We start from the raw sequence: 72089 nt of genomic DNA on the forward strand, positions 1-72089 counted from the left end.
ACTAGTTTAGAACTGATACAAATCGCATCGGAAAGATCGTGCAAATATTACTCAATTCTCTGATGTAAATTTATTTGCATAATTATTCACAGCACCAAGTGTGAACTCAGCTTGGTTGACAGAGGACACGGAGGCTGATTTTAGTGTCTGGTAAGTCCAATTTGATTCCATTTTTGGGTGCAGATAGAACATGCTAGATTATGAAATACAGCAGAAATCAATTTGGCTGGATTGCCGCCTCATTTGGGCTGCACTCTGGTTGGGTCTAGGATGGGTGATAGAAACCTCCGTTTGAAACAGGCAGAAGCTTCATTAAGCTATTCAAAAGGGGGAAGAACCCACAGGCATGCTGGATGTCAAGTCTATAGTAAACCTAGGAACCTGGCAGGAAAGGTGGCTGGGGCAGACCCTCAGACAGGAGGGCCATTGAAAGATTTAAAAGATATGGCAGCCAAAGATCCGTGGACTTTCTGCTGCATTCATGCCATAAATTTGGTGGGTCGCAGCCTTTCCTTCAGGTTTCCTAGATGGCCAGAACCTCCGCTTGTACCGACTAAGGATATTGTTGCAGGAGCGGTGGGGTGGGATGGGGTCTCTCATCAGAGGGACGCAGTGTTTCATTAGTAGCATTACACGGGTGAGACCAGGCATACATGCCCACCAGATAGCAGAACTGGATCCCATCTGGAGGTCTAGACTGAGATCATGGCATAGGCCCCCGAAGAGGAATCTCCTTTTTCGTAACTTCCTTACAAATGGTAACACTGGGGGAAGTTTCCTCTTTTTTTGCAGGGAAGCCCTGACACCCCTTTTGTCCCAGTGAATCAGGCAACTCTGACTTTTGATAATCCTGGCATCCCTTCTTTTATATGGTACCATATGAAAAAGCATGGCATGCTGTGAATGGAGTGCTTTTGAAGAACCATCCAGTCTAACGATTAGTCATCCATTCACATATCATACTGATGCCACAGGGTCTGCTGGCACAGTTTTCTTTGGAAAGAGGAATTTCTACCAATACTATGTCTGCTAAAATGAGGCGAGTTTTTCTACCTTGTTTGTGGGCTGTAGGTAGCACTGGCAAGGCACTGGCCCAGAAATTCGGGTCGGGGGCTTCCCGCGGGTGTAAGCCCCCGACCTGCACTTACCTTGCGCGCCGGCCGTTGAGCTGTGGGCCCCCGTGGAATTCCGATCCTGCTCCAACTGCCGATGCGCAGTGCTTGCGTATCCCAGGGGCGCAGTTAGTTCGATGCGTCCCCTGGGATCACGTGGGCCATGGGGAGCCAATCGGAGCAGGGAATGCTTCATTCATAAGTTTGACAGGAAGTGCTGTCAAACTTAGAAATACCTCGAGCCCCAAAACATCACTAAATCTTCAAATAAATTTTTTAAAAATCACATTTTTTAAATAAACTATAAATTACATGAAATAACTATTTTAAACAACAATTTAAATTTTTGAAAAAAATAATTTTATTTTCTAACGGGGCTAAAAATAAACTTACCTTTCTTTAAAGTATTTAAAAATAATAAACCTGTGGAAAAAATGTTTTAATTTTAATTAATTCACCACTTACCTTGTAAAAAGCAGGCCTTGCGACTGCTTTTTAAATGTCTAACTTCTGGAGACTTACCCTCCCGGGAAAACCTGCAAAAAAAATGTAAGTTCGATGCGCACGCGCTGCCTCTCCTGCGCACGCGTTCGACCTCTTAACCCCTACTTTCAGGGGAATGGAAGTGCCAGTTTCCTGCGCATGCGCAGTGCATGCAGGAAACCGGCACTTCCATTGGGCCTACGGGTGAGTACCTCGTGCGTACTCACCCGTGGAGACCCGAAGTTCTGGGCCAATATTTATTATCCATCTCTGGTTGTCCTGAGGACATTTCGAGTGAGCCATGTAGTGTGGGACTTGAGTTACTTGTAGGACAGACCAAGTAGGGGTGAAAAGTTACCATCCTTGAAGTATATTAGTGAACCAGTTGAAGATTATACAACACTCCGACAGTTTTCACGGTCATTTAACCTGGTGCTAGCCCACAAATTATGAGATTTATTGAATTAAATATCCTAAATTGCCATGTTAGGATTTGAACTCACGGCCTCTGGGGTGTTAGTACAGTACCATAACCACTGCAGATGCAGGCATGTAGGTGCTGGCAGGAAAGCATGGAGCACCTCAGGGGCTGCAGGATCTGCCTGGCATCCCAGTGTAGGTTCTCTTCTTCTTCCAAACACCTCAGTTTAGAGTATTCTCATTGGTAAACCCATTGGTGCAGGTAAAGGAGTTGGGGACAAAAAATTAGTAATTAATGACAACTGACACAAAAGTTCATGAGAGCATAAGTGCCAGAAGGGGAAAAAAAACTAAATAGCCCATAAATGGTCTAAAAACACTTATCTTTAAAATGATCTCTCACATTAAGGTCCGTTTTAGCAACTGTTCATACCACTTTCCCTGGGTGTGCATTGGACTTAATGTCCAGTATGTCCACAGGTCAGGAACTGGAGAGAGTGTCTTCCACTGTTTCTTTAGCATACAGTAATGAAGCCCTTGTCAGACCTCAGTGCAAAACCTAGCAGGGTGTGAAATTCTCTGTCTCCATTTCTGGCGATAGGCTATCGACAAACATCCACAACAAGCCCACTGACTCCCACAGCTACCTGGACTACACTTCCTCCCACCCCGCTTCCTGTAAGCACTCTATTCCATTCTCCCAGTTTCTCCGTCTTCGCCACATCTGTTCTGACAACGCCACCTTCCATACCAGTGCTTCCGATATGTCTTCCTTTTTCCTCAACCGATGATTCCCCTCTACCGTGGTTGGCATGGCCCTCAACCATGTCCGTTCCATTTCCCGCACTTCTGCTCTCACCCCTTCTCCCTCCCAGAACCACGATAGGGTTCCCCTTGTCCTCACCTTTCACCCCACCAGCCTTCACATTCAACGGATCATCCTCCACCATTTCCGCCACCTCCAACGTGATCCCACCACCAAACCCATCTTTCCCTCCCCTTCCCTTTCAACATTCCGAAGGGACCGCTCCCTCCACAACACCCTGGTCCACTCCTCAATCACCCCCAACAGCCCCTCCCCTCCCAACAGCACCTTCCCGTGCAAGCACAGGAGATACAACACCTGCCCTTTTACCTCCTCCCTTCCCACTGTCCAGGGTGCCAAACACCCCTTCCAGGTGAAACAGCGATTTACTTGTACTTCTTGAAATTTAATATACTGTATTCGCTGCTCATGATGCAGTCTCCACTACATTGGGGAGACCAAATGCAGATTGGGCGACCGCTTTGCGGAACACCTCCGTTCAGTCCTTAAGGGTGACCCTGAGCTTCTGGTCGCTTGTCACTTTAATTCTCCGCTCCACTCCCACTCTGACCTCTCTGTCCTCAGCCCCTTACACTGTTCCAGTGAAGCTCAACATAAGCTCGAGGAACAGCACCTCATCTTTCAATTAGGCACTTTACAGCCTTCTGGACTCAACATTGAGTTCAACAATTTCAGACCATAACCTCGACCCACTTTTTTTCAGGCAGCAGCTGTTGATGATTCTGCCATTCCCATTTGCAACATTTAATCTCTCCTGCCTTCCATTCTAGCACAGACCATCCCTTTAGTTCCTTCCTCCCCTCCCCACCTTTCCCTGCCTCTGCACCTGCTTAAAACCTGTTACATCCCTAACTTTTTCTAGTCTGGCAAAGGGTCACAGACCTGAAACGTTAACTCTGTTTCTCTCTCCACGGATGCTGCCTGGCCTGCTGAGTGTTTCCAGCATTTTCTGTTGTTATTTGTGAAATGGGCGGAACTAATTTCACAGTTTCATGAAATCAGTACTGTTTTGGGCAAAGCCAGGGTATACCGGGCACCACAATCAACCTCACACTATCTGTCTTACAGCATCAAAATAAAGAGCTGGCAAAAGAAGCAGGATATATTGCAGCAAAAATTAGAAGAGTGAAATAAATGTACCTCTAGATCATTTAAATGCTCTGGCCACACAATAGTTAAATAACGTGCCTCAACATAATTGTAAAAATGTTCTTTTCTTGAGCCATACAGCTGGCCAAAGCCCTTGGACTGCCCTTTATTCAGTTTTGGACTTGGTAAAATGTGTCAACCCTAGCCCGCTTGTTAACACAAGCCAGACTATTTCATTTGTGTCTTCAAAGGATTCCAATTTGGTCCCATTAGGATCAATTGTTTTTGCAGTGGGCAGTCTTCATTTAAATGGAAACTCTATTCATATTTAAAAAGTACTTCAGCACGCTTAGAATCCTTTAGCACGTTTTTTCAACATCATGCTGCTGTGTTGTGAAAAATCCAGTTGCAGCAACACATTTTTTTTCCAACAGAATACCTTCAGAAATTGTCCTTCCTGCATTATATTCTGGCTGGAATAACATCTATGTGACTGGTTTGCTCTTTGTAGCTGTGCAATTTAACTTAGTTGAGTTGTAGCTCATAATAAAAGTCTGCCTTATTTATGAGCCAAAATTCTGTGCAATGTTACAAACACAGTTAAACAGCACATAGGAAACCAAATCAAGCATGCCACTTCATTAGTGAGCCTCCTGAGTGACACTCCCCTGGAAATTCTGTCTCTCGTAAACAATACTGCCATCGGGCTCTTTTCCAGTAGTCTACTTGCTGCTTTCCCTCGAGACACTTCTTGCTCCTAACACTGCTGTTAAGTATTCTGATACAACCTGGGGCTTGATTTTTCCCCAGGCAGGCAATAGGAGATTCACAGGTAATTTTTTTGCTTCTTGTAAATCTACTTCCATCCAAAACTGAAGTTTCTCCTTACAAACAGAAATAGAAAATTTGCTTACTTTCTAAGCAGAATTCCCTTCATTACTGCAGGACTCACCATTATATAGGGGAGGCAATTTAAAATATATGCTAAAGATGTAACATATTTGGATAGATGTAAAATATTTGGATTTCCAAAAAACCTTTGATAAGTTACCGCATAGTAGACTCATGACTAAGGTCAGAACATGTGGAGTAAAGGGACAAATAGCAGAATGGATAGCAAGCTGGCTACAAAATGGAAAACAGAGAGCAGGGGTTAAGAGTAGCTACTCAGACTGGCAAAAGGTGGGAAGGGGTGTTTCACAAGGATCAGTGTTGGACAACTGTTGTTCACCATTTACATAAACAATTTGGACTCAGGAATCAGGAATACAATTTAAAAATTTGCTGATGACACCAAATTGGGATGTATAGTTAATACTGACGTGGACTGCGATAAAATATAAGAAGACATTAATAAACTTGCAGAATGGGCATGTAATTGACAAATCAATTTCAATATAGATAAATGTGAGGTGGTGCATTTTGATAGGAAAAACAAAGAGGCCACATACTCCTTGGAAAAAAAGGGAGAGAAATTCATTATAGCCCAGGAATGGGCAGTAACTTTTGAAAAGTTTGAGAATTAACACCAGGTGCTAATGCTTCAGACTGCATGCAAAATTAAGTCTCATTGCACAAAGAAAGGATTGGAGTGCTAAATCAAGCGCTAATGGCCAAGCTCAGTGGTGTTAAACTTGAAGGGCTGACAATATCAGATGCAGTCTAATCACAAGTTATCATTGCCACAGGCTCTTTTCAGTTCTTAAACGGGAGGTTCATTGATGCTGCAGAACCTCATTCTCATCATTGTTGGCGGTGCAGCCGTCTCAGCCAGCAGCAGCCGGTCAAGGAGAAGGAGCCAGATGACTCAAGCAACCATAATGGTGGCAGATCCACGCCCCAGGGAGAGATTCCGCAGATTCTGCGACCATGCATTGGAGGCATTGGTGTTCACAGTGGAAAGACGGAGGTTGGTGCTCTACTCAGCAAGTGGCAGGAGCCCCTCACCGCAAATCTTCTGCACCATGTGGAGGGAGGTAGCTCAGCACATTTCGGGCAGCACTGTGGTGCCCAGGACCCACACACAGTGCAGGAAGAAATTTAATGACCTCACTCGGGTGGTCAGGGTGAGTCAATGCTTCAACAAATGCTACTTTACCACCGTCTGAACCAGAGTCCTCACACACTGCTCAAAGCACCACACCCCCAGCACTCACACCCACATCTCACACGTTGCACACAATCACAGCTATTCAACTATGGCAGGCACATCACCCAAACACATTGCTCCACACTCACTCACACACTTTCCTTTCCCTTGCAGGCCAAGGTGGCTCACAACAGGAGGGAGCAGGAGCACATAGCCGGGGGACAAGCTGACAACCAACCACTGTCTGAGCTGGAGACTCAAGTGCTGCACATTATTGGGTGCCAGGTGGTGTGTGCCATGGCCAGCAGCGACATTGACCCCTTGGGGACAACAACAGTATGTATATCCCTACTCCTTCTTCTCACATCCCACTTCCCCCTCACCCCACAAGTGTTTCACACTTTCCAGCTAATCATGCTGCATGCATGCATTTCTCGCTTCCTGCCCTCCTCCCCTCACCTTAACCCGAATCTTGTGCCTTTATGCTTTCAGATAATGAGCAAGCACCTGAACAGCCTGTCCCTGAGGGCACCATTGAGAGCAAGGCGGGAGAAGAGGAGGACGAAGAACACACCGCATCACTACCTGTCTCGCCTGCAGGCACCAGCTCAAATACTGGCACTACGCGTTCTTTAGAGGCTAGTATAGTAGCGGGATCTGCACAGGGTGATGCACTGGGGATGAGTGGGCTGCAGCAAGGCCAAGGGGAAAGGGTAGCTCGGGAAGCAGCTCCCCAGAGGGCGAGTTTGTGCACGAGTTCTGCTGCACAGGACACAGATGAGGACCTCAATGGGGAGGCCTTTAGAAGAAGGGTGATGGGTGAAAGGGGATAAAATTGGACACTAAGGGAACTAAAGGATTCACAACTTTGTGCTGATATGCACAAAGTATATATAAGTGTAGTCAGAGTAACACAGAACAAAGGGACTGTTGAAATGTGCTGATAAGGAAGTTGGCCGAACGCACTGAGATATCCATGTAGGATGCACCCGACACAAAGGCATTGCACTTGGTACAGACTACATTGCACCCAAAACATGGGTTCTGCACACGATGTAAACTGCGCACGGCACAACGACGCCACAAACTGTACAAAAACTAAAGGGAAACTGTTTGGAGAGCATTTGTCCCCGGATGAGTGTCTTCCCTGTTAACTTGTAATAAAAGCTATTTTACTCTAGTGAAACCCCGGACTCCAAGTGGTTAATTACCGGTGGGCAATGAGTTCCCCAACAACTTGGCGTAGTCGGCAGGATCTCCCAGATGGGCAGAAAACTGAGAAAAATCCTGACTAAGTCGAGGGCCGCTTAAATCCAGAGCCTTCCTTACAGGGAGCAACTAGACTGTGAGTTGAGAGCCACTTCACAGAGTTCTCCTCGCTAAAGAAGCCCGACACCGGAGATCCATTGAATGTGAAACAGCGGAGTCCAAACCATGAGTAAAATATCCAGGGCAGGTGCGCACAAGGCATTGTAAGTATGAAAATGCAGTGGTAAGACACAAAGCTTTGACTAGATAATATCGGATAAGGGAAATTCCGGTAGGGGCGGAGTGGAGAGACGCCCGAGAAAAACGGGGAAATCCTGAAGTACAGGGAAACCCCGGGGAAGTGAGAAAACCTCACATAAAAAGAGAAATTCCAGAACGGCTAGAGAATGGCCGGGAAAGAAAGCAACAAACAGGATGGTATAAGGTTTAAATTGCCGTATGAATTTGTGCACGATAAGAATGAGAAAGTTAAGAAAAAGATGGTAAAAAAGGGATATGATGAGTAACAGAAAATTGTGTGGAAAAACAATTGGTGGATGGGAAAGGGAGTAAGGAGGATGTGGCAATAGTGGTTTGTGTAGAAACAGGACAGAGGTATTGCGAGAAGAAAGGTAAATGGAAAACGAGGTGTAAGCAAGGGAAAGAAGAGATAAAAGTGTTAAAGGAAAAAGTAGCGTTGCTACAGACGGAACACAGTCAGGCAAAGGAACAAATTCAGGAAATGATTAGTCAGCTAGGAGCTGCAAAACAAGAAGTGGAGAAACTGACCAAAGATAATGAAGGCAGGAAGGTAATAATTTTAGCGGCCTTTACGGCCCTACAGAAAAAGAAAAAGCAGCAGAAAAATGGAGAAAGCGAATAGGAAAGTGAGGAAGAAACAGATAGAGAGAATGAGAGAAAGTGGGCTGAGGGGCACAACCCCGATCTGTACCCGCCCAGGTATCAAAACCTATACCCCACATTGGAGGGTTTGAATCTAGGGCCCGAAGAGAAAGCTAGCCCCCATAACCACTAGATATTCGAAGAAAGGGGACGATGTAAAAAAGACCAATGTACATAAACCATTCAGCCCCATGGAAAAACAGACTATATTACATGAATTACCACAGTTAAAACCTACTAATGGGAACCCAGAATGAGTCCACAACACCAAGAAGTGTTGAAATTGGGAATCCCAGTAGGACAAAATTACGGGGATGTTATGTCATGGGCAAGGGAAATAGATGCAAGACGCATTGCCGACCGAGAAACCAAGGGCAAAACCAAGGAGGCCGCATTGGAATATATAACCGCCATAGCAAGTAACTCAGAAATAGGAAGTACCCAAGGGAAATGCTATGGGTGCGGATCCCCCCACCATCAGATACGAAACTGCCCGGACAAAGGAACGGGAGCCCAGCCGAAAGGCGGGACCCATGGCCCGGATATATGTAGCAATTGTAAAAGAAAGGGACACACAAAGGCTCAATGTTGGGCAAAAGGAGGAGGCCAGGAGGGCGAAGCCCCGTGGCAAAAGAAAGGGAAAGAAACATCAGGGGACAAAAAATCCCTGGACAAAGAACAAGTAATGAGATTGTTACAGAAAGCTATAAAAGAGGCATAGGTAACCTCGGCCCCCACGGTTGGAACTGAGGACACATGAATGTATCTGACAAGGTAGTTAGGGGGCCGAATGGGTATGCCAACAGATCCCCGAGGTATGGGCCACTCACAAACAAGACTGTGGGCTGGTGCAAACGACTCCGTTGAACATACCTGGGGAAAACCATAAGGCGCATAGGCAGTACCCTATCAAACAAGAGGCCGAAGCTGCGGTGAAAAAGATAGTGCAGCAATTAGAGGATTCCGGGGTAGTACGAAATACTATCTCCACCACTAACAGCCCAGTATGGCCGGTAAAGAAACCAGATGGTACATACCAACTGACTATAGACTATACGGCACTTAATAGGTGTACACCCCGACAATATCCAATAGTGGCAAACCCGTTCACCATCCTACATGACCTAGGCCGAAGTGTTTATGGTGTTAGATATAGCAAGTGGATTTTGGAGTCTGCCGCTGGACCTGGAATCCCAGGATAAATTTGCCTTTACCCTTGGGAACCAGCAATACACGTGGACAAAGTTGCCGCAGGGGTTTCACAATAGCTCCCGCCATCTTACACCAAGCGATGGCCCAGGCCATAGAAAAGGTGGACCTGGTACCAGAAAATAGTACCATAATCCAGTATGTAGACAATCTACTGATAGCATCCCCAAATATGGGAAGCCACTTACAGGCCCTGGTCAAGGTACTAGGTGCCCTGAGAAGAGCAGGATTTAAAGCCTCCCCGCGAAAGGCTCAAGTAGCCAAGACCAGGGTGTGATACTTGGGACACTGGATCAGTAAGGGGCAAAAAGAAATGACTGAGGAACGAAGGCAAGCAATAAGGGATATGCCACGACCCTGCAATGTGAGAGGGGTGTGAAAGATCCTGGGCTTGTAGGATTTCGCAATAATTTTGAAATTTTTTACAGCTCCGAAGATTTATTTTTGATTAAAGAATACCTGGGTAGAATACACCTTTAAAAATCCAGGGATCAAAAATGGCCGTCAGACCTCGTGGCAGAAGAAAAGGCAGCCTGTGTGTATCTGTGAAAAGGGAAAATCAAAGATGTCTTTCTGACCTCGTGGCAGAAGACACAACACAGCCTGTGTGCTGTGAAAAGGAAAATCAAAGATGGCTGACAAAGGATTTTAAAAAAAAACCAGCCCCTGAAGTAATAAGGTATTTAAACCGTCAATCAAATGCGGTTTGGGAAACTGCTACAATGTTGACTCAAAAGATTAAGTGCTTGAGACTGTCAGTATGAACAAAGGAACTTTGTTTACACAAACACTTTACAATATTGACTTAAGAGATTAAGCACTTGAGACTGCCAATCAATTGCGGTTGGGCGTGACCACAGGACAATCAGATTGTTCACACTAACCTCCAAGGGCTGTTTACTCAGCAATTAAGGAAATAGACATGTTTTCTTCAAACGGAGACAGCTTTATTCAACCCATCACAATGAATGGGGATACATTCAAAAACCTATCACAAGGGAAATGGGTAATTCATCCAAAACCCATCACAATGAATGGGACAGATCGATTCCCTTTTGTATAGCCCAGATACATCCGGATTTGGGCGGGATGGTTTCGGCTCCAAATGGGGTATAAGATAGCTTCTCAGGAAGCCATCTCGCTCTCTCTCTGCAGCCTCACCACCGTGCCCTATCTACAACTCAGGAGCTCGCCCAAGGGAGTGGAATACCAGCAGTTACTTTTAAACACTGGGGTATCTCCATTTCAGGGTGGTGAAGAATCTAAGACCGCAGGGGCACGGAGCAGGCATTTCACTGGTGAGCATAGTTTTTGTGAGTATAGTTTCACAAGGCAACTTAGATAGGTATTTAGGGATGGGAATTAAGGGGGATTTTGTTAAATTGTAATCTTAGTCAATTTTCCCTCGTTGTGTCCGTTTTCTCCTCCCCTGTTAAGTAACAGTGTTGCACTAAGCAAAAGAGTGCTGTAGTGGACACTAAGGCCCTGATTTTCTGCCAGCCGTCGGGCGGCTTTCCAGGCGGCCGGGGGCCGGAAATCGCCAAAAAAGCGGGTCGCGACCCCCCCTGCCTGATTCCCCGCCCCGTCCGACTTTCGGACCGCCGTTTCTGCGCGACCCGCTTCAGTCCCGCCCGCCACTGGCGGGACTGGCTGTCGGAACACAAATCACCAATTATTACTGTAGGGGTTTGTAAGATTCGCAATTTTCAGCAAAAATCACGCAAGAAAACTGGATAAAATAAGACTGTTTATTGACCAAAGTAAGCTTGCACAGAAACACCTTTGATAAAAAAAGGGCATACAAAATGGCCGCCAGGCCCCGTGATCAGTTTATGAACCATTTTATTTCTGTTACTGCAAGCCAGACAGGCTTGTGGATTGAAGACAGTGAGCCCACGAAAGCCAGTATCTGGGAACCGAAACTCAGAGCAACAGCATACATATTCAATGGATTATAAGTACAGGATGGGGCCCATCAAGATATGGGCGGACAATGTAAAAACACTTATACCCATTTATCGTACAAAGGAAAAACCGTTTAGCAGCCATCAAGGAAAATGTCCGGACCGATCAATATGCGAACCGAGCCGCGGTGACAATGCAAAGGACAAAAAAAGACATTGTCGGCCAGGAAGGCCAGTTTAAGTTATCACCGGCTCCGTTACAAGACAAAGCGCCCCTGCAGAGATTTTCTGCCCGCCAAAATTAATACAAAGACAGGACTATGATTTGGCGGGAGATAAGACTGTCCCAAAAGAGTATAACTATGGATTGAAAGTCCATCTAAGTTACTTCTTCTTCACTGCCACGGCTTCTTGTTGGGCGACTTCAGGCTTCCATTTTTTCAAGAACTTTCTTCTACGAGGAACGAACGAAGGGCGGACGGTGCCCGGATCGGCGCCTCTTCCACTTCGGCAGATCGATGAAAACGTTTTCGTCTTTTTAAAGACGGACGGTTTCGGTAAAAGGACAACGTGGTCGGTGTTCAGCCAAACAAGGCTCGGCCACGACGAGAAGACGACAAGGGTGGCCCGGGTACTGGGGTCGGGAGATCATCGACGACCCAGGCCGACGGAGAAGAAACCCTCTGGAGGACTGGCGATCTAGGCCACAAGATTCTCCCATGTGCATAGCCTGCATCTGGGTCTGCTCCATGAACCCAAATCGACTTAGTGGATCTCAACCTTAACGAGCGCTCATCGAGGCTGTGTCTACCCCACCGCTTCGAGAGAGAGAGAATATCGACTGCGCCAGAAGTTTCCAAATCCACGTGACGACGGAAAGCGGTGCCAAAAAGGCTGCGAACCCCCTTTCTCGCGATTTCGAGAGTGGTGAGCATGATCCCAGGTTCCCCAGGTCGAAACTTAGTTTAGGTATAGGGGAGGGAGTTAAGGGAAATCGTAATGTGTTTCCCCTTTTACGATGTGCCGTGTGTTCCCCATTTCCATAGAGTCAAGTTCATAAATTTGTGCATGATTGTAGTTACTTTAATCTGTGCCTATGACATGTATTTTGTAATGCTTCAAACTGTTCAAAAATAAAAGCATCCATTTCGTGCTATTCAGCCTGGTCTATTGAGTCCTCTTCTCTGCACTACTGTTCTCTGCATCTAAGTCCAAGGTCTAGAACCGTAGGGGGGGGGTGGGTCGAACCACTCAAGGGTAATTCTTGCACGAAGCCTGGCAGGGGGCCAGAACGGGCAAGAGAGCAGGAAAAAACCCCTACAGAAATGGCGACCACGGCAGGACCTTGGCAGCAGGAAAGTAGTGTGTTAGATCAAGATCTGAATAAACGAAATGTGATGGATGAAAGAATAGCAGATTATGTTTTCGGAAAAGTCAACCTCACAAAACAATGGATATCTGATCTACTAAGGGATAGGCGCCCGCTAGACGCAGCCATCAAGTGGACAGCGGGTAGAGAGCATAAGAAATCTGTAGAAAAGGCGGTCTGGCTGATGTGCTACAAGAAGCAAGTCCAGCTTTTGGACCAGGTAGTTGCAGCACAGACAGTCCAGATCAACGGCTTGCTTAAAGGCGTAGAGGAAAAGGTTGCGGGAGGTCAAAAACTGATTGAATCACTTGACGCGCTGAACCAGGAACGCCGCTCTGTAATTCGCTGCCACGAAACCCGGGTAGAATATTTAAAATGTCAGGTCGTTGAGGCCAAGGCCAGTGAAGGTAGAATGAGAGAGAGGTGTTCCCGTCGAGCCAAACAAGTAGATGCCCAAGAGGAAAAGCTCCTGGGAGCCAGGGCAGCATATAAGATGGCCATGGAGGATAGATCTGAGAACACCGACCACAGCACTTGCCGCCGGGAGCTAGAGGACCTGAGAAAGGCCCTAGCGAAGGCAAACGGGTTGGTGTGGCTCATAAATCCACCAGCGAGTCAGCTGTTGCTAGCCAAGGAATCCAAAAGACCGATTCCACAAGAGGCAGTTGGGGTACCAACCCCCGAACCTTCTGCGCCTCCTGCCTATGAGGAGTCTTGGACTCCGGGACAGGAGACGGAGACGGTAGAGGAAGAGAGCCCTGAGGTAGAGCAACCCCAGACAGTAGAGTCGGGGCCGGCGCCAGTGTGTCCAACGAGACACCGGAGGATCGGTCCAAATGAAGAAAATGGCGATGACGGACCCCTTGAGAGTCAGATCATAATGCCTCATAGCGCACGACAGCTAAGAGAGATGATAAGTCACATCCCAAAACTCTCCGAGTCAGGAGATCCCTCCGTGCATTTCAGGGACGTGGAGCAGACCGCAGCAGTCAATGACTGTGACGGGGTTGAACAGTCTAAAATGCTGCTGTTCTCCCTGGACAGTTCGCTCCTCCAGTGTCTCCCTGACGAGAGCAAGAGAGGGCACAGGGACTATGAGTTGCTACGGGATGAGATTCTGGAGATCATGGGAGAGGGGGACGGAACTCCGTTCCTCCGTTTAGAAAAGACAGTGCAGCTAGAGGGAGAACCCCCACGGGTTTTCGCCGACAGGTTGTGGCCAGTGTATCGGCGCAGCTGCCCGGGCGGGCCGGCCCGGGCCGGGCTGGATGGCGAACAAAGGGCTCACTGGCTTTGGTGCCTGGTAGCAGGTTGCCTGCCAGTAGTGAAGGAACAGGCCAAAGCATGGTTTGACCCCACTAACGCCCGCTCCACGGAGGAAGTAGTACTAGATCAGCTCACGATCAGTTATAGAAACAACAAGGGCAAGAAAACGCCTGTTGTGAAAGGAAAGGTGCATGAGGTGAGACCCGCAGCCTCTGCTAAAAAGGAATGGCGTCAGGAGGGAAATCGCCATCCCCAAGCAAATAGCAGTTGTTACGGGTGTGGGAAGGAGGGTCATTGGCGCAAGGACTGTAGGAATCCTTGGAAGGATAAGAGGGAGAGAGCGTTCGCCGCAGCCCAAGATCAAGCCCAAGCCCGAGTCGCCAACGGCCCGAGAGTTTACCCAACACCAGCACAACCACAAGTGCAGGCCGCTGCCCCAACACCAGTCCAGAACCCAACTGTAGCCTCTGCCCCGAATAAAGGGGGTGGTGCGGTTGTGGACCCCGCTGCGATCGAGTCAGTCTTGGAGACTATGCGGTCTCTGATGACCTGGCAGGGGAAGGTAGCGGTTGCTAACAGCCCTATCGCCCCCGAGACCCCAGCCGAAACACCTAAATGACTGACGCCCGCGCAGCCCATCTACTTGTGTCCGCTCCGCTATGACGCTTGGAGAAGACCTGTGGTGGAGATGGAGGTGGAGAAACAAAGGGGTAGTTACCTGTTGGATACGGGAGCTTCGTGTACCGTGATCCACACGGACAAACCTTTTGCCTCACCTCTGTCCGCCCAGGCTCCATATTTAGTAGCGGGTTTCACAGGTAGAGCACAGGCTGGCGCGCACTCCCTCCCGCTCTCCATTCAGTTGGGAGCGCTCCACACCACATGGACGTGCATCCTATTGAAGTGGAAAGAGGGGGGGGGGAAAGGCATCCTCGGGGCTGATTTCTTGGTGGAACACGGGATCCTCGTGGACCTGAGAAATCACTGTCTCTGGGGAGCCGAGGGCGGTTTAGGTAAGGTAGTCGTAATCCCGGGGAAGGAAGAAAAGGGGGCCCTGTGCACTATGAAGCCGTCAGGAGGTTACGATCTCGAGCTCATGATAACAAACGTCCCAACGGACTTGCAGGCGCGTGTGTCAGAAAATCTGACCGCGTTCGCCACCCACAAGCACGACTGCGGGAGAGTCACTGGGTTCGAAGTCAGCGTAGACGGGGACCCCATGATCCGACCCCAAAAGCAGTATAATTTCCCCAAGGAGGCAGAACCCGACATGGAGACAGCAATATCTTCATTGGTACAGCAGGGCGTGTTGAGGACGATAGCCACCCACGTGAACTCCCCATTATGGCCGGTAAAGAAACCGGACAATTCGTGGAGAGCCACGGTGGACTATAGAGTCCTCAATAGTAATATCCCAGCCTGCGCGCCCACGGTAGCAGCAGTTGCAGACTTAATAGGGAGTATTCCAGCATCGGCGACCACATTCACGGTGCTGGACATCTCGAACGGTTTTTGGTCCATTCCGCTGCGGCGGGAGGACCAGTACAAGTTTGCCTTTACTTTCAAAGGGCAACAGTACACTTGGAACTGCTTACCACAGGGTTTTCACAACAGCCCCAGCATTTTCCATCAGTGCATGGCGGGGAGTTTGAAAGAGTTCAGCCAGCCCAACCAGATAGTGCAGTATGTGGACGACTTACTCCTGTTCACAGATACAAGGGAGCAGCACGGCCCACTGTTAGCCGAATTGTTGGAACTGTTAGAAAGGAAGGGTTTCAAAGTAAACCCAAAGAAAGCCCAGATCGGCCAGCAGGAAGTTAAATTCCTGGGTCTGGCCATCCGCGCTGGGGAAAGAGCCATAGATAAGGCCAGACGGGAATCTATACAAGATCTGCCGATTCCCAACACAGTAACGGGTGTAAGGTCCTTTTTGGGATTGACCGGGTACTGCAGAGATTTCATCGAGGACTATGCTGCCACAGCGGCCCCGCTACTTCGACTCTTACACAAGGGAGTCGAGTGGTCTTGGGACGAGGGGTGCCAGGCAGCATTCGAGAAGTTGAAAAGAGATCTGCAGACCGCGCCAGCCCTAGGGGCCATAGATGGGGGAGAGGAGTTCTTTCTGGAGGTAGCCGCTAGTGGGGACAGCCTGAGCGCAGTGCTGCTCCAAGAGCGGCACGGCAAGCTAAGACCAGTAGTTTATTCCTCCAGGGTGCTCACGGATGTGGAGAGGAGTTTCTCCAATTGCGAACGGCATCTCCTGGCCACGCATTGGGCTGTGAACAGATCAGTGATCTTCACAGGGACCTCTCCCATTACGCTCCTCACCCATCACACCCCCACGAAGATGCTTCTGGACGGGAGGATTAAGGATGGGACCGTAAGCAGCGCTCGGATTGCGTGCTGGACCCTCCTCCTTTCCCAGATGGATCTCAAAGTTAAAGGCCTCTGCGCGCCAAGGCTCGCAGCCAATATGGCATATCCCGGGACAGCCCATCAATGTTCCGTAGAAGGGGTATGGGAAGTTAACATAGGTTTACGGGCCGGGATACATCCCACGGGCCGCGAGATCTACGTAGACGGTTCTAGCACTGTAGCTGACGGCAAGCGACTCACAGGGTGTGGAGTTTATGACCCTGCGGCAAACATTGCCCTGGCAATTAAGCTCCCCAGCACTATGAGCGCGCAGCAGGCTGAACTGTCCGCGGTGGCGTACGTGGTTACCCACCCCGAGATTTTCCCAACCCCATACACGATTTGCTCAGACAGCATGTTCACGTGCAATTCGTATACAGAGTACCTCGCCATCTGGTCCCGACGCGGGTACACCTCCGCGGACGGGCGGCCTTTAACAGTTAAGCCCTTGCTGGAGAAGATCCTAGCAGCTGTGGGGGAGAAAGGAGAGGTGTTCATCCATAAGGTGAAGGCTCACTCCACTACAGAACCCCGCAGTCAGGGCAACCAGCAAGCGGATGCGCTAGCCAGGGAGGGTGCCCGCAACGGCATTCTCTGGGACCCATACGAACCCGGACCCGTGGCGGCGATCCAAGGCAGGGAGGGAATTCCCGGGAACACAGGGGTGACACCGCCCCCAGACCTAAAGACCGTCCAAACCCTGGATCCCGCCCTAAAAGCAGTCCTAAAAGCCATCACAGAGGGCAAACAGGTAGAAGGTCCGTACAGTACGGCAGCCCTCACAGTCAAAGAAGGTATGCTGTTCCGAGAGGAGCAGTGGGTTGTGCCGCAGCAGCACCGAAGGGAATTCCTGCAATTGGCCCACGAGGGTCCAGGAGCGGGACACCCCGGACCTGAGGTCACCTGGCAACGCGTGGAGCAGGCGGGATGGTGGCCGGGACTTCGGGACGATGTCCGCGAGTTCTGCGCAAGCTGTCTTGTGTGTGCTGCTAACAACCCAGACCCCCACAAAAGGAAGGTGCCCATGGGGCACATCAGGAGGGTAGAGGGACCATGGCAGTCGATTCAGGTCGACTACATAGGGCCCCTGCCCGCCGCCCAGGGAGGCTATAAGTACTGCCTTGTCCTGGTAGATGTGTTCACCAAATGGGTAGAAGCCTTCCCGTGCAGAACAGCTACGGCACTGGGTACTGCTAAGATCTTGATTCGGGAAGTGTTCTCACGGTGGGGACTCCCCCGTTTTGTAGAGTCCGACCAAGGGAGTCAGTTCACCGGTCAAGTAATGCAGAACGCCCTCATGCTCTTGGGCATTGAGGGAAAGTGGCACGTAGCATACAATCCCCAGTCATCCGGGATTGTTGAGCGTATGAATCGGACCCTCAAGGAAAAGCTGAGGAAAGAGACAATGGGCTCGCCCCAGAAATGGGCGGAGGTCCTGCCTTTAGTCCTCATGGGGATCCGAGCCAGCCAGTCCAAAAGCACGGGGTATTCCCCGCACGAGTTAATGACTGGAAGGATCATGCGAACACCCACCCATGTGCTAGCCCCGGTGCTCACTGAGGGCCAGCTCCGAGAGGTGAAACGGGACAAATTCGCCCAAACCCTCTTGGAGCGCCTGAGACAGATTTATGGGCAGGCGGCTGGGAACATGGGAAGACAGCACCAGGGAAATAAACTGTTGTTGGAACCTCGGAAACAACAAGAGTGGGTAGTCGGGGACCAGGTCATGGTCCGAAACTACGCCAGGGTAGGGAGTTTTGAACCACTGTACATGGGGCCATACAGCATTGTAGACAAAGCCAGCCCCATGGTTTATGCAATGAAGACGCCCCGACGTACCAAATGGTTTCACATCAACCAGTGTAAACTGTTTAAACCGGGTACACAAGGGCCACCAAAGGGGACCAGGTCTGAGAACAAAGATCCTCAGCCTGTAACAGAGTCACAGACCACACAGGCTGGAGCAGTAGCCTGCGTGAAGGGAGAGGCCATCCCATTGGAGTGGGAGGTCTCATCTTTTGAATGGGATTTAGGCAGGGGAGAGCCCGAACAGCTCAACCTCGCTTTAGACCCAATCACGGAGGAGGAAGAGTCAGAGGACGGCAGTCCCGCCCTCGACTCAAGCTTGGGGGAGGTAGGGAGTGGGGGTGGAGACTCGTTACCTGTAGGGACAGGTGAGGTGGAGTCGGAAGCCACAGATCCCGACCCCGGGGGGGCGGAGCCTGAGGGAGGGGAGCTGGAGCCGGCAGCTGTGGAGGAACCACAGGCTGTAACGGTAACAGTCACGACCCCAGGTCCATCGGCCCCGGGAGCCCAACCCAAAGCAGCCCCTCGTAGGTCGGCTCGAGCGCCGCAGCCCAGAAAATTTTGGCCAGATTCTCCCCATCCTCCCCAACCACGGTTTAAAGCAGCCCCAGGAAGACATGATCCCCGTTCAGCAGCGACAGGCTGCGGGGGATCAAAGCCAAAGATCAATGCAGCCCCACCGCAGGGTGTGGCACACGACAGACCTCACAGGGATTCGGAAAGCCGCCCCACGGAGGGCGGCGCTGTACATAAGTTAAGATAGGTAATTATGGTCATAGTTTAAGGAATGTAAAGTATATGGTGTTAAGAGTACAATTTTGAGGTCTGCCCGGTATGTGTGTTTGTTAGGGAGCGGGGTCCAGGAACCCGCGCGTCCAATTAATTTAGGCCAGCACCTATCGGGAGCCCGGCTACATCATTTTGTTGGTTACAGAAACCTGGGATACGATGGAAAGGATTGTCATCGCGTTCATGGCGATCGGGTGCGGGTGGGCCTACCGAGGCCGCACCAAGGACGTCATCATTTTCGGGTGCTCCGGGGACACGGCCCCCATCGCAACGGATGGGACGGGGGAGCGAGAGGTAGAGGAAACCGCCACCTACTTCCACCAAGGGAGATGGCCAGGTTGGCTGGGAACGAATTCTACGGAATATTCCAGCAATTTCGGTTTTGCCTACCAAGAGACTTCATTAACGTGCCCTCGAGTGAGGATCCTAGCGCCCAGAGTCAGCGTCACCGTGGGAAAGAGGATTTGTCTGGTGTGCAATGGGAACGTACCACCAAGGCGATGGTGGTGGCTACGAAAGCTGGGAAAGGACATGAGAAACTCTACGGTCGAGTGGGAGCGACTGGGTAATAATACCCATCGGACTATTACGGGAACTCACGGACAATTACGTGTGTGTTGGGACAAATGGTGGGAACCGGATGAGGGAATATATGTCTGTATGTGGGGTTCGAGACACGTCTGCCCCAAGGGCGTGTCCATCTTCTTCCAGAGGCAGTGGCAGGATGAAGGGAAGGGGATGAGATGGGATGTTAGCACTCGAGCGTGCGGAGCCCCATACTCCCCTATTCCGGTGAACGCCACTGAACTCATCACCCGCCCACGCAAGCCCCTGCCCACGCTTCCGGTAGCACTAGCCCAGAAAGGAGGGTGCCCAACCACCACCAAGGGACCCGGGAACGGTTTAGTATTGGTACCCACCGGTCAGGTGCTGTACCAAGGGGTACACTACGCGGTGGCCTCAGTGATTTTAAATCTCACTGAGGTAAGATTGCTGGAGTGGTGTCCCAAAGAAACGGAACAATTATACCAGGTCCTGTTAACCCGTATGTTTAGACAATTTTACGAATTTGACTTTGCCGACATCGACAGAGACAAATTATACACCACACCGCCAGAAGTTTTGGATCGAGTCGGGAGGCAAAGAAGGGGTACTGTAAATGACATATTCACTGCTTTTAATACCGGGACATCTGTTGTCAACGCTCTAGATAACGTGGAGCTGCAGACACAGATCAACGGTTTAAAAGCCCAGTTAAGGAACATATTGACAGACGAAAACAAGGTCGTGGGTTCTGAGTTGCATGAGGACCAGGCCATGACACTACACTTTAAGGACATAATTGCTGAGCTGGAGAAACACGCGAGAACGGTAAATGCACTCATTAAGGAGGATCGGAATGCATCCGATCAAGCTGCGCAAAACGAGGCCTGTGTGCTGTACGGGGCGTGGTTATTGGGCGAGGGCCGCAGTAATCTTGAGGATTTAAAACAGGGTTTGGTCCCGTCCTGGATCAGCAACAAGCACTTGCAAGCGCTCCACCCTTTTGAGAATGCATTAAGCCCGTGCCAGCTCAGGCTAGCCGCAGAAGCATACCCAGTTCCAGTGGACTGCGGACATTCGAATCACACTATTATGGGAATAGTAGTAAGAATGCCGGTGTTGGGTCCCGCAGCAAAGCCCGCCCCGGTATACAGAGTAGAGAACATTGGAGTCATTCGGGGGGGCGCACACATTCGTTACGCAGTGGTCCCGCCTTACGTCATCAGATGGGAGCGTACGATGACAGGCACTGACCTCTCGGGATGTCGGAGCCGGGGGGGCACACATCATCCTGTGTCCCCAGCACTTGAATGCCTTTTTGAAACCACAGTGCGGGTTCAGAACCGCTAGCGCGAAGCCGGTGAATTGCACCATGGAGGCAATGGCAGAGGACCATGTGCCCCCACAGGTAGCATATATCGGGGGTGGGACATACTGCGTCACCACTGCAGCGCCTCAGTACCGATATGGACAACACGAGTGGTGTTCGGTCGGTGATAGCAGTTTCTGTTTCAAACCCAGGGCCGAGGTTCAAGTGGCACAACAACGAATTGTTCCCATTCCTGCACCCTCCACCGTACACATCACTATCAAAGAGAATTTCACAGACTTACAACGATTTGTCGCGCATTTTGGTTATGTCATTCCCCCTCTTCCCGAACACCTCACCAAGATTTTAAAAGCCGTTATAATTTCGCAGAAACATTTCTACACACTGGAGCAGAAGACTTTAGAGATAGGAAAAGACATATTGGACATAACCATCCCACCATGGTGGGACTTGTTCACCAACATAGAGGTCCCCGCCTGGATTAGAATAGCATCCCATATCCTAGTAGTATGTCAGGTTTTGATTGTGATATTTTTGCTCTTCGTGCATTGCAAAAGAGGCAAACGCCTCCAGAGGCACGAGAACACAGGAGAATGGAGAGAACGCTATGTGCGAATGGGGGAAGCAGATACCCCACTCTAAGCTGCTAGTATAAGATTAAGCGTCCCTGCATTTAAAATTTTTTTTTTTGATTGTTTTGGGTTATAAGGAAATAAGTATTGTTATGTTATTAGTTGTTCTTAAGTTTTTTTGGATTAATAAAAGATGCATGCAGATGGCGCAAAAGGGTATCAACCCCTGCCCATCTGACAGGTGAAGCTGTTATAGTTTAAGATTTGCTGTCTATGATTCCAAATGTGCATGAGGTAATTTTCATTTTCTCCGGAAATGGGAACTGCATGTGTCGTGAGGGGCATAGATAGTTAAGTGCCAGGAATGTTTGGATGTGGGGAATCAGGGAAAATTTGCTCATCAAGGATTATTGATACTTTAAGCAAGCTATCAGTATCACAGGGGGGCCTGTAAGATTCGCAATTTTCAGCAAAAATCACGCAAGAAAACTGGATAAAATAAGACTGTTTATTGACCAAAGTAAGCTTGCACAGAAACACCTTTGATAAAAAAAGGGCATACAAAATGGCCGCCAGGCCCCGTGATCAGTTTATGAACCATTTTATTTCTGTTACTGCAAGCCAGACAGGCTTGTGGATTGAAGACAGTGAGCCCACGAAAGCCAGTATCTGGGAACCGAAACTCAGAGCAACAGCATACATATTCAATGGATTATAAGTACAGGATGGGGCCCATCAAGATATGGGCGGACAATGTAAAAACACTTATACCCATTTATCGTACAAAGGAAAAACCGTTTAGCAGCCATCAAGGAAAATGTCCGGACCGATCAATATGCGAACCGAGCCGCGGTGACAATGCAAAGGACAAAAAAAGACATTGTCGGCCAGGAAGGCCAGTTTAAGTTATCACCGGCTCCGTTACAAGACAAAGCGCCCCTGCAGAGATTTTCTGCCCGCCAAAATTAATACAAAGACAGGACTATGATTTGGCGGGAGATAAGACTGTCCCAAAAGAGTATAACTATGGATTGAAAGTCCATCTAAGTTACTTCTTCTTCACTGCCACGGCTTCTTGTTGGGCGACTTCAGGCTTCCATTTTTTCAAGAACTTTCTTCTACGAGGAACGAACGAAGGGCGGACGGTGCCCGGATCGGCGCCTCTTCCACTTCGGCAGATCGATGAAAACGTTTTCGTCTTTTTAAAGACGGACGGTTTCGGTAAAAGGACAACGTGGTCGGTGTTCAGCCAAACAAGGCTCGGCCACGACGAGAAGACGACAAGGGTGGCCCGGGTACTGGGGTCGGGAGATCATCGACGACCCAGGCCGACGGAGAAGAAACCCTCTGGAGGACTGGCGATCTAGGCCACAAGATTCTCCCATGTGCATAGCCTGCATCTGGGTCTGCTCCATGAACCCAAATCGACTTAGTGGATCTCAACCTTAACGAGCGCTCATCAAGGCTGTGTCTACCCCACCGCTTCGAGAGAGAGAGAATATCGACTGCGCCAGAAGTTTCCAAATCCACGTGACGACGGAAAGCGGTGCCAAAAAGGCTGCGAACCCCCTTTCTCGCGATTTCGAGAGTGGTGAGCATGATCCCAGGTTCCCCAGGTCGAAACTTAGTTTAGGTATGGGGAGGGAGTTAAGGGAAATCGTAATGTGTTTCCCCTTTTACGATGTGCCGTGTGTTCCCCATTTCCATAGAGTCAAGTTCATAAATTTGTGCATGATTGTAGTTACTTTAATCTGTGCCTATGACATGTATTTTGTAATGCTTCAAACTGTTCAAAAATAAAAGCATCCATTTCGTGCTATTCAGCCTGGTCTATTGAGTCCTCTTCTCTGCACTACTGTTCTCTGCATCTAAGTCCAAGGTCTAGAACCGTAGGGGGGGGGTGGGTCGAACCACTCAAGGGTAATTCTTGCACGAAGCCTGGCAGGGGGCCAGAACGGGCAAGAGAGCAGGAAAAACCCCCTACAGGTTTCGCAAAATCCCCTATTTCCCTGAAGATTGAAAATATTGGTCCACATCGTGGATGAAGAATTGGGTGATGTGACTTGTCTACAGTGTTTTAAAATGTGCCGAGAACCACAAAAGACTGCACTGACATGGACAGAACATGGACAACACCGGAGTCGTAGAGCTCTGTGGAAAATATTCACACACCTTAAGACAGTGCTTTTATTAATAAAATTGTTCCCTGGAGTTTGGGCAATCACAAAAGGTTTTAAAATGGCCACAGAAAGCATTGGCCACGAAGAATGGGGCTTGAAAAAAAGCAGCTCGAGTTGTCTGTGTGAAAAAGTGGGAGGATACAGTGACAGTCATAGACCTGCCAATCAAAGGGAGGTTCCCTTCAGAAGCACTTGAAGTTGCTTATTTACTTAAGAGATTAGCCCACTTGAGAATAACCGCAGGACAATCGATTCAAAACTGCTTCTGTTTACACAGCCATTCAGACATTCAATAACTACTCAGACACACAATGAGACATTGAAACCATGGACCGGATTTTGAATGGGAACAGTTTAAGCATTGAATGGGTTGAAATCACCCATCATTCTGGACAATAGGGCTGTTGCATTCCCTTTTGTTTTAGCCCAGGTGAGCTCCGGATGTGGGCGGGAACATTTCGGCCCCACAGTGCAGACACATTAACCCATTCCAACCACTTTGAATCATCCAATCAACAGCTTTTCTCTTGTGCATTGGAATTTTTTGGGCGCAAATTTTCCAGACAGGCAAACAGCAGGGGGGCTCACCAGGTATATAAGATAGCTCCTGAGAAGCTATCACTCTGTTTTTACTTCCTGGGACCACAGGTGAGCTTCTCTCTCTCTCTCTCACTTCGCTGGGCCACATGTGAGCAGAGTTTCTGACTCCTCAGCAAGGCAACCTAGTTAGGGATCAGGGGGTGGTGATTTAAGGGGATATTGCTAAGATTGTTCAATTAACATTGTAGCCATTTAATCCCTCGTTTTTATCGTCTGCATTCCCCCATTTAAGCAATTTTACTGTAATTACTGTGTTCGTGTGGTATAGTTTTATATTTGATTATAGTTTCTTTTAGTTGATAAAGCTTGATTTTCTTTCATCCAGACCATTTGTCTGTTTTAATATCATTAATTATAAGCCCTTCAGTCAGAACTGGAAGGTGGGGTAGCGATTCGAAACCGCTGTTTGAAAATTGGTTTATTGGAATTTGGTTTACAGTGTAGCAGCAGGCTGCTTGACTAGGTGAATTACCGTAAACCAGGTAAAAGATTGGAATTGGTCAGAATGCAGGCAAAGGCTGCAAGACCAGGGAAATTACTTTAAATCTGTTAAAAGAAGCCCCCCCTACAATTACCTTGTAGATTTTGAGGAGCTGTAGTGATTTTGGGGCTTTCCCCACGTGAAACACGCCTGCGGGGAACCCCGCTGATGAGACCTGGTGTGAAAACAGTTGGCTTGCTTGCTTGCGGCTGCAGGTCAATCGGAGAAGTTGCGATTTAAAGGGCCAGCACTTGTATGTTGAAGGACCTTGTTGTTGCAGGTTTGGGGCTACTTCTTCAAGGCTTAGGCACAGCTGTGGAAGGTTGGAGGTTGGAGCCTCACACACTTCTCCAATGCGATCTCCTGGGAAGCCCCTCTCACCACCCTCACTCAGTGCTTCCTCAGCGGAGGCATCTACGAGAAGCATGGTGTAGTGTATGTACCTTTAAGGGGAGAACTACTTTTTACAGCTCCTGTATACTGTAGTACCGGCAGTGACCACACCTGTATATAAACCCTGAGTAGGGATCTGTACGTTTAGTTTTAGAGTAACCCTCATCCAGTAAACACCTGTTGATTGTTCCCTGCAGTCTCGTGTCTAGTTATTGAAGGACACACAACATCAAGATACACGGAACTAACATTGGCGACGAGAAGATTCAAACCTACCTGCAACTCTGCATCACCTCCCAGGGATTCACTCCTGGAGAAAAGTGAATAAAGAAGGCCGAGTCTAGAAGCACGGGCGTCGACCATCCAGCAGAGACTTGAGCATCACAGGGGAGGCTGTTGAGAGCTGGGCTTGGTTCTCCAGTCATGGTGGTCCAGTGAAACGGGCTGGCAACAGGTATGGCGCAGACCCTTCCTGGACAGCGGTGGCTAGAGCCGACCGATGGCACAGAAAAAGCCGAGCAGCGTCGACGGGAGAAGAGAGAGGGTAGAGCGCACAGGGCGCAGCTGGTGTTCAGGACCGAGTAGCATCGACAGGAGAAGAGAGAGGATAGAGAGCACAGGGTGCAGCCGGTGTTCAGGACTGAGCAGCGCCAACGAGAGAGAGAGGCGCGAAGGAAAATGCGCAGTGCGCAGCCGGTGTTCAAGGGCCGAGCAGCGTCAACGAGAGAGAGAGGCGCGCAGGAAAATGCGCAGAATGCAGCCGGTGTTCAAGGGACGAGCAGCGTCAGCGGGGAAGAAAGGAAAATGCCCAGAGCGCAGCCGGTGTTCAAGGGCTGAGCAGCATCAGCGGGGAAGAAAGGAAAGCGCGGGAGACGCCAGTTTCAGCCGCAGCAGAGAAGAAGGGAGAGCGCGGGAAAACACCATTTTGAGCCACAGCGGAGAAGAAGGGAGAGCGCGGGAAAACGCCATTTTGAGCCGCAGCGGAGAAGAAGGGAGAGCGCGGGAAAACGCCATTTTGAGCCGCAGCGGAGAAGAAGGGAGAGCACGGGAAAATGCCATTTTGAGCCAGTCTAACCACACCAAGGGATGCCGAAGAGTGGCAGTATCACAGCGTTCGACAATGAAGTCGAAGATTGGACGACATATGTCGAACGCATAGAAGTGTACTGCAAGGCGAATGAAGTGCCAGATGAGAGGAAAGTGCTGGTATTGTTGAATTCAATGGGTGCAAAAATGTATGGCTTACTGCGAAACCTAGTAACCCCAGAGAAGCCAGTGGAAAAGGATTTTGGAAACATAGTGTCAATCCTACAGGACCACTTAAACCCACACCGCTGCTGATAGCAGAAAGATTTAAGTTTCACAAAAGGAACCAGCATAAAGATGAAAGTAATGCTGAGTATTTAACGGAACTGCACAAGCTATCGAAACACTGCCAGTTTGGAACGGGACGAGCAGATACTTTAAGGGACAAGTTTGTGTGTGGGCTTCAAAGTGAAGGAACCCAGAAACGGCTTCTATCAGAAAAGGAGCAGCCGCACGGGGCGCTGCAGAGATACAACGGAGACCGCAAGAATATGGCACAAATGAAATGTCATACGGAACAGTGAAGTGCTATCGCTGCGGCAGAACAACACATGACCATAATGATTGCTGGTTTAAGGACAAAGTGTGCAGACAGTGTGGAAAAGTAGGACACATAGCAAGAGTCTGCAGGTCGGGAAAGAAAACCAGCAGCAAGAAATCTCCACAGGAGAAGTACAAGAAGGTACATAAGGTGACGGAGAGTAGTTCAGACAAACAGAAAAGTGATACAGACTCCGGAAGCAAGGAGCTGGGTTGTCTGAAACTACATAAGGTGATCCAAACGGAGGATTATCAAACTATCTGGGTCACGCTCAAGATAGCTGGAGTCCAAGTGAAAATGGAATTGGACACAGGATCAGCCCTAACAGTCATAAACCGAAGGGACTACAAGCGGCTATTCTCACATATACCAGAGATTGTCTTGAAGACGTACACAGGGCAAAAAGTCTACGCCAAAGGAAAAATAAGGGTGAACGTTATATATAACGGCAAGGAAACACCAAAAATGGACCTATATGTATTGCCAGATGGAGGACCACCACTACTAGGACGTGAATGGATCCGGAAGATACAGCTAGATTGGCATTCCATACAAGCACTGACTGTAGATGCCAAAAAGGATGACGACGTCACACCTTGACGACTGTCAAAAATGCTAACTGACGCACAAGAAGTGTTCCAGGAGGGACTCAGAACACTAAAAGACATAGCAGCGACGATCAAAATAGAGGAAAATGCAAGCCCAAAGTTTTTTAAGGCCAGACCGGTGCCTTATGCGATCTGCCCAGCCGTCGAAGCAGAGCTGGAAGGTTTGGAACGTTCAGGAGTACTGTCCAAAGTGGTTTGGAGCGAGTGGGCTACACCCATCGTTCCTGTAATGAAGAGGTCGTTGAGTAATACGCCTGGGGAACCAAAGAAGGTTCGCATCTGTGGGGACTTTAAGGTGACAGTGAACCCAGTCCTTCACACGGTACAATATCCACTTCCGCGGATTGAAGATATTTTCGCCTCGCTATCTGGAGGGAAATGCTTCACTAAGATTGATCTGGCCCAGGCATACCTGCAAATGGAGGTAGAAGAAGCCTCGAAACAGTACCTCATGATCAACACTCATAAAGGTCTCTACCAATACAACCGGCTGTTGTTCGGGGTAGCATCAGCTCCGGCTATTTGGCAAAGGGCAATGGATCAAGTCCTGCAAGGGATTCCAGGGACCCAGTGTTATTTGGACAACATCCTGGTCACAGGCGAAAATGACAGTGATCACCTTGCCAACCTGGAGCAGGTACTCACTAGATTGAAGGAATATGGGCTCCGACCAAATCGCCACAAATGCGAGTATTTCCAGAAGCAGATCTCGTATTGTGGCCATGTTATTGATGAAGAGGGGTTACATAAGTCCCCTGAAAAGATTGAGGCAGTAGTCAAGGCTCCAGCACCAGAAAATGTGTCACAACTGAGGTTGTTCCTCGGGCTGGTGAACTACTACCATAAGTTCTTGCCGAATTTGTCTACAGTACTACACCCACTGAACACCCTACTGCAAACGGGGGTACCATGGAAGTGGAATGACGAATGTAAACGAGCTTTCCAGAAGTGCAAAGAATTGATCACATCAAAAGAGGTGTTGGCTCATTTCAACCCAGCACTACCAATTCGGTTGGCGTGTGATGCATCACTCTATGGCATTGGAGCGGTGCTGTCGCACAAATTCCTGGACGGCTCGGAGAGGCCGGTAGCCTTTGCGTCTCGGTCACTAACCTCAGCCGAGCGTAACTACGCCCAGATTGACAGGGAGGCCCTCAGCCTAGTGTGGGGAGTGAAAAAGTTCAACCAGTATCTGCACGGGCAGAAGTTTACCTTGCTAACTGACCACCAACCACTTGTCTCCAACTTTAATCCAAAGAAGGGCGTTCCGGTGATGACTGCGCAACGGCTACAAAGATGGTCCCTTTTTCTAGGGGCAGATGGGCAGAGTTGTTTGGATACTAAGATGGGAGGGAAAGTAGTGAGTGAGGAGGACATAAAAAACCTGCAAGGGGACATAGACAGGCTAAGTAAGTGGGCAGAAATTTGGCAGCTGGAATGCAATACTGGAAAGTGTGAGGTTATGCACTTTGGCAGGAAAAATCATAGAGCAAGTTATTATCTTAATGGCAAGAAACTGGAAAGTACTGAAGTACAAAGGGATCTGGGGGTCCTGGTGCACGAAACTCAAAAGGTTAGTATGCAGGTGCAGCAAGTGATTAAGAAGGCCAATGGAATGTTGTCTTTCATTGCTAGGGGGATAGAATATAAAAATAGGGAGGTATTGCTTCAGTTGTACAAGGTATTGGTGAGACCGCACCTGGAATACTGCGTACAGTTTTGGTGTCCATACTTAAGAAAAGACATACTTGCTCTCGAGTCAGTACAAAGAAGGTTCACTCGGTTAATCCCGGGGATGAGGGGATGGACATATGAGGAGAGGTTGAGTAGATTGGGACTCTACTCATTGGAGTTCAGAAGAATGAGAGGCAATCTTATTGAAACATATAAGATTGTGAAGGGGTTGGATCGGGTGGATGCGGGGAGGATGTTCCCGATGATGGGTGAAACTAGAACTAGGGGGCATAGTCTTAGAATAAGGGGCTGCTCTTTCAAAACTGAGATGAGGAGGAACTACTTCACTCAGAGGGTGGTAGGTCCATGGAATATGCTGCCCCAAAAAGCAGTAGAAGCTACATCATTACATAAATTTAAAACAGAAATAGACAGTTTCCTAGAAGTAAAGGGAATTAAGGGTTACGGGGAGCGGGCAGGAATTTGGACATGAGTCTAGGTTCGGATCGGTCATGGCCCTGTGGGTAGCGGAGCGGGCCCAGGGGCCGTGTAGCCTGATCCTGCTCCTATTTCGTGTGTCTAATTCTGTTAGTTTCAGGAGATAGTTCTGTGATAGAGATTGGCGGTTAGGATCAGATCAGCCATGATCTTATTGAATGGCAGAGCAGGCTCGAGGGGCCGATTGGCCTACTCCTGCTCCTATTTCTTATGTTCTTATGTTCTTAAACAAAAACTAACCATTAAACCTGAAGCGAAAAATACTAGATGTGACGCGAAGGGATGTAATTTTACTATGTTAATAGCAAACATGTTTAAGTACGACATATGGTGTGAATTTATAACATTACCCCAACTGTTTGGTCAGAAATTGTGGAAACCAGAATTTTATGGTAGATGGATAGACACACAAAATAAAACCCATGAGGGAAAGGATTGTGTACAATGGCCATTTGGCCTGGTATATCCTTTGCACACCCGGGTATTTGAACCATGTGCTATGAACGGGGACACGGGTTCGTGTTACTGGCAAATGCAACCAATTAATGACACTGTCCTTCATGAAATAGGACAGAATCATGTATGTATAACCAGTACTCGGACAGTATATGTAAATGCGGGACGATTGGAACCACCAATAAATGAGTGTAGGGAAAATGTATATGTGAACTTTGATGTAAGGACAAATAGGACGTTCCAGCTTGGATACTGGAGGGACATTATGAGGTACAAGACAACAAGAGGAAGCCACCTCACACTCCCAATGGTAACCTTGGAGAAGCTACAGCAATTCTTGAAGGATAATCAACAAATAACCGATCACCTGAAGGATGAGAAGACACAACTGCTACGACAATATCACCGATTCTGAGGTAGATGCAATTGGTACTTCGGTTTCATCACCAGGTGTATAGGATCGTGGTGTAGATTTGACATTTTCCAGTGGCTCTAGAATCTGGTCAGCATGGCGTCTTACAATGCTCTCTCCAACGTCCACGGTATACATTAGAGGCCCTTGCCGTGTGCAGATCGTTCCTGGCTGCCATTTCTCTGTGCGGTAGTCCCGGGCCAAAACTGGTTGACCTATCTTGAAACTCCTGGCTGGCCTTTCATTCATATTCTGAAACTGCCTGTTCTCCACATCTCTTCTGATGTTTGGCTTAACCAAATCCAAGCGGCATCGTAGTCTTCGATTGAAGGACATCATGGCTGGAGTTTGGATGGTAACCGCATGTGTCGCATTCCGGTAGGCAAACAAAAAGTTATCCACCTTGTGCTGTAGGGGTATATCTTCATTACACATTGCCTTGATAGCCTTCTTGATTGTTTGAACGAACCTCTCGGCCAATCCATTAGTGGCTGGATGATATGGGGCGGATGTGTAATGTTTAACACCATTGTTCTTTAAGAACCTCCGGAACTCTTCAGACACAAACTGTGGTCCATTGTTGGAGCAAATCTGTTCAGGCAGCCCATTTCTGGTGAATATGGTTCGTAAGACTGTGATAGTTTTTTCTGTGGTGGTTGAGGACATTTTTATTACCTCTGGCCACTTTGAATGTGCATCCACCGCAATTAAAAACATTGAGTCCATAAATGGACCAGCAAAATCAATGTGTACCCTTTGCCATGGAGATGAGGGCCACTCCCATGGATGTAGAGGGGCTTGTGGTGGGGCGTTTTGGACCTTCTGGCACCCTGTACAGCTCTTGGTCATCTCTTCGATTTCGCTATCGATTCCCGGCCACCACACAAACGCTCTGGCTAAGTTCTTCATTTTTACCCCTCCCAGATGACCCTCATGAAGCTCATTGAGCACTCTATCCTTCAATTTGGGTGGAATTACTACTCTGGATCCACACATCAAGGTTCCTCGGCACACTGACAGCTGTTCTCTTCTCGGCGGGAATGCTGGCAACAGTGGTTCGCCATGTGCTGGCCATCCCTTCACCGTTAAATCATAGACCCTGGAGAGTGTCGGGTCATTTCGTGTTTCCTTTTCTATGTTTGCATTCGTCACAGGTAGACATTCGACTATGGTTGAGTGGAATATCTCCACAGGATCCACTGCAGGTGCTTCTTCCACCGTCGGCAATGGTAGGCGCGACAATCCATCAGCATTCCCATGCTGTTTAGTTCCTTTGTACTCTGTCATATTGGTGTGCCCCTAGGAAAAGGGACCACCTCTGTAGCCATTGTGCTGTCATTATCGGGACGCCCTTCTTAGGGTTGAAAATGGAGACAAGAGACAAGATCAGTTAGTAGAGTAAATTTCTGTCCGTGCAGGTAGTGATTGAACTTCTTCACCCCCCACACCAGGCTGAGGGCCTCTCTGTCAATCTGGGCGTAGTTACGCTCGGCTGAAGTTAACGAGCGTGACGCAAAAGCTATCGGCCTCTCTGAACCATCAAGGAATTTATGTGACAGTACCGCTCCAACGCCGTAGGGAGACGCATCACACGCCAGTCTTATCGGTGGTGATGAGTTGTAGTGAGCCAATACTTCTCTTGAAGTGATCAGGCCTTTACACTTCTGAAAGGCCCGCTTACATTCATCGCTCCATTTCCATGCTACTCCAGTTTGTAGCAGGGCGTTCAGTGGGTGCAGAATTGTGGACAAATTCGGCAAAAACTTATGGTAGCAATTCACCAATCCGAGGAATGACCTCAGTTGCGACACATTTTCAGGCGCTGGAGCCTTAACTACCGCTTCAATTTTGTCGGGGGACTTATGTAACCCCTCTTCATCAATCACGTGGCCACAATACGATATTTGCTTCTTAAAAAACTCGCACTTGGGGCGATTGGCTCGTAGCCCATGTTCTCTTAGTCTAGTGAGCACCTGCTCTAGGTTGGCAAGGTGTTCACTGTCATTTTCACCTGTCACTAGGATGTCATCCAAGTAACACTGAGTCCCCGGAATCCCTTGCAGGACATGTTCCATCGCTCTTTGCCATATAGCCGGAGCTGATGCTACTCCGAATACCAGTCGATTATACTGGTAAAGACCTTTGTGAGTGTTTATCATGAGATATTTCCTAGAGGATTCTTCAACCTCCATCTGCAAATATGCTTGCGCTAGGTCAATTTTTGTAAAACGTTTCCCTCCAGATAGTGAGGCAAAAATATCTTCTATCCTCGGAAGAGGATACTGTACTGTGTGAAGGACTGGGTTCACAGTCACCTTGAAGTCCCCACAGATGCGAACCTTCCTTGGCTCCTCAGACTTATTGTTTAACGTTTTCTTCATGACAGGAACGATGGGTGTCACCCACTCGCTCCAGCCTACCTTAGATAACATGCCTGCATTCTCCAGATTCTCCAGCTCTGCCTCGACGGCTGCGCAAATTGCATACGGTACCGGTCTTGCTTTGAAAAACTTGGGAATTGCATTCTCTTCTATTTTTATTGAGGTGGTTACGCCTTTAAGAATTCCCAGTCCTTGTTGAAATACCTCTTTAGCGTTAGCTAAGATTTTTGACAATCGTCCAGGTGTGACGTCGTCATCCTTTTTACCAGCCACAGTCAGTGCCTGAATGGAGTGCCAGTCTAAACTTATCTTTCTGATCCATTCACGTCCCAATAACGGTGGTCCACCATCTTGCAGTATGTGCAGATACAATTTCTGTATTTCCTTGCCGTTTTATTCGACAGGCACCCTTATTTTCCCTCTGGGGTATACTTTCTGCCCCGTATATGTCTTCAAGACAATGGATGTGTCTTCCAAGGGTATGTGTGAGAATAGCCGCTCGTCGTCTCGTCGATTCATGACGGTCAGGGCTGATCCTGTATCCAGTTCCATTTTGACTTGGGACCCTGCTATCATGAGGGTGACCCAAATGGTTCGGTGATCCTCTTTTGCGATTACGTTGTGTAGTTTGAGACAGCTTAGTCTCTTGTTCCCGGATTCACTATCGCTTTTCTGGTCTTCGGAACTACTGTCCGTCATCTTTTGTACTTTCCTGTACTTTTCCTTAGTAGTCTTTTTGTTGTCGTTAGTCTTCTTCCCGGACCTGCAGACTCGTGCAATGTGTCCCATCTTTCCGCATTGCCTGCATGTTTTGTCCTTGAACCAGCAGTCCTTCTGGTCATGGGTTGTTCTGCCGCAGCGATAACATTTTTCAAATCCCCGTGTCATTTCATGGGTGCCGTATTCCTGTGGCTTTTGCTGTATTTCCGCAGCTCCCCTTGCTGCTGCTTCGTACGATACTGCCACGCTGAAAGCCTTATCTAGCGTCAGCTCTTTCTCTGAGAGTAACCTCTTCTGGGTTCCTTCACTCAGGAGTCCACAGACAAATTTGTCCCGTAGGTATCTGCCAGTCCTGCTCCGAACTGGCAGTGCTTTGATAGCTTGCGTAGTTCCGTAAGGTAATCAGCATTGCTCTCATCTTTATGCTGATTTCTCTTGTGGAATTTAAATCTTTCTGCTATCAGCAGCGGTGTAGGATTTAGGTGTTCCTGTAGGATATCAACAATTTCGTTAAAACTCTTCTCCATCGGTTTGACTGGAGTGATCAGGTTCCGCAATAGGCCGTACGTTCTTGCACCCATTAAGTTTAGTAGTACCGATGCCTTTTTCTCATCGGCTACTTCATTTGCCTTGCAGTATACTTCAACTCTTTCCACATACGTGGTACAGTCTTCTATTTCATTATCGAAGGCAGTGATATTGCCAGTCTTTGGCATCTTGGAGATCTAAAATGGCGCCTCCCGCGCTTTGCCTTCTTCCCTGATTGAACAAAATGGCGCCTCCCGCGCTTTGCCTTCTTCCCCGATTGAACAAAATGGCGCCTCCCGCGCTTTTCCTTCTTCCCCGCTGGATTAAGATGGCGCCTCCCGCGCTTTCTGTCTTTTCCGCTGCTGCCAACGCTGTTGCTGGCGTTTTTATGCCTTGATGGCGACGTCCCATGGTCTTCGCGCGCTTCCCCCCGCGCTGCTGCCAACGCCGCTCTCCGCGGTCCCCGTGGCAAACTGCAGCTCCTCGCGGCTTTCTGCGCTTCTAATTTCTTTTTCTTTTATTTTAATTGCTGTTCCTGTCATCAGAGCAGACCCTATGGGACACTTTCTTCCCTCTTCTCGGGTCTGTACGCTGCCCGGCTTCGTAGCACCGGCCGCGCCCTGTGTGCTCCACCCTCTCTCTCTCTCTCTCCTCTTCTAGACAACGCTGCTCGGGCCCGTTGAAAAGCCACCCGATCGAGCTCTAGCCTGCCGCAGCCCAGGAAGGATCAGTGTACTACCTGCCACCAGCCCGATTAGCTGGAACACCATAGACTGGAGAACCAAGCCCAGCTCTCGACAGTCTCTCCTGCAAATCTTCGAATTCGATGAATCAGAGGGTGGTTGCCCACGGTCGACGCCCGTTTCTTCTGTTTTTTTCTTTTTCTTTTTGGATTTCTTCCTTCTGGCTTCGACCGCTAATAAATTCGCTTCAGGGATGGATCCCCGTGAGGTGGTGCAGAACTGTAGGTAAGTTCGGATCTGTTCGTCGCCAATGTAATGTCCGTGTGTAATTGAGACACGGACTGCAGGAGTTGGTTATAACAGGTGTTTACTGAATGGAGACAAAACTGGAACTACTATCCAAAGTTACTACACAGGCTTATATACAGGGGTGGTCACTACTGGTACTGCAGTATACAGGGGCTGCAGAATATAGTTCCTTCTTCAAAGTACATACACTACAGAACCCGAGCAAGTACCCATTGAAGACAACATACAAAATGGGAATCGGGCTTATTAAAAGGACTAATTGTATTGATGGTAGCTATGTTCCTCACATATGTCCTTGGATGGTTGATGTGCCGACTGGAGCTGCAATTAAATTGTTGGGTAATTCCCATAAGAAATAACAATGGAATTAATAACAATGAGGAAGACGAAGATATCGTCTGAATACACTGTAAAGAATGTATATATACCTATATCCAGTATTATAAAACAAAACCTGACAATCACCCAGGGAAACAATATAATATAACCTCACAAGGGCTCTCCCTAAGAGATGGATTTGATCACCATCTTGGCAGGACAGCTAGTAATAAATTAGGTTGGTCAATGATTAATCAGGACCAAGAGAGGGGACTGAAAGGGGATAAAATTGGACACTAAGGGAACTAAAGAGTTAACAGCTTTGTGCTGATAAGTGTAGTCAGAGTAACACAGAACAAAGGGACTGTTGAAATGTGGTGATAAGGAAGTTGGCCGAATGCCCGCAGATATCCATGTAGGATGCACCCGACACAAGGGCATTGCACTCGGTACAGACTACATTGCACCCAAAACATGGGTTCTGCACACGATGTAAACTGCACATGGCACAACGATGCCACAAACTGTACAAAAACTAAAGGGAAACTGTGTTCGGAGAGCATTTGTCCCCGGATGAGTATCTCCCCTGTTAACTTGTAATAAAAGCTATTTTACTCGAGTGAAACCCCGGACTCCGAGTGGTTAATTACCAGTGGGTGATGAGTTCCCCGACAATGGGCATGCACATGCAGATGATAGGGGAAATGGCAAGGGCGCCCGAGAGCCTCTCGGCAATGCTAAGGAGCGTGGAAGAGTCTACCTCCAACATTGCACAGAGCTCTGTGCACACCATGGAGCCCATCATTTCCAATCTGCAAAGGATGGTAGACTCCCAGAGAGACCATGGCGACCCAGACCTGATGCCATGTGTGATGGGCGATCTGGCAGCTTCCATTGCAGCACAGGTGGAAGCGACGCAACGTCTTAATGTAGTCTATGCTTGGTGGAATTCAATCTCAGACTGGTCTCATGCAGTCTCAGCTTGATGCAACGCAAGCTCTGACTGCTGCCATCATGGCTGTGTCTACCACCATCGACCAGGGCTTTCACGGTGTCTCAGTAGGCCAGCAATCTGTGCTGCAACAGGTTGCTGGGGATGCTGAGGTGCTGTTCCAGGGTAGTGGCAGTCGATCAGTGGAGCAGGAAGCTGCTGTCCTCTCTCAGGATGACAGCATTCCTGCTCCCACCACTGGCACTCCGCCATTGCCCTTGTCGCTGCCTGTCATCCAGCCAGCCTAGACTGCTGCCGCCCATGCTGAGGTGGTGCAGTCTACAGCCATGTGTTCCAGGCCCAGAGTTGGTCGCGGGCATCCTGCAGGGCCATCTGACGTCTCCCGCATGGACACTCAGCAGCCTTCCAGCAGCTGTGCTGCAGCCATTGGGCCAACACTTCGTAGGAGCATTAGAGTAGGCAAAGGCACAGTAACGAGAGGCACTAAGGGATTGCACAAGAGTGAATAGGTAATAATGTTGCTGTAAATATGTGTTCACTGATTATTGATAAATTTGTTAATTTAGTTTGGATTATTTTATGGAGTCTCTCATTTCAGCTTTGCGCTGTGATATGGCCTGCGACAGGGATGGAATGATGGGGATGTGGTGAGCTATGGGGATCTGGGGTTTAATTTATTGGATCCGCAGTCTGATGAGGCGGTCATGGGCTGCCCTTCCGGAAGGCCGATTGAGTGGCTGCCTCCTCCCTCGCTGCTGTTCCTCCTCCACCTCCTCCTCCTCCTCCTCTCCCTCTTCCTCCTCCTGAGGTGGTCACGCAATCCCTGGTGGCAAGGGCTGGGCCCTCATGATGGCTAATTTGTGGAGCATGCAGCAGACGACAACGAAATGGGACAACCGCTCAGCCGAGTATTGGAGGGCTCCCCCCCGAGCGGTCAAGGCAGTGGAACTGTTGTTTGAACACCCCGCTGGTCTGCTCGATGATGTTTCCAGTGGCAGCATGGCTGTCATTATATGAGTGCTGAGCAGGAGTGTTGGGGTTGCGGGGGGGAATCATGAGCCAGGTGGAGAGTGGATAGCCCTTGTCTCTGACCAGCTAGCCGCGAGCTTGACATGGTGGCTGGAAGATTGCTGGCACACTGGTCTGGCACAAATTAAGGCATTGTGGCTGCTGCCAGGATAGCGGGCATTCACATTGAGGATTCGTTGTCTGTGGTCGCACACCAACTGCACATTAAGTGAATGGTAGCCTTTGCGGTTACGGAAGATCTCAGGATTGTTATGCAGTGCCCGCAAAGCCACATGGGTGCTGTCAATAGCGCCCTGCACCATGGTGAAGCCTGCTATCCTGCCAAAGCCGCATGCACGTTTATCCTGCTTCTCTCTGGTGATGGGGAAGGAAATGTAGTCCCTTCTCCTACTGTAGAGAGCCTCAGTGATCTCTCGGATGCAGCGATGGATGGAGAACTGCGAGATGTTAGCTATATCTCCTGTTGCAGACTGGAAGCATCCGCTGGTGAAGAAATTGAGGGCGATGGTGACATTGACTGCCACTGAGAGAGCCGTGGTCACCCTGATATGAGGTTTCGAGTTCTGGTTGCTGGAGGTGGCAGAGTTCTGTGACCACCTCCTTGCTGAAGCAGAGACTTCTCAGACACTGCTCCTCGCTTAATTGGAGGTAGGAGAAGTTCTCTCAGAATACCCTAAGAGGATAAGACCTCCTGTTGAGAGCCCTCATGGCCCTTCTCCTCCCTCTGGCCACATCTTGCAATCTTTCTCGCTGCCTCCGCCCCCTCCACCGTAGATCTTGGAGGGCGAGGTTGACTGCCAGCACAGCCCCCATTAGTGTAACCAACTGTAGTACTTTGATAAGTTGTGAGAATAAATGTGACTAATTGTTAGTAGCCACAACACTCCTGATACTAAACAACCTTTAAATGACTGAATGAATCGGTTTCACAATGTCAAAGTAACAAGGAAGCAGTGAAACAACACGAACCTGACAGCTGTGACTCATTACTGAGGATGCCTTTAAATACAGCCCCTGGAGCCGGCATCTGCCTGCTTGGCGCCTCCTCTCCCTGTCGCTGTCGGGCCGAGGCGATAAGACAGGGGGCAAAAATGAATTTTGCAGATCGGGCACCCAGTGAGCGTTGTATGCTTACTGACGTCATGATTGTCCTGGCATTGAAGACCCTGGTGATAACTGTTAGCAGCAGTGCCGGATTTGCCATGCATCGCTGGATTTGCGTTGCCCCAGCGCTACAACATTAGCGCCCCGTTAGCGCCCCCGTCAGGCGCTAATGGGAGGTGCAAACCAACTGAATTTTTCCCCCTCAGAGTCTAAATTAGGTAGCGGAACAAATAGATACACAAATCACTAAAAGTAGCTACACAGGTTAATAAGGCCTTTAAAAAACCAAATAAAGCACTGGGGTTCATTTCTAGAGGGATAGAATTGAAAAGCAGAGAAGTTATGTTACACTTGTATAGAACCTTGGTTAGATCACACTTGGAGTACTGTGAACATATTACAAAAAAATTAGAAGCACTGGAGTAGGCGCAAAAATGATTTACTAGAATGATACCAGAACTGCGAGGTTATTACTATCAGGAAAGATTGATCAGGCTGGGGCTCTTTTCCCTAAAAAAGAGATGACTGAGGGGGTGTCCTGATAGAGGTCTTCAAGATTATGAAAGGGTTTGATAGGGTATATTTAGAGTAGATGTGTCCACTTGTGGGGGAGACCAAAACAAGGGGCCATAAATATAAGATAGTCACTATTAAATGGAATAGGGAATTCAGGAGAAACTTCTTTACCTAGAGAGTGGTTATAATGTGGAACTTGCTACTACAAGGAGTAGTTGAAATGAATAACATAGATGTATTTAAGAGGAAGCTAGATAAACACATGAGGGAGAAAGGAATAGAAGGTTATGCTGATAGGGTGAGATGAAGAGGGGTGAAAGGAGGCTCGTGTGGAGCATAAACACCGGCAGAGACCTGTTGGGGCGATGGCTTGTTTCTGTGCTGTACATCCTATGTAATTCTATATAATTCCACTTGCTTACCACAAAATGGAAAATAATTTCAGTGGTAAGAATACTTTGGTGTATTAATGCCACACCTCATTTACTAGCAACAACTTAAAATAATGTTAATGCTTGTGAGGGGTCAGGAAGCAGATCTCATTTTAGTTAGGCAGATTGCCATTCAATTTCTGAAGCTATTACTAGTGCCATTAATCCAATTTGAGGTAGATTTTAATATCTCACTGTGACTCACTATTACAATCTCCAAGAATGATCTATTTTTTAAAGACAGTGGCCCTGAAATTTACAGGGAGGTGGGGAGGGTGCGGGGGAGGCTGAAAATGGCCGAAGAACCCGGCAAGGCCGGGGACACGGAGGTCTTGCTGAGTTTAATGGCAGGACCTCATTATCATTTTTTAGTTCAGTTTCACGCCCGACAGCCAACCAAAGTGACAACCAGGCCGGCAGCTGGGTGGGAAAACCAATGGCAGTGCCTCTCCACGCGGGACATTCAGACACCACAAATCTTGCACCACAAAAAGCGTGCACGGCAGGTTAGGGTCGTGTTTTGCGCATTTGCTAGTTTAACCCCACCTGACCCTCTCCCACCAGTCAGGGAGAGGGGTAAATATTGAGACCTATATAGCATCTGGTTAACTGCAACCTGAATTTTATCAGCTTTTCTGTAATGTAGGAAATGTGTAAGGAACAAACATTTTGACACAGGATGGACTGCCATGGGCGTTTCTAATGTGACATCTTTGAAAATGCTGCTGAATACAATTGGATTTATGATTTAATTGATACAAAGCATGCCACCTTTGACATCCATATGTAGTAACCCAAAGGATGAATGTTTGGAATACGTGCCAGAACACTTCAGTAAATGAAAGAGCTGCACAAAGGTCAGCTCACAACATGCTTCACTGTTTTTTTAAATGAGAGATGATAAGTGACTATCATATCAAGGGACTAGCAAATCACTGGATTCAGTGAGATGAAAATAATGATTTATTAAGCAAATCATTAAAATTCGATAGGCAAATAATGAATATGTCTCACGTAAAATAAATCTGTCAACATTACAAAAATCCTCAGGAAGAAAAAAACATGATTGAAAGTGACTGACAAGCTTGAGGAACATATATCACTAGAAAGATCCTCCAGAGATCAGCCTCTGAATGAAAAGAACAATTAGCCATAGTGGGACTTGAAGCTGCATCAACAATCCTACCCAACTAAACTTCAGCCACGGTGTTGTAGCATTGAATGACAACTTCCCTGGGTTGTGTGGAGGACAGTTGTTGGCTATGGAGAAATGTAGACCAGAGAGCTAACTTGCTCACTACAATGCACTCATCCTATTTGTATGCCTTCTGCATGTTCAAAGTGTTGGGTGAGGATTTTGAAAGACAATGGTCTAGAAATTCGTCTCGGGCGGTGGTGCAAAGTGGGCGGTATCGGATGGGCTGCCCGTTATACGCAGCGCCTGATATTCAGTTCCATTGAACGCTGCATATAACGCGGGGCCAATCCGATACTGCCCGCTTTGCACCACCACCCGAGACCAATTCCTGGCCAATTCTTTTCTGCTAATGTGCCCCTTCTTGTGGTTCTTATATATACACTGCTGAAGTGACCATTTGCAGAGGTAGCTGTCTGGAGGATCTTTGAAAAGGTATGTTGTATTTTGGCTGCTCAAATGTTCTGGCTGTGATTTTGCCAATGGATGAACAACTGCTGAGTTGGTGCTATGACCCACCTCACCTTTATTCTTACCTTGACTTCAGGTACTGATTCTGATGAATGGGTGTGGAGGAAACATGTGTGGAGATATAAAACATTTCTTTATAACGCAACATTGGAATCGATGGTTTCTAGGGGTATGTTGTTATCAAGAGTATTCAACCATTGTTCATCCATTGGCAAAATCACAGTCAGAACATTTTAAGCTAATTAAGGAGAGCCAACACGGATTTGTAAAAGGCAAATCGTGTTTACATAAGAACATAAGAAGTAGGAGCAGGAGCAGGCCATACGGCCCCTTGGGCCTGCTCCGCCATTTAATAGGATCATGACTGATCCGAACCTAGACTCACGTCCACTTCCCTGCCCGTTCCCCGTAACCCCTAGTTCCCTTATCAGCTAGGAAACTGTCTATCTCCGTTTTAAATTCATTTAATGTCGCAGCTGCCACAGCTCTCTGAGGTAGCAAATTCCATAGATTCACCACCCTCTGAGTGAAGAAGTTTCTCCTCATCTCAGTTTTGAAAGGGCAGCCCCTTATTCTAAGATTATGCCCCCTAGTTCTAGTCTCACCCATCAGTGGAAACATCCTCCCCGTATCCACCCGATCAAGCCCCCTCACAATCTTATATGTTTCGATAAGATCGCCTCTCATTCTTCTGAATTCCAATGAGTAGAGGCCCAACCTACTCAACCTTTCCTCGTAAGTCAACCCCCTCATCTCCGGAATCAACCGAGTGAACCTTCTCTGAACTGCCTCGAGAGCAAGTATGTCTTTTTTTAAACATGGAAACCAAAACTGTATGCAGTATTCCAGGTGTGGCCTCACCAGTAACCTGTATAACTGAAGCAAGACTTCCCTGCTTTTATATTTCATCCCCCTTGCAATAAAAGCCAAGATTCCATTGGCCTTCCTGATCACCTGCTCTACCTGCATACTAACCTTCTGTGTTTCATGCACCAGGACCCCCAGATCCCTTTGTACTGTAGCACTTTGCAGTTTTTCTCCATTTAGATAATAACTTGCACTTTGATTTTTTCTGCCAAAGTGCATAACCTCACACTTTCCAACATTATATTCCATCTGCCAAATTTCTGCCCACTCACTTAGCTTGTCTATGTCCTTTTGCAGGTTTTTTATGTTCTCCTCACTCACTGCTTTCCCTCCCATCTTTGTATCGTCGGCAAACTTGGATATATTGCACTTGGTCGCCTCCTCCAAATCGTTAATATAGATTGTAAAGAGTTGGGGTCCCAGCACTGACCCCTGCGGAACACCACTAGTTACTGATTGCCAACCCGAGAATGAACCATTTATCCCAACTCTCTGTTTTCTGTTAGATAGCCAATCTTCCACCCATGCCAGTATATTACCCACAATCCCGTGATTTTTTATCTTGTGCAGTAATCTTTTGTGTGGCACCTTGTCAAATGCCTTTTGGAAGTCCAAGTACACCACATCCACTGGTTCCCCTTTATCCACCCTGTTTGTTACGTCCTCAAAGAATTCGAGCAAATTTGTCAAACATGACTTCCCCTTCATAATACCATGCTGACTCTGTCCGATTAAATTATGCTTATCCAAATGTCCTGTCACTGCTTCCTTAATAATGGACTCCAACATTTTACCAACCACAGATGTTAGGCTAACTGGGCTATAGTTTCCAGCCTTTTGTCTACCTCCCTTTTTAAATAATAGCAGTTTTCCAATCTGCTGGGACCTTTCCTGAATCCAGGGAGTTTTGGAAAATTACCACCAATGCATCCGTAATCCCTACCGCCACTTCTCTCAAGACCCTAGGATGTAAGCCATCAGGTCCAGGGGATTTATCCGCCTTAAGTCCCATTATCTTACCGAGTACCATCTCCTTAGTGATTTTAATTGTGTTTAGCTCCTCCCCCCCATAGCCCCCTGTTTGTCCAGTGTTGGGATATTTTTAGTGTCCTCTACTGTAAAGACTGATACAAAATATTTGTTCAGCGTTTCTGCCATCTCCATATTCCGCACTACTAATTTCCCGGTCTCGTCCTCTAAGGGACCAACATTCACTTTAGCCACCCTTTTTCTTTTTATATAACTGTAGAAACTCTTGCTATCTGTTTTTATATTTTTTGCTAGTTTACTTTCATAATCTATCTTCCCTTTCTTAATTAATCTTTTAGTTATTCTTTGCTGGCTTTTAAATGCTTCCCAAACTTCTATCCTCCCACTAGATTTGGCTACTTTATATGCCCTTGTTTTCAGTCGGATACTATCCTTAATTACTTTACTTAGCCACGGATGGCTGTCTTTTCTTTTACGCCCCTTTTTCCTCAGTGGAATATATTTTTCTTGAAAGTTGTGAAATATGTCCTTGAATGTACACCACTGCTCATGTACCGTCTTACACCTTAATCTATTTTCCCAGTCCACTTTAGTCAACTCTGCTCTCATACCTTCATAGTCTCCTTTATTTAAGCTTAGTACACTGGTTTGAGATCCAACTCTCTCACCCTCCAACTGCATTTGGAATTCAACCATGTTATGGTCACTCATTCCAAGGGGATCCTTTACTAGGACATTTTTTATTAATCCTGTCTCATTACACAGGACCAGATCTAAGATTGCCTGGCCCCTGATTGGTTCAGTAACATACTGCTCAAGGAACCCATGCCTAATGCACTCTATGAACTCTTCCTCAAGGCTGCGCTGCCCAGTTTGATTTGTCCAGTCAATATGAAAGTTAAAATCTCCCATGATTATAGCTGTTCCCTTATTACAAGCCCCAACTCTTTCCTGACTTATACTCCGACCAACAGAGTTGCAACTGTTAGGAGGCCTATAGACTATGCCCACTAGCGACTTTTTCCCCTTATTATTCCTTATCTCCACCCAACTGTTTCACTATCCTGATCCTTTGACCCAATATCATTTCTCACTATTGCAGTGATTCCATCCTTTATTAACATAGCCACCCCACCTCCCTTTCCTTCCTGTCTGTCCTTCCTAATAGTCAAATACCCCTGAACAATTGAATTTTTCGATGAAGTAACAGGGAGGATTGATGAAGGGAATGCAATGGATGTTGTTTACATGGATTTTAGGAAAATATTTGACAAGTACCACATAGAAGGCTGGTTAACAAAATTGAGGCTCATGGTGGATCAGTGGCAGCTTGTATAAGGAATTGGCTTAAGGACAGAAAACAGCGAGTTGTGGAAAATGGCTGTTTTTCAGACTGGAGGATGGTAGACAGTGGTGTTCCCCAAGGGTCACTGCTTTTTTTGATATATATAAGTGACCTGGATATTGGAATACAGAGTAGAATTTCTACATTTGCCGATGATACTAAACTTGGGGGTGTGGCAAACAGTGATGATGATATCAATCGACTGCAACAGGACATAGGCTAGCAGAATGGGCAGACAAGTGGCAGATGGAATTTAGTACAGAGAAGTGTGAGATGCTGCATTTTGGCAGAAGGAACAGGGAGAGGCAATATACATTTAATGGCACAGTTTTAAAGAGTGTGCAGGGACAGAGGGACCTGGAAGTTAATGTGCATAGGTCCCTGAAGGTGGCAGGACATATTGAGAGAGTGGTTAGCAAAGCATATGGGATCTTGGGCTTCATAAATAGAGGTATTGAGTACAAAAATAGAGAAGTAATGATGAACCTTTATAAAGTGATGGTTAGGCCACAACTGAAATATTGCATCCAGTTCTGGTCACCACACTTTAGGAAGTATGTGAAGGCACTTGAGAGGGTGCAGAGGAGATTTACCAGAATGGTTCCGGGGATGGGGGGTCTTAGCTACAAGGACAGGTTAGAGAAGCTGGACTTGTTTTCATTCGAGCAAAGGAAGTTGAGGGGTGATTTGATAGAGGTGTACAAGATTATGACAGGTTTGGATAGGATAGATGGGGAAAGACTGTTCCCACTAGTTGATGGTACAAGGACTAGGTACACAGATTTAAGGTTTTGGGCAAGAGATACAGGGTGGAAATGAGGAAAAACTTTTTTACGCAGCGAGTGGTGATGACCTGGAACTCATTGCCGATGGAAGTGGTGGAAGCAGAGACAATGGGGGCGATTTTAACTCAGCCGTGAGGTGGGCTTTGAGGCGTGTGGGGGGTTAAATTTGCAAAAACTGGGGGTCGGGACCCCCCCCGCCTGGTTCCCGACCCCGAGCCATTTTAACCCAGGCGTGTCTGATGGTCCCGAATCAGTCCTGTCTCCAACAGGCGGGACTGGTCTTTAAGGCCCTAAATCAGCAATAATTGGCCTTTTTAATCCCATTTCAACAGGCCCTTGCATTTTTAACCCTTTTCCCACGTAAAACACGCCTGGTGGGGATCACGCCTGTGAAACCTGGCGTGAGCACTATTGGCTTGCTGACTTTCAGCTGCAGGTCAACCATTAAAGAGGAGATTTGATCAGTCATCATTTGCAGGCAGCAGGACTTTGTTGTTTCAGGCCTGGGGCAACTTTTACCAGGCTTAACCACACCTGTGGAAGGTTGGAGCCTCACACATATCTCCAGTGTGACCTCCTGGGAAACCCCGTTCGCCACCTTCACTCAGCACTTCCTCAATGGAGGCATGTACCAGAAGCATGGGAGCCATTTATTTCCTTCCCTTCTGGGCATTAGATGAGCTCAAACACCAGCCGCGGCACCAGCAGAACCAGGAACAACAGCAGCAGCAACAGGAGCGCCAGGCTGCTGCTCACCCACCTGAAGCTGCACAGGCCAGAAGGGGCCAGCGCTTGGAAGTGACTTGAGAGCACCTTGCTGCACATCAGGGGGCCATGGGGACCCGCATCTACAATGGCAGTCCTACTCAGAAGGACTTCCATGAAGGTCTGGTTTCTCTGTTCAATAGATGCCCATCGCTCCTCAAGAGATGTCATTCTATTCTGAACACTCACCATGTTTTCCATACCCTGGTGACTTATCTCCTCCATGGAGGTTGCTATCCTTTCCATGGTGATGCATTCATGCGCCAATGACTCCACAAAGGCTCTGCTCATGCTCGCTATGGACTCCTCCATTCGCTCCACACTCACATTGACCCTGGAGACAAAACCTGCCAGAGACTCCTGCATCTGTTCCTGGAGTTCCAGCCCCACTGATCTTATGGATGGACCCAGAGGCAGAGGGTCGACATGCAGCTGAGCCAAGCTGGCAGAGTCCTGCGCCCTCCGACTAGGACTCTCCACTGCTGTCCCTGTCTCCACAATCTGCTGATGCTCACTTGTGAGCTGTGATACACCAGGTGACAACACTACTCTATGTCCCGAAGGTCCCACCGAGGTGTGAGTGTCTATGCTGGTGCTGGGTGCACTGAATTCTGCTGATGCTGCACCCTCAGAGGTTGCAGATTCCTCTGAGGAGTCATAGAGTCATAGAGTCATAGAGTAATACAGCATGGATAGAGGCCCTTCGGCCCATCGTGTCCGCACCGGCCATCAAGCCCTGCCTAATCTAATCCCATATTCCAGCATTTGGCCCGTAGCCTTGTATGCTATGGCATTTCAAGTGCACATCCAAATGCTTCTTAAATGTTGTGAGGGTTTCTGCCTCCACAACCCTTTCAGGCAGTGAGTTCCAGACTCCAACCACCCTCTGGGTGAAAAAGTTCTTTCTCAAATCCCCTCTAAACCTCCCGCCCTTTACCTTGAATCTATGCCCCCTAGTTATTGACCCCTCTACTAAGGGAAAAAGCTCCTCAGCATCCATCCTATCTATGCCCCTCATAATTTTGTACACCTCAATCATGTCCCCCCTCAGCCTCCTCTGCTCCAAGGAAAACAAACCCAATCTGCCCAGTCTCTCTTCATAGCTGAAGCGCTCCAGCCCTGGTAACATCCTGGTGAACCTCCTCTGCACCCTCTCTAACACGATCACATCCTTCCTGTAGTGTGGCGACCAGAACTGCACACAGTATTCCAGCTGTGGCCTAACCAGTGTTTTATACAGCTCCATCATAACCTCCTTGCTCTTATATTCAATGCCTCGGCTAATGAAGGCAAGTATCCCATATGCCTTTTTTACCGCCTTATCCACCTGTTCCGCCGCCTTCAGGGATCTGTGTACTTGCACACCCAGATCCCTCTGACCCTCCGTCTTGCCTAGGGTCTTTCCATTCATTGTGTATTCCTTTGCCTTGTTAGTCCCCCCAAAGTGCATCACCTCGCACTTTTCCGGGTTAAATTCCATTTGCCACTGTTCCGCCCATCTGACCAACCCATCTATATCGTCCTGCAGACTGAGGCTACCCTCCTCGCTATTTACCACCCTACCAATTTTTGTATCATCCGCGAACTTACTGATCATACCCTTTACATTCATATCCAAGTCATTAATGTAGACCACAAACAGCAAGGGAACCAGCACCGATCCTTGTGGTACCCCACTGGCCACAGGCTTCCAGTCACAAAAACAACCTTCGACCATCACCCTCTGCCTTCTGCCACTAAGCCAGTTTTGTATCCAATGTGCCAAGGCACCCTGGATTCCATGGGCTCGTACCTTCTTGACCAGTCTCCTGTGCGGGACTTTATCGAAGGCCTTACTGAAATCCATGTATACCACATCCACTGCGTTACCCTCATCCACACACCTAGTCACCCCCTCAAAAAATTCAATCAAATTAGTCAGACATGATCTTCCCTTGACAAAGCCATGTTGACTATCCCCGATTAATCCTTGCCTCTCCAAGTGGAGACAAATTTTGTCCCTCAGGAATTTTTCCAATAATTTTCCTACCACTGATGTTAGGCTCACTGGCCTGTAGTTCCCCGGTTTTTCCCTACTACCCTTCTTGAATAATGGTACTGACGCTCTTCCTCCTGGACAATGGGGACGGGGGTTCTCGATGGTCCTGTGGGGGAGTAAAGGAAAGAGTTAGAGATGTGAGGTCAAGGTTACATGCACATTGCATATTGCAGATGATCATAGGCCCATCTGTTATAGCTTCAGAATCATTATCAGCGACTCATGCAATGTCAATGAGAGAGATGGAAAACTATTCTGTCACCAGCTTGTTGTGATGCACCCGTCTGTCCGTCCCCCACTTGCGGCTCATCCTCCAGTCCTACGATCTCCAGGACCGCGTCCTCCCAGGGGGTGAGCTGGGCTACTGATGGTGGCCCTCCTCCTGTCCTTGCTTGTTCTCTTTTATTGTGAGCTCTCTTTTCCTGCAATGAGGGAGACAAGTGGAGTTTGAGTGAGAATGAAGGAGTGAGTGTAGAGAATCCATAGCATAGATGCTTAGAAGGAGACAAAGTTGGAGTGAGGTTGCAAGACCAAGGGCCCTCCCTGTGTGTTGTCAGTTGTTTTCATAGCATCAGAGTGATAAGGGAGTGTGAGGGTTGCATAGTCGAATAGTTAGGTGAATGTGAGCATAGAGAGAGAGGGAATGGGTAAGGGTGCATGGATGTCAGTGTCAAGTGGGATGTGGAGGAAGAGATTGCTAAAACTGAGTGCTGGTGAGGAGAGGCAATGGAGATCAGATTGAGAGTGATGGGATCTTCATACTCACTTTTCCAGTGTGTTGAAGGTCATGAAATCTCTTCCTGCACTGTATCCAGGTTCTGCGTGTAGCCGATAAGGAGTTGACCTCCTCTGCCACTTGCAGCCATGCAGCCTTTGTCTGCTGGGGAGGCATCTTCCTCCCTGATGAAGGGAAGAGCACCTCCTTGTGAGCTCTTGCTCCCTCCACTAAAGCCTGCAGGGCAACGTCGTCAAAACGGGGTGCAGACCTCGGTCTTTCTCTTGCCATTCTGCTTCCAGCTCAGTGTATCAGCAAATGCCAAAAGGTTGGCAGCCTGCAGAAGAAGCAAAGCTTGTTGCAGACCCTAAATGCAGCAACAATAATGACGTCATGTTATGCGACTTTCTGACTGGAAATACTCATTTGCCAAGGGTTCCCACACGTTGGAAATCAATTGGCCAATTGAGTTAAAATTGCATCAATCTCACACACCCACTTTGATTCATGTGGGAAACACCAAATTCGGGGAACCCGACAATTCCCTGCACCTGAGTTAAAATCGAGCCCAAATTTAAAATGTTTTGAAAAGGAGACTGGATAGGCACTTGAGGGAAATAAACTTGCAGGGCTACGGGGATAGAGCAGGGGAATGGGACTGACTGGATTGCTCTACAGAGAGCCGTCACGGACTCGATGGGCCGAATGGCCTCCTTCTGTGCCGTTATGACTCTATGGCTGGATTTTCCCAATAGGGAGCTTTTGGAGGCGGGACTCCCACTTGTCAGGTTTAAGTCCGGCCTCCATCAACTTCTGGCTAACCCACGCTATGTTCCCTTGATTGACCTTGTTAAGCCCACCCAGCAGGCTTAGCCAGCCAATTAAAGGAAAGCCAGTTACAGAGAACGTCAACGCATGATGTTTCATCTGTCAAAAATTTTTGACAGATGAATTGTCATCGTTTGACAGCTCTGTGAAGCTGTCAAACAGTGACATTCTCTGTAGTTTGATGAGTCCTTGAATTCAAGACCTCATCAAACCTCTTTCTTTTGTACAAATTAGATGGTTGTTGCATTGGAGAATGCAACAGCCATCTGTCATCTCTACCGCAGAGGTGCGAGACTCTCCGCATACCCAACTCTTGAAGCCTGCCGGAAGAAACAAAGGTAAGAACACTTTTTCCAACACTTTGCACTTACCTCAGATACTCACCTCTCCACACTTGCATCCATCACTCCCCTCCACAGCACACTTTTGGACCCCGCAGACCCATTACTCACCCCAGTGACCCTGGCGAGTTTCAGAGTCTTCGGGAAGCCCGCACTTGTGTGGGCAAAAAGGGATAATCCTATTTTCTGCCTGTTAACTACCTGTTAACAGGCAGTTAAGTGGCTGTAATCCATTTCCCGGCAGTCCCGCCTCCAAACCTGCCTCGCCAGGGCTGGCAAAATCCAGCCAATTGACCCTATGATATAGACGTTTCCAGCAAGGAGGCAATTCAGCCCATTGTGTCTGTGCCAGCTCCTTGTTAGAGCAATGCAAAACTGTTTGCACTGCCCCACTCTCTTCCCATAGCCCTGTATCTTTCTCTGCTTTAATATTCGTCCATTTTTTCCTTAAAAGGTGCAATAGTTTCTGCCACAATTATTTCCAATGGCAAAATTCTCAATGCTTTAACAACACTCTGAATAGAGAAATTTCTACTAACCTCTCGCCTTACTCTGTGACCCCCTGTCACTGGCTTGCCAACAGAGGAAATAATGTTTCCCATTTTATTTACCCTATTAAAACTTCATAATTTGAAGAAAATCAATTAAATCTTCTCTTAACTTTGTTTGCTACAGAAAAAAATAGTCACTATCTCAAATCTTCCTCAGTTTTCTATAATTTCTCATCCCTGGGCCCAATGGTAAACAGTCAGATGGTACTCGCCCTGGGAATCCTCAACATTACTCCAGACCCTATGTAGTCTCATGTCTTCTGGTCAAACAAGACTGAAGAAACTGATTGCTGATCACGACCTGTGACCCACCTGACAAATCAGTACTCCTCCATGTTGGACATTACTTGGAAGAAGCACCAAAGGAAGCAAAGGGATAGAATGTACTCTGGATGATGGACCACCACCAAGAGTTGCTTGGTACTACCACCATTAACTGAGCTGGCCAAAGCCTGAAAGACATAGCTGCCAGACTGGGCCTGCGTCAGGTAATGAGGGAACCAACATGGGGAAGTAACCTACTTATTACTTGGAGGGTGGGAGTCTAGGTGGGGTAGAGGAACAAAGGGATCTCGGAGTACAAATACACAAATCACTAAAAGTTGCACCACAGGTTAGCAAGGACATTAAAAATGCAAACCAAGTACTAGGGTTTATTTCTAGAGGGATAGAATTGAAAAGTAGGGAAGTTATGCTAAACCTGTATCGGACCTTGGTTAGACCACACTTGGAGTACTGCGTACAGTTCTGGTCGCCATATTATAAAAAGGATATAGAGGCACTGGAGAGGGTGCAGAGAAGATTTACAATGATGATACCAGAAATACGAGGGTATACATATGAGGAAAGGATGACCAGGCTGGGTCTCTTTTCTCTTGAAAAAAGAAGGCTGAGGGGTGACCTAATAGAGGTCTATAAAATTATGAAAGGATTTGATAGAGTGGATACAGAGAGTGTGTTTCCACTTGTGGGGAAGAGTATAACTAGAGGCCATCAATATAAGATAGTCACCAAGAAATCCAATAGGGAATTCAGAAGAAACTTCTTTACCCAAAGAGTGGTGAGAATGTGGAACTCGCTACCACAGTGAGTGGTTGAAGTGAATAGTATAGATGCATTTAAGGGGAGGCTAGACAAACATATGGGGGAGAAGGGAATAGAGTGTTACACTGATAGATTTAGGTGAGGAAAGACGGGAGAAGGCTTGAGTGGAGCATAAACACAAGCATGGACTGGTTGGGCCGTATATCCTATGTAATCCTATGTACGTGACCTCATCATATCAACCCACCTTCGCAGACATGTTTATCCACAATAGTATTGGTAGAAGTACATCTCACAGCCCTTGTGAAGATAATCTTGTTTCCACAGTGAGGATATCCTTCATTGGGTAGTGTGGCACTGCCACCGTCATGCTAAGTGGGACAGATCTAGCAGCCCCAAACTGGCCATCCATGAGGCACTGTAGGCTATCAGCAGCAGAAGAATTGTATACTGTAACTTAATGGCACAGCACGTGCCTCACTCCTCGAACACTATCAAGTCAGGATATTCAATAGGAAGTGTAGAAAGGTGTACCCAGGAACAGCACCAGGCATGTCTTAGAATAAGGTACCCAACTAGTGATGGTAACAAAGGGCTACCTGCATGCTGAACATGAAAAGCAGCTATAGCCAGAGCTACACTGTCTCACAATCAACAAATCAAAGCAAATCTCTCTCGCCCTACCATATCCAGTGGAGAATGGTAGTGGACAACAAAGCAACAAACAAAAAGAGGAGGTGCAGGCTCTATTAATATCCTCAACTTCAACTGTGCTGGAGCCCAGCAAATGAGCCCAGCAAGAGACAAGGCTGAAGAATTTGCAAGTATTTCGAGTGAATGATCCTATTCGGTCTCCTCCCAAGGTACCCACAATCATATATATGAATGTTCAGCCAATGCGGTTCACTCTGTGACATTAAGAAGCAGCTGAGTGCACTGGGCACAGAAAATGCTACGGGCTCTGATAACAACCTCTGTGTAGTGCTGAAGACCTGTGCACCAGAGCTAGCTGCTCCCATAGCCCAGTTGTTCGAGTAAAGCTGTGACACTGGCATCAACTCAACAATGTGGAACTCTGCCCAGGTATGTCCTATTTACAAAAGACAGGATAAATCTAACTTAGCCAATTACCACTATCAGCCTCCTCGCAATCATTAATAAAGTGATGGAAGGTGTCATCAATAGTGGCATCAAGCAACATCTATTCTGCTTGCTGGCACTCAGGGTGGGGGCTGCCAGAATTACTCAGCTCCAACGCTAATCATAGTGTTGATCCAGACATAAGAACATAAGAAATACGAGCAGGAATAGGCCACTTGGCCACTTGAGCCTGCTCTGCCATTCAATAAGATCATGGCTGATCTAGGGCTCAAAGCCACCTCCCAGCCCGCTCCCCATAACCCTTCACTCCCTTATCTTGCAAAAAATTGTCTGTCTCCACTTTAAATGTATTTAGTCTGTCTCCACTTTAAATGTATTTAATGACCCAGCCTCCACAGCTCTCTGGGGCAGAGAATTCCACAAATTTACAACACTCTGAGAGAAGAAGAACATGACACAAAAATTGAAAACAGAGGAGAAGTGAGAGTATGGTCCTTGATGTCAAGGCAGCATTTGACCGAGTATGGCGCCAAGGAGCTCTAGCCAAATTGAGGTTATTCAGGGTCAAAGGGAATACTCTTCAGTGGCTGATGTCATGCCTGATGCAAAGGAAGATGACTGGTTGTCGGTGGTCATTCATCGCAGCCCCAGAATGTCACTGCGGCAGTTCCTTCCTGGAAGTTTATAGAGCGGAACTTTCTTTCAGCCGTTTCATCAATGACCATCCCGCCATCATAAGGCCAGGAATAAGACTGTTTGCTGATAATTGTACAGTGTTCATATCCATTCACAACTGTGAAATGCACGACTGCAGTTAGAGATTGAAGCAGAGACCATGTCAACTTTGTAGAAGATGTTAGATAGGTGGATGAAAGCTGTTAGATAGGTGGATGAAAGCTGTTAGATAGGTGGTTGAAGGAAAGGTGGGGGTGGGTACATGGCTGTGGTTACCAGCTCATTTTGCTTTCATCGACTCCTGTTGTTGCCACTCCCCAAAACAAGCAGGTGAACCATGGCAGCAGGCCTAGCGTAGTGGTAGAAATAGCCCCAAAAACTCCAAACGGGCCTAGTGGAGGCCTCCTCTCCCTCCAACTTACTATGATCCCTTACCTGTTGAGCTCAAACTGGGGCACCACCTGTGTCTTCCGGTGGGGCGGGGGGATGCTGCGGGGTCTTGCTTGATGGCAAGATTCCCACTGGGAGCCAGTCATAAATAGATATTGATTCCTGAACCAGGAAACTGGGCTGCAGTCGTAGCAGGGGTTAGGGTGACATGTGGAAGATCTGTCCCAATATTGTTGGGGCAGGCTCAGGAAAATTGAACCCTATGGGGGAAAAATTCAGTTGGTAGCGCCACCCATTAGCACCTTAAGAGGACGCTAAGTGGGGCGCAAACCAACTAGCGCCCGGGCGCGACGATATCGGCGCCAGTATGTCTGTGTTCAATCGCTAACTGACAGCACCTGTGCTGCGCCCGCCCTCTGAGGTAGCGCCTCGCTCCTCGGCGTTAGTGCCTTAAGAGAGTTGTGTAGCGCCTGATTTAGCACTCCAATCACCTCCAGGGGCGATAAAAGCCAATTTTGCAGTCGGAGGCAATAATTAGCGCCAGGCGCTAATTTTTGCGCCTGGACGATAATTGCGCCCCAAATGGAGTGATACTGAATTTCTCCCCCTATGTATTCTAAGACCTGGCAGTAGTTCCCTGCCACTGGCACTCATTAACAATGGAAATTCGTAAGCCAACCATAAGCTTATTCTTGCTGTTTCTGCCAGGTGGAAATATTCCATGTAAAAAGCTTTGATGTCACTCCAACTGCTAATGGAATAATTGCATTCACTTCCTAAACAGGCAGGTGAGTGCAATAATGCTAATGGACAACACTTGTTTTTTTTATAAATGCTACCAAGAAAATCCATGAACAAACTACATAACAAAAATTCAATAAAAGTAGAACATTTTGGAAATACACAGCAGGTTCATGGCTCTCTACGCGGGAGTCCTCCCTTTATCTATTGGGGACTTGGCCTGGAGGGTGTTGCATGGAGCAGCCCCGTGCAATAAGGTTGTAAGTAGGTTCACGGACTCCCAGGCCGCCTGCCTTTTCTGCGGCCTGGAGGAGTCCGTGTTCCACGTTTATACAGAATGTGAGAGGTTGCAGCCGCTCTTCCATTATTTGAAGGGGCTGCTCCTCGATTTTTGGCTGCACTTCAGTCCCACGCTCCTGATCTTTGGTCACCTGGTGTGGAGGGGAGCGGGCAGATCGGAGGACCTCCTCATAGGACTGCTTCTGGGCCTGGCCAAAGTGGCCATTAACTGGTCCAGGCAGCGGGCGGTCGAGGGGGTCGTTTGGCCCGATTGCCTGCCTCTCTTCCGTGGCCACGTTCGCACCCGGGTGGCCCTGCAGATGGAGCGCGCGGTGTCCGCCGGCATGCTTGAGGCCTTCTGCGACCGGTGCGTGCCATGGGGACTGGAGTGCATCATCACCCTGGCCAACACAATTTTAAGTTAATTTGTTAAGGTTCTTTTAAAGTTATGTTAGTTACAGTCTATTTGTTTAACCACCCAATCAAAAAGAGTACACAGCAGGTTCATTAGCATCTGTAAAGAGAGAAAACAGGTTAATGTATTGAGTGTAAAACCCTGCCTCGGAACAGTTCTGGCGTAGGGTCTACAACCAAAGCATTAACCTGTCTTTGCTCGTTACAGATTCTGATAGAGCTGCTGCATTTTCAGAATGTTCTGACTTTGCTTCAGAATTCCAGGGCTCAATTTTAACTCAGCCGTCAGGCGGGCTTTGAGGTGTGTGGGGGGTTAAAATCGCAAAACCTGGGGGTCGGGACCCCCCCACCTGGTTCCCGACACCTAGCCATTTTAACCCAGGCGTGTCTGATGGTCCCGAATCAGTCCCTTAAACAGCACTAATTGGCCTTTATAATCCCATTTTAACAGGCCCTTGCATTTTGAACCCGTTTCCCACGTAAAACATGCCTGGTGGGGATCACGCCTGTGAAACCTGGCGTGAACACTATTGGCTTGCTGACCATCAGCTGCAGGTCAACCATTAAAGAGGAGATTTTATCAGTCATCATTTGCAGGTGGCAGGACTTTGTTGTCTCAGGCCTGGGGCAACTTTACCAGGCTTAACCACACCTGTGGAAGGATGGAGCCTCACACACATCTCCAGTGTGAACTCCTGGGAAACCACTCTCGCCACCCTCACTCAGCGCTTCCTCAACTGAGGCATCGACCAGAAGCATGGGAAGCCTTTTTTTCCTTCCCTTCTTGGCATTAGAGGAGCTCGAGCACCAGGCACGGCAGCAGCAGAAGCAGGAACAACAGCAGCACCAGCAACAGCAGCAGCAGCAGGAGCGACAGGCTGCTGCTCACCCACTTGAGGCAGCACAGGCCAGAAGGGGCCAGCGCATGGAAGCCCGTCGGCGCAGGAGATACCCCCCAAACAGGGTCTACAGACACAGGGTCAGCTACCTCAACATGACTAAGCAGCAGTGCCAAAGGCGGCTCCGACTTTCGCGACAGGTAGTGACTGACATCTGCGCAATGATACAGCAAGACCTGCTGCCCAGAGGACTAGGTGGACATTCCTTACCAGTGGCCATCAAAGTCACCAGCGCACTCAACTTATTTGCCTCAGGCTCATTCCAGGGATTATCAGCAGACATCAGCGGCATCTCCCAGTTGGCCGCACACACTTGCATCACGCAGGTAACCGATGCCCTCTTTGCCCTCGCGCACAATCACATCCATTTCACTAGGGATCGCGCAAATGTGACAGCGCGAGCGGTTGGATTAGGTCACCTGGCAGACTTTCCAAGGATGCAGGGCGTCATTGACTGCACACATGTGGCCCTTAGGGCACCCCATCGCAATCCAGGTACTTTTGTCAACCGCAAGGGCTTCCACTTCCTTAACGTTCAGCTGGTGTGTGACCACAAGAAGGAGATTTTGCATGTTTGTGCCAAGTACCCTGGCAGTTGCCATGACTCCTTCATACTGCACCAGTCTAGTGTGCCTCTGCTATTCAGTCCGCCAGACTAACTTCACGGATGGCTGCTTGGAGACAAGGGCTATCCCCTGAGGACTTGGCTAATGACGCCGTTGAGGAGGCCAGCCAACGAAGCTGAGGAGCGCTACAACTTCAGCCACATTTCCACCAGATCCATAATCGAGCAAACCATCGGCTTGCTGAAGATGCGCTTCAGATGCCTGGATAGATCAGGTGGAGCCCTACAGTACTCAGCAGCCAGGGCCTCCAGAATCGTTGTGGTTTGCTGTGCACTTCACAACATGGCACAGCGTCGTGGCTTGCAGATTCCTGAGGACCAAGTGGCTCCTCACATACCCTCCTCAGATGAGGAGGAGGAGGAGGAGGGTGAAAAAGAGCATCCTGCAGAGGCCCATCAACCAGCGGCAGCATTACGCGAGAACATAGCTGCCCGGGATGCAAGAAACGCACTCATCCTGGCCAGATTTGCTTAGCCTAGTAAATCAAACTCTTTTGCCTCGCAGTTAAAATTGACCCCTAAATTCGGGGAACCCGACAATTCCCCGCACCTGAGTTAAAATTGACCCCCCAGTGTTTGCTCTTTTTACTTTTTAAAATTCCACCAAAGTCTCAATCATATCATCTCACACTGACTACTTACTGTATCAGGTCATAATTTCAATTGATTCCATTGGCCTAGAAATAAAACAACAACAACTTGTATTTATATAGCACCTTTAACGTAGTAAAATGTCCCAAACTTCACAGGAGTGTTATAAGATAAGAATTTGACACTGAGCCATGTAAGAAGATATTAGGATAGGTGGCCAAAAGTTTGGTCAAAACCGGGAGCCAATGTAGGTCAGCGAGCACAGGGGTGATGGATCTCATTGCGCCCGTTTTACAGAAACAGGCACAATGAGGGCCATTTGCTGGGACCGACTATTATGTCCGTGTATAATTGAGACACGGACTGCAGGAGTTGGTTATAACAGGTCTTTACTGAATGGAGGCAACCTGGAACTACTATGCAAATGTTACTGCACAGGCTTATATACAGGGGTGGTCACTACTGGTACTGCAGTATACAGGGGCTGCAGAATATAGTTCCTTCTGCAAAGTACATACACTACAATTCCTCCCCTTTTAGCTAAACAGTACATAACATTCGATTAACAATGAAATAACATATTTACAATTACAGTTGCTAGATACATTAGTTGAAGTTAAGCAATTATAAGTTCAGCCTTTGAGGAGGCTTCCTGATTCTGTCTGGATAACGCCTCTTTGGGGTATCAGGTTCTTCTGGCAAGGTTGAGTCGGGATCAATGTCGTTGTTTGGTTCGTCTGCTTCCAATATCACCGATTCTGAGGTAGATGCAATTGGTACTTCGGTTTCATCGCCAGGTGTAACAGATCGTGGTGTGGAGTTGACGTTTCCCAGTGACTCTAGAATCTGGTCAGCATGGCGTCTTACAATGCTCTCTCCAACGTCCACGGTATACATTAGAGGTCCTTGCCGTGTACAGATCGTTCCTGGCTGCCATTTCTCTGTGCGGTAGTCCCGGGCCAAAACTGGTTAACCTATCTTAAAACTCCTGGTCGGCCTTTCATTCATATTCTGAAACTGCCTGTTCTCCACATCTCTTCTGATGTTTGGCTTAACCAAATCCAAGCGGCATCGTAGTCTTCGATTGAAGAACATCATGGCTGGAGTTTGGTTGGTAACCGCATGTGTCGCATTCCGGTAGGCAAACAAGAAGTTATCCACCTTGTGCTGTAGGGGTATATCTTCATTACACATTGCCTTGATAGCCTTCTTGAATGTTTGAATGAACCTCTCGGCCAATCCATTAGTGGCTGGATGATATGGGGCGGATGTGTAATGCTTAACACCATTGTTCTTTAAGAACCTTCGGAACTCTTCAGACACAAACTGTGGTCCATTGTCGGAGCAAATCTGTTCAGGCAGCCCATTCCTGGTGAATATGGTTCGTAAGACTGTGATAGTTTTTTCTGTGGTGGTTGAGGACATTTTTATTACCTCTGGCCACTTTGAATGTGCATCCACCGCAATTAGAAACATCAAGTCCATAAATGGACCAGCAAAATCAATGTGCACCCTTTGCCATGGAGATGAGGGCCATTCCCATGGATGTAGAGGGGCTTGTGGTGGGGCGTTTTGGACCTTCTGGCATCCTGTACAGCTCTTGGTCATCTCTTCGATTTCTCTATCGATTCCCGTCCACCACACAAACGCTCTGGCTAAGTTCTTCATTTTTACCCCTCCCAGATGACCCTCATGAAGCTCATTGAGCACTCTATCCTTCAATTTGGGTGGAATTACTACTCTGGATCCACACATCAAGGTTCCTCTGCACACTGACAGCTGTTCTCTTCTCGGCGAGAATGCTGGCAGCAGTGGTTCGCCATGTGCTGGCCATCCCTTCACCGTTAAATCATAGACCCAGGAGAGTGTCGGGTCATTTCGTGTTTCCTTTTCTATGTTTGCATTCGTCACAGGGAGACATTCGACTATGGTCGAGTGGAATATCTCCACTGGATCCACTGCAAGTTCTTCTTCCACCGTCGGCAACGGTAGGTGCGACAATCCATCAGCATTCCCATGCTGTTTAGTTCCTTTGTACTCGATGTCATATTGGTGTGCCCTTAGTAAAAGGGACCACCTCTGTAGCCGTTGTGCTGTCATTATCGGTAAACCCTTCTGAGGGTTGAAAATGGAGACAAGAGGTAAATTTCTGACCGTGCAGGTAGTGATTGAACTTCTTCACCCCCCACACTAGGCTGAGGGCCTCTCTGTCAATCTGGGCGTAGTTACGCTCGGCTGAAGTTAACGAGCGTGACGCAAAAGCTATCGGCCTCTCTGACCCATCAAGGAATTTATGTGACCGTACCGCCCCAATGCCGTAGGGAGACTCATCACACGCCAGTCTTATCGGTAGTGATGGGTTGTAGTGAGCCAATACTTCTCTTGAAGTGATTAGGTCCTTACTCTTCTGAAAGGCCCGCTTACATTCATCGCTCCATTTCCATGCTACTCCCGTTTGTAGTAGGGCGTTCAGTGGGTGCAGAATTGTGGACAAATTCAGCAAAAACTTATGGTAGTAATTCACCAATCCGAGGAATGACCTCAGTTGCGACACATTTTCAGGCGCTGGAGCCTTAACTACCGCTTCAATTTTGTCAGGGGACTTATGTAACCCCTCTTCATCAATCACGTGGCCACAATACGATATCTGTTTCTTAAAAAACTCACACTTGGGGCGATTGGCCTGTAGTCCATGTTCACGTAGTCTAGTGAGCACCTGCTCTAGGTTGGCAAGGTGTTCACTGTCATCTTCACCTGTCACTAGGATGTCGTCCAAGTAACACTGAGTCCCCGGAATTCCTTGCAGAACTTATTCCATCGCTCTTTGCCATATCGCCGGAGCTGATGCTACTCCGAATACCAGTCGATTATACTGGTAAAGACCTTTGTGAGTGTTTATCGTGAGATACTTCCTAGAGGATTCTTCAACCTCCATCTGCAAATATGCTTGTGCTAGGTCAATTTTTGTAAAACGCTTCCCTCCAGATAGTGAGGCGAAGATATCTTCTATCCTTGGAAGAGGATATTGTACTGTGTGAAGGACTGGGTTCACCGTCACCTTGAAGTCCCCACAGATGCGAACCTTCCTTGGCTCCTCAGACTTATTGTTTAACGTTTTCTTCATGACAGGAACGATGGGTGTCGCCCACTCGCTCCAGTCTACCTTAGATAACATGCCTGCATTCTCCAGATTCTCCAGCTCTGCCTCGACGGCTGGGCAAATTGCATATGGTACCGGTCTTGCTTTGAAAATCTTGGGAATTGCATTCTCTTCTATTTTTATCGAGGCGGTTACACCTTTAAGAGTTCCCAGTTCTTGTTGAAATACCTCTTTGGCGTTAGCTAAGATTGTTGACAATCGTCCAGGAGTGACGTCGTCATCCTTTTTACCAGCCACCGTCAGTGCCTGAATGGAGTGCCAGTCTAAACTTATCTTTCTGATCTATTCACCTCCCAATAACGGTGGTCCACCATCTTGCAGTATGTACAGATACAATTTCTGTATTTCCTTGCCGTTGTATTCGACAGGCACCCTTATTTTTCCTCTGGGGTATACTTTTTGCCCCGTATACGTCTTCAAGACAATGGATGTCTCTTTCAAGGGTATGTGTGAGAATAGCCGCTCGTAGTCTCGTCGATTCATGACGGTTAGAGCTGATCCTGTATCCAATTCCATTTTGACTTGGGACCCTGCTATCGTGAGGGTGACCCAAATGGGTCGGTGAACCTCTTTTGCGATTACGTTGTGAAGTTTGAGACAGCTTAGTCTCTTGTTCCCGGCTTCACTATCGCTCACCTGGTCTTCGGAACTACTGTCCGTCATCTTTTGTACTTTCCTGTACGGTTCCTTAGTAGCCTTTTTGTTGTCGTTGGTCTTCTTCCCAGACCTGCAAACTCGTGCAATGTGTCCCATCTTTCTGCATTGCCTGCATATTTTGTCCTTGGACCAGCAGTCCTTCTGGTCATGGGTTGTTCTGCCGCAGCGATAACATTTTGCAAATCCCCGTGTCATTTCGCGGTGCCGTATTCCTGTGGCTTTTGCTGTATTTCCACAGCTCCCCTTGCTGCTGCTTCATACGATACTGCCATGCTGAAAGCCTTATCTAGCGTCAGCTCTTTCTCTGAGAGTAACATCTTCTGGGTTCCTTCACTCAGGAGTCCACAGACAAATTTGCCCCGTAAGGTATCTGCTAGTCCTGCTCCGAACTGGCAGTGCTTTGATAGCTTGCGTAGTTCCGTAAGGTAATCAGCATTGCTCTCATCTTTATGCTGATTTCTCCTGTGGAATTTAAATCTTTCTGCTATCAGCAGCGGTGTAGGATTTAGGTGTTCATGTAGGATAGCAACAATTTCATTAAAACTCTTCGCCTTCGGTTTGGCTGGAGTAATCAGGTCCCGCAATAGGCCGTACGTTCTTGCGCCCATTAAGTTTAGCAGTACCGATGCCTTTTTCTCATCGGCTACTTCGTTTGCCTCGCAATATACCTCGACTCTTTCCACATACGTGGTCCAGTCTTCTATTGCATTATCGAAGGCAGTGGTATTGCCAGTCTTCGGCATCTTGGAAATCTAAGATGGCGCCTCCCGCGCTTTGCCTTCTTCCCCGATTTAACAAAATGGCGGCTCCCGCGCTTTGCCTTCTTGCCCGCTGGATTAAGATGGCGCCTCCCGCGCTTTCTGTCTTCTCCGCTGTTGCTAGCGCTGTTGCTGGCGTTTTATGCCTTGATGGCGACGCCCTATGTTTTTCGCACACTTCCACCCGTGCTGCTGCTAACGCCGCTCTCCGTGGTTCCCGTGTCAAACTGCAGCTCCTCGCGGCTTTCTGCGCGTTCAATTTTTATTATTTCCCCGTCGTCGGAACAACCCTGCGGGACACTTGCCTCCCTCTTCTCGGGTCTGTACGCTGCCCGGCTTCGTAGCACCGGCCGCGCCCTGTGTGCTCCACCCTCTCTCTCTCTCCTCTTCCCGACAACGTTGCTCGGCCCCGTTGCAAAGCCACCCGCTCGAGCTCTGGACCGCCGCAGCCCAGGAAGAATCAGTGTACTACCTGCCACCAGCCCGATTAGCTGAAGCACCATCGACAGGATAACCAAGCCCCGCTCTCGACAGCCTCTCTTGCAAATCTTCAACTCCGCTGACTCAGAGGCGGATGCCCCGGTCGACGCCCGTTTCTTCTGTTTCTTTCTTCCTTCTGGCCTCGACCTCTGATAACTTCGCTTCAGGGATGGATCCCCATGAGGTGGTGCAGACTGTAGGTAAGTTCGTATCTGCTCGTCGCCAGTATTATGTCCGTGTATAATTGAGACACGGACTGCAGGAGTTGGTTATAACAGGTCTTTACTGAATGGAGGCAACCTGGAACTACTATGCAAATGTTACTACACAGGCTTATATACAGGGGTGGTCACTACTGGTACTGCAGTATACAGGGGCTGCAGTTTATAGTTCCTTCTGCAAAGTACATACACTACACCGACATCCCCCGCCGAAACCGATATTGGGCCAGGCCATTTTTCAGGTACCCTGGCGGCTACCTAAAACAGCCGTTAGGCCCCTTACATCCCTGAGTGAGGGGCCTTCTGCCTGTTTTAGGTCCCCTATGGGAAACTGGACATCGCAGGTTGGAGCAGAAGCCAGGCCTGCTCTGCTCCAGATTCAACAGCGGTCACCACCTAAGGGTAAGTTTTCAAAGCAAAACAAAAATTAAAAACTTTCCTATGGAGCCAGGAGGAGTAGGAATGCTCTCGCAGCTCCACCTTATCCAGAATGGCCCCCCTTTCCCGTTGTCGCTTCACTTCCCCCCAAGACTTACCTTCGGGCCCGGAATTAATCTCCAAATGAGCGAGCTGCCTGTGAAGGCGTGGCAGGAGCCAATAGTTCACCCAGATAACGTTAATGATGTCCTAGGCCCAATTTCGTGTTGGTTTTGGACTTCCCGGTTGGAGAAGGTGTTGCCTGCACTCTACTGATTTAGCTTCTGAAAATGAGCCATATCCAATTTTTAATTCACTGTATTAATGAAAACTGGTCTGATTGTGTTACTGCACACAGACATTCACAGACACATGGAACATTTTTATTAATAAACCTCTATTGTGTTGCTCCATAACATGTTGCCACATGGTTCAAGATACTTGGCAACAGATTTTGACTTCACGATTGAAATGTATCATCTTTCATATATGGTAGAGCTCCTCTTCAGAATATGATCAGTGAAGGAGTAGCATGCACAGATGAAGTCTTATCTTTTGCCGATTCAGGCTCATTTATTAGTAAATCTGGGGCACTGAAGACAGAACATTTTAATAAAGCACTTTATGCTAGGAATTCTGAAATTGACAAATATTTTAATGGAAACCCAATGAAAAGCTCATTTACCTTCTGTTTCAAAGGACTCTGCCTCCACAAACACTTTGTCTTATTTTTCACTTTTTCAAAAATGTACTTTTATGTAGTCAATTAATCAATTTCTGATGATTAAGCTGCTTCTCCCCATCTGGCTGTGTATTACTCTATTTGCAAAAGTTTCATTTAAGTTTAAAGAATTAAGTAAAGACTGATTGGGAAACTAACTCCAGTATTCTAATGCACTGTAACACTCCAGTATTGATTTAGTCAGCTCTTAATGATTTTGTTTACAGTCATTTAAGGTGTACTTAAAATCCACATAAAAAAATGCTGGAGCAGCTATGTTGAGATGCCAAGTACCAGTGGCATGGGTGCGTTATTGCAGAATATCTGGTTGTGGTGATGGGGGAAGAAGAAAGAGGACAGGGAAATCACGGGGGTATGGCAGGGTGCTGAAGAAGGATAGAGGAATAATTCACAAAGGAAACATTAAAAAAATATTTGTACATTAAAAATCGAGGAAGCGAATAAATGGAGCCTTCAGACTTAGGCCTCACTGTAGACATACTGAAGCCCATGTATTGTCTTGGAACTTAGGACACCTAAAGCTCAAGTTTTAGCTACTATTGATAATCAGTCCTCCTGTAATAAATGTATTACAGGAGTTGAAATTTCATTCTGGTATGCATTGTGTCAGCTCATCCAAACCTACTGTTCTACAATTGGAAGCTTTAGCAGTGAAGTGAATAGTAATTGTTGCATTGTTTGGTTGAAAATGGAAAACAAAATAATATTTTATTTCTGGATTAAAATTTTGAAAGTGCAAACTTGCGAAAAGAAATTTAGATTATGTTGGCTGTATTATTTGATGAACTTGCACCATTTTGAATCCTTTATTGTGAACGTCAGTATGCATTGAGGACCCAGAGCACTCCTATTATTGATGTCGCCACTGAGAGCTGCTCAAAACTGAGTTAAACCACTGAATGTCACAGTATGTACATATACATAAAAAAATAAAATGATCCGGAGTGATTTCAAGGTTGCAGTGTCTTTTTGGGTTTCAGATGGCATGTATAAACTGAAAGAACTTCACTCCTAGCTGACGGTGGTATCTGAGCCTCTCAATGAAATTGATGCTCCCAGGTATCAGTTATTCTGTGTAACCTTGCTGTGATCCAAAATTCTCTCTTTCTCTCTCTAACAATATATGTTTGACTCACTGGGGGCCGATTTTCACTTCAGGCACTGTTTGGGCATCCGGTGGGTGGGCTGAGTGCACCACCTGCCCAATGGAGGCCCCAACGATTTGATGATCGGGACTCATTTGCATCTCATTGGCAAGCTGCCTGCGCATTTTTCAGCACCGACGGGCAGCTCGCTTATTAGGACGGTATTATTTTTGGCAGGCGTGGCATGTACTTAAAGCAAGGTGGTTTTCTTTGGTGAATTTCTGTGGTTATTGCTGCTGAACATTCAGCAAGACATGGCATATGCAAGAGGACCCAAGTTTTTGGATGCATCAGTAAAGACTGTGCTGGAACAGATCAGGGCTCAGAGGAACATCTTGTTCCCCTCAAGTGGCGGGAGGCTGCCGAGCTGGATACTACAGCAGGTCTGGAAGAGGCTGTCAGGAAGTGTGAATGTAGCAAGCATCACCCCCAGGACATGGGTGCAATGTTGGATGTAGTTCAATGACCTTACCAGATCAGCAAAGGTGAAAATAAGTTCCTGCTCTGTCTTATTCTATGCATCAGACCTTGCCACTTGAAGGGAACAAGTTGTGCCTCCATGCCCTGACCTGTTCAAGCATGACCTCCAGCGATGCATCTGAAAATTTGGGTGCTCTTGCATATGCCATGTCTCGCTGTCTCGGTGAATGTTCAGCACAACAACCACAGAAAGACCACCTTGCTTGACCAGCCAGCACAGCATTCCAAGAACTCATGTCCTCTGCTCCATATGCTTCTCCTCCAGTCACAACTACACACCACAACTATCCCCTTGCTCATTGCAATCACACATGCGCCTGCTGCTATCCTCACAATAGGCACAGGCAACATTCTGTCTATACTTGGTAATAACAGGAAAGCTTTTTGCTCTTCTCCAAACTGCTTGCATATGTTAGAGTGCAGACAGACAGCTCCTTGTAACTTGTCACCTCTTTATCCTTTCCACTACCTGCTGCTTCTCCCTCTCAGCATTCACACTATATTAAGCTACCTCACACATCTGCACAATCTTTTACAGGAGCCAAACACTAACTCACTCCCCATCTTTCTGCAGCACAAGCTATTGCACAACTCCAGGGAAAGGACCAGAACTGGAAAGCTAGCCTCGTTTTAAGTCCTCACACCAAGCATCAGCACAGAAATCAGAACCCTGGGTGGAAGAGATAGTGAGCTGGAGATGTCCGCACAGGTTGAATCTCACATCAATAGCGAGCAGCAGGTGGCATGAGTGGAAGGCACAGCGATGGACACACTTGGCTGGAGGGCGAGCCCGAATCCAAGCTCTGCTCATGCAGACTTCAGTGGCTCAGCATTTAAGAAGAAGATCTTACAGGTGCATCAACAAATGCTCGAAGCATTCAACAGCCTGCTAAGGAGCTCCCACGTCATGTCTGAGAGCATGGAGGAGTCGCCTCCAGCTTGTGTGGCATTCTGATGCTAGCTGTGAGTGTGTCATCTCACCTGTGGGCGCTGCAGTGCAACTTGCACTCCAGGAGCCCGTGGCTCTGACCTCCACTGTCTCCAACAGCCTGGTAAGGCTGGGGAATCACACAGAGAGGGGCACTGATTTTGTCACAGACCTCCTACAGTCTGCTCTCCTGCAGATCAGTAGAAGTGCTGAGCTGCAGCCCCATGGGAGTGGCAGTGGGGCTGCAGGAGTGGCACATGCTGTGCACTCTCAAGCTGACAGCATGTCTGGTCTCTAGCTACCCCCTTGTCCAATGCTTGCACAGGTGCCAGGAAGGAAGCTGGGCCAGAATGCCCTGGCAGCAGCCGAGATGTGTCAGCGTACAGTTGGACCTTCTTGAGTCCGAGTTCCCAAAGGTTGATGAGCATGAACATCTCAAGGGTCCTCATTTGAGCATCAGCAGCTTTTCACTAGCCATGCTGAAGCCACAGGTGCAGGATCATGTAGGAGCATGATCACTTAAGAAAGACACTACTGGATAACACCTGGCTGATAATGTTGTCTACGGTAGTTCTTGAAGCCATTAAAAAATTGCACCTATGGAAAATCTGATTTTGTATGCAGGTGATTCTGGAGTAGCTGTTGAGCTTGCATTAACAGGTGACATGTATATGAATGTTAGTTAATGGTTGGGAAGTCATCTTTGGAAGGTGGAATAACTAGTGACAGTGCTTGTCATGATTGTTAAAGTGGGAGTTGGGGAGTGGAGGGGGGAGAGGGATTCAAGTGCAGAGCTGGGCTCTGAGGTGATCCCGAACAGCTCTTGCTGCTGGCTTCTGATGCTCTAATGCTTCGGCTTTGTCCTCAAGATCTTCATCATCAGAAGATTGCATGTCTTGTTGCAGTTCCAGCTCCAGTTGTTGTGCATGCTGCAAGTGAAGTTATGCAGCATACAGCATGCCACCAGCATCTGGGAAACGCTTTGGTTCCCCAAGACCTGTCCAGGCGCTGGAAGCATTGCTTTAGGACACCAATGATTTTTTCATTGATGACTGTTGTGTTGACATGGCTCTGATTGTATCTTCTGCCAGCAAGTGAAGGTTTTACAATGGCGTCAACAACCAAGCAGTGAGAGGGTATTGTTTGTCCCCAAGTAGCCATCGCTCCTGCTCAAAAAGTAGCGGTTGAATGACTGCTCCAGGATGTAGGCATTATAGTTCCTCCCAGGAAGGTGTGCACATACCTTCATGATGCAAATGGTATGTTTATTTACTAGCTGCACATTCAGGGGGTGATTTTCAACAGCTCCTTCAGGTGCTAATGAGCTTCCAAGGTGGCCAAGATGGGGTCTTGATCTGAAACGCTGGTTTAGCCCACTTTTAGCGCAAGATGCCATCTTGGTAAAGGAGTTGAAGCACATGCTAGGAACGGCCGCCAGGAGGATCGTTAAGGGGCTGATTGCCACTTTAATTGCTTGCTAGTGCTCATTAACGAGGCTGCACGGCATGTTGGTGGATAGCGCTTGACCTAATGCCCTCTCCTAACAGCGACCAGCTGATTGGGAGTAAACAAGTCATTGCTGAGGATTTTGAATGCTGCTTAAAGGTATATCACCTATTACTGTTCACTTGCTGCTGGAGGTTTGAAGAGGACTTTTGACAACAGCGGGAGACTTTCTGGGACACTTTGTCAAGACTTCTCCAAGAAACTATCAACATTTATTCCGGAAATTCTTTGAGGACTTCACCTAAAAAGAGCGAGTGCTGTGATACTCTACCTTTTTGGACACCTTATAGGAATCACCAGGAGAAAGGGAGTGCTTGGTCACTGGCATCTTGCTAGGGGATCCCCCTTGGTCTGCAGGAGGAATGGAAGGAGGACATGAGGCCAGGCAGAGCAGCACCAGCTGCTGCAGGAGAGAAGAACATGAGAGAGAAGAGGGCGAGATGGGCTCCTTCTCCCCTGCGGGTACAGGGCATCCTTCTTCCTCTGGACTTCCAACACCAGGACCTCCAGTGCCACATCCGAAAACTTGCGCACCCTCTCACTTGGTCCCTGAGTCATCCTGAAACCTGTCACTGTGTGTCAGCCAGCGCACTCCACACCTTCAGTGGAAGTGGCTGTGTGGAGCCCACAAATACTGCTCCACGAAAATTGTGTCTAATCAGCGCTTGAGTGCTAAACCTGCAGGTGTCTGTTTTAGCCCCTCCAGGCAAGTTCAAATTATGGTAATCAGCAATTAGGCCCAAAATTGCGTGCTAAAACCAGGCTTTCACACAGGCATGTCTTATTAGCACAGCACCCATTTAACACCTGTTTTCACCCTTTCACCAAAACAACCCCCTAAACTAATAAAACCCCTTTTGATTCATGTAGGCTGCTGCCTCGTATGGAGGTGCCCTGATGCTACAAGTGTGCAGTTGGGGGAAGCCTGCTATGGCTGCAAAACAAACAATCTAATCCTGTTAGCTCCTTTGTTCATGGGGAAGGGAAATAAGTTAATAACCTTGCTGAACAGGGTGTCCCTCACCTGTATTATGCAGGAATGTACTGCTGATGTTTGCCATGTCACCAGCTGCAGCCTGGAATGAGCCCGAAGTATAGAAATTTATGGCTGTGGTAACCTTCATGGCCATAGGCAAGGCATGCCTACCTGTGAGGGTTGGTTTGAGGTCTTGCTGTAGCAGGTGGCATGGGGCAGCAACAACCTCTGCTGGGGCATAGCCTCCTCAACAATGCCCCTCATTAAGTTGTAGGTACATCACTATGGGTCTATGGCCTAGAAGTTCGGGTGGTTTGTGCCATCTGTTAGCGCCATGAAATGATGACTAAATGGTGGCTGGCGCTCTTCTGCCAGTTGGTGGTGGGTACTGCGGCAGCTGTCATTTTTGGCAGGTCGTCAGCATTGCCGTTACCTACTATCGCCGAGAGTATTTTAATGAGATGGAACATGACGTCAATCGCTGTGCAATGCTGAGTTGATGCCAGCTCATCCATTTTGGAGTTCTCCACTTGCATTGCTGCCCACGTTAATTCATACCAGTATTTGCTGTAACTGAAAGGTCATTCAGCAGCGTTAATGGCCATGAGGAGTCTGGCAGGACTTATGAGGATGGACGTTGGAACTTCAAACACCTCCTTTTGCCAAGGTTCTTCTTTTAAACTTAGTTTTTGCCCATCAGTGGGGGGTGGGGGGGGGGTTTGGGGGAGGGGTGTTGCCTTTTCTGGCAGCTTTCCAGGCGGCCTACAGTGTTTGTGGGTCAGTAAATCAATGGGTGAACTCCATTGCAACGATTGAAAATGATCTGTGATAAGATCACTTTTATCTGCATTCGTGTCATAAACAAACAAAAATCAACAAACATCGGGTGGCAACTAATATTTTTGGAACATGTAAGGCAACTGTTCGGGTCCTTCCTTTCTTCCGTGTTCCCCTACACTTCGAGTGGGAGACTGAGGCAACCTTTGGCCTCCTTCTGAGAGTAGTGCTGCGAAGAGCGCATTGCACAAGCAAATCCCCGCCATGCTGATGATAATGAGCAGGCAGTACCAAAATGCCGGTACTGCCTGCGGCCTCTCAGCCGGTTGCCATTATCCTTGACCACCAATGTTACCATCAGGCTTCCAGCGTTCCCCAATTTCTAGGCCTATATTCCTTCTTTGGTGGACATGGATACCTTCTTGCAGCCTCCTTTCTTGGCTCCACTCCAGCTGCTGCTGCTCTTTCTCCTCCTCCAACCAGAAGGGAGCTGTCAAAACCAATCCAATGCTCCAGACTATTATGAGCCTCTTGAAATGTTATAAGCAATGAAAAAGTCTTCATCTCCCAAATTCCCGACACTGTAAATCATGACAGGCTTGCATCCACATAGATCTGCTGACCCAAAGATTTCCAGGTGAGTGCTTCTTTAAATAGCACTCCAAATGGCCGGTTCCTGGTCCATTCTACTGGGCAAGTGCCTCAGGCTGCAGTAGGCCCACCATTTCATCTGAAAATTGCCTGAAGGTCCTATTTGCATCATAGGACCCACAATTTGCATACTGTAATGAGGTTCCTGTCAGAAACAGGCGGGCACCTGGGCTGCCCTTCTCAGGACCTACATAAAATGGCAGTGGGTGGATTGGGAGTGCAAATGAGGTGGTAAGGTTGATGCTGCAAATTTGAAGCTGCTACTGCCCCGTTTATGCCAGGTGGAGTGAGTTAAATCAGCCCCACTTGCTTTCGTACACTGGAGTGGTTCCTGAATAAATGAAATTGTGCAACCATGCAGTTATAAGTGGATATAAATTCTTTGGCATGTCAGGCTTTCTTTGTATTGCTGAGTTTAAAATATCCATGTTTAATATAAAAAATGTAATATTGGCATAACAGAAATATCCTCATTCAGGACATTTCCTTACCTGTTTTTTTTTTACAAAATCTGATTGCTGTGTAGCAAATTCTTTCTCTTGTGCTGCTATATTTAAATAAATGTTACTTCCAAGTACGTTTATTGGATGCAAATGATCCTGCTATGGCTATAACATTTTCTGAAAATTAATTTCTCTTAACATCGTTCACTCTTTCTAAAATTTCATTCCAATTATTGTTTTTTTAAAGAAAAATCAATGCATATTTCCATTTGCAGTGTTCATTTATTACCATTTCCCAGATTTTAATTTGTCATACTTCTGGAATATTCAGATGAAAATGCGACATTTTGAAAATCATTATAGAAAATCTGTTGAATCATTTTCAAGTCACATGAAAAAGTCTTTTTCTTCCATTAAGTGAATAAAATATCCAGGATGCAAACTGTACAACATCCTGCTATTATGTTAGTGGATGCAAAAGTGAGTTATTGTGTAAGTTTTTTTGTGGGGGCGAAGGTATTCTGTATAAAGGGGTATTTACTGATGGTTTGATTTTATCTGCTATTTATGACAGGACAATAAAAGGGTAAGTAAATCATTATTATATATCCAGAGTGCAGTCTTTCAACAATGGTGCCATAAGAAGGTAGTAAAATTTGAACAGTCCAATGTTTCTGGGCTTTTCACATATATTGTTTATTTCTGTTTGGAAGGATAATCATCTTTCGCATATAGCCAGAAAATGCAATGATTACAGAAAGACCCACCATCATGCTGTGGCTCATTTTGCTTTGGGGACCATAGCATTAGAGAAATATTGTTATGCTTCTTACTTGATCATCTTAACAAGGTCTGGAGGAGGTCTTCTGATGACATTCTTTGAAGGGAGTCAACTAGTGGCATAAAGAAGGGCACAAAAGAACTGACAGGAAATTTGATTTGGCCATAATAGAAATGGGATCAATACATTTTTATCTTCTTCTCTGGCTCTATACCAACCAATACCCATAAACAATAAATACTTTCTAATGCAATGTTGAGTTAAGTGGTACTGTGCCAGATATACATCTTCATGAAATGATGTGCAATAGATAAACAGCTTGCGGGATAAGACTGACACTAATGCTTGATAATATATTGAAGAAGCGTATGTCCATGTGGAGCTTGTCTACAATTGAAAGAATTAATCATGTCTATATAGTCTGTATTGCTGGACAAGTGCCAAGCAAAAAAAAACAACTCTCTAAGTAAAGCACAGTGTAATAACATATATAACTATAGATATAGTACATTACAAATGAAAGATGTTCTTCAATTAAAATCAACATGATACTGCAAGTTGGGTTATTACATTGTATGCAGATTGGAGACCGCAGTTGATCAAAGGAAAGCCCTCATTTTGTTCAGCTCTAAAGTTCTCTATTTGATTAAGATCTTAAATCTCCATCACTGTTGTAGCCTATTGATACTTTATTTTGGACCTCAAAATGAACAACTAATAACAAGTGAAAAGAGAAGGGTACAGTATTGTAGTGATTATGGCTGGAATTTTCTGGTGGGTCAGTGGGCGGGATTAGTGGCAGTTTGGGTGGGAAATTAGATTTTTTTGACAGCAGGCCAGGACCCTGCAGAGCCCGCCGACCCAATTAAACCAATTATTGGGCTGTTGACAGACCCTTAATAATGCTTTTAACCGTACCTTTTCACTTTAACTGCTCGCCCACGAGGTCCACGCTGCGAGGGGACCACGTCTGTGAACCTGAGGAGGGTGTTGAATGGCCATTGCGCCAGCTGATTACTTGACAGCTTCAAACGTACAGTAAAA

Source organism: Somniosus microcephalus, chromosome 1 (assembly GCF_052327205.1).
Source record: "Somniosus microcephalus isolate GS21.2 chromosome 1, FLI_Smic_1.0, whole genome shotgun sequence".
Lineage (NCBI taxonomy): Eukaryota > Metazoa > Chordata > Chondrichthyes > Squaliformes > Somniosidae > Somniosus > Somniosus microcephalus.